The sequence below is a fragment of the Tachypleus tridentatus genome, chromosome 7 (assembly GCF_004210375.1).
Source record: "Tachypleus tridentatus isolate NWPU-2018 chromosome 7, ASM421037v1, whole genome shotgun sequence".
Lineage (NCBI taxonomy): Eukaryota > Metazoa > Arthropoda > Merostomata > Xiphosura > Limulidae > Tachypleus > Tachypleus tridentatus.
This window is the reverse complement of record NC_134831.1, coordinates 92899755-92971843: the sequence shown is the minus strand read 5'-3', so window position 1 is coordinate 92971843 and position 72089 is coordinate 92899755. Positions and strand designations below refer to the sequence as shown.

The window sequence follows — 72089 nt, the reverse complement described above, 5'->3', positions numbered from 1 at the left end:
ATGTTCTGTATTAATAATTAAACTTTATATCCTTTACTGTCTGATTCACCATAATCTGAACATGTTCTGTAATAATAATTAAACTGTATATCGTTTACTGTCTGATTCACCATAATCTGAGCATGTTCTGTATTAATAATTAAACTTTATATCCTTTACTGTCTGATTCACCATAATCTGAACATGTTCTGTATTAATAATTAAACTTTATATCCTTTACTGTCTGATTCACCATCATCTGAACATGTTCTGTAATAATAATTAAACTGTATATCGTTTACTGTCTGATTCACCATCATCTGAACATGTTCTGTATTAATAATTAAACTGCATATCCTTTACTGTCTGATTCACCATAATCTGAACATGTTCTGTATTAATAATTAAACTTTATATCCTTCACTGTCTGATTCACCATAATCTGAACATGTTCTGTATTAATAATTAAACTTTATATCCTTTACTGTCTGATTCACCATAATCTGAACATGTTCTGTATTAATAATTAAACTGTATATCCTTTACTGTCTGATTCACCATAATCTGAACATGTTCTGTATTAATAATTAAAATTTATATCCTTTACTGTCTGATTCACCATAATCTGAACATGTTCTGTATTAATAATTAAACTTTATATCCTTCATTGTCTGATTCACCATAATCTGAACATGTTCTGTATTAATAATTAAACTTTATATCCTTTACTGTCTGATTCACCATAATCTGAACATGTTCTGTATTAATAATTAAACTGTATATCCTTTACTGTCTGATTCACCATAATCTGAACATGTTCTGTATTAATAATTAAAATTTATATCCTTTACTGTCTGATTCACCATAATCTGAACATGTTCTGTATTAATAATTAAACTTTATATCCTTCATTGTCTGATTCACCATCATCTGAACATGTTCTGTAATAATAATTAAACTGTATATCGTTTACTGTCTGATTCACCATAATCTGAGCGTGTTCTGTATTAATAATTAAACTTTATATCCTTTACTGTCTGATTCACCATAATCTGAACATGTTCAGTATTAATAATTAAACTGCATATCCTTTACTGTCTGATTCACCATAATCTGAACATGTTCTGTATTAATAATTAAACTTTATATCCTTTACTGTCTGATTCACCATCATCTGAACATGTTCTGTATTAATAATTAAACTTTATATCCTTTACTGTCTGATTCACCATAATCTGAACATGTTCTGTATTAATAATTAAACTTTATATCCTTTACTGTCTGATTCACTATCATCTGAACATGTTCTGTATTAATAATTAAACTGCATATCCTTTACTGTCTGATTCACCATAATCTTAATATGTTCTGTATTAATAATTAAACTTTATATCCTTTACTGTCGAATTCACCATAACCTGAACATGTTCTGTATTAATAATTAAATTGTATATCCTTTCCTGTCTGATTCACCATAACCTGAACATGTTCAGTATTAATAATTAAACTTTATATCCTTTACTGTGTGATTCACCATAATCTGAACATGTTCTGTATTAATAATTAAACTGTATATTCTTTACTGTCGGATTCACCATAATCTGAACATGGTCTGTATTAATAATTAAACTTTATATCCTTTACTGTCTGATTCACCATAATCTGAACATGTTCTGTATTAATAATTAAACTTTATATCCTTTACTGTCTGATTCACCATCATCTGAACATGTTCTGCAATAATAATTAAACTGTATATCGTTTACTGTCTGATTCACCATAATCTGAGCATGTTCTGTATTAATAATTAAACTTTATATCCTTTACTGTCTGATTCACCATAATCTGAACATGTTCTGTATTAATAATTAAACTTTATATCCTTTACTGTTTGATTCACCATCATCTGAACATGTTCTGTATTAATAATTAAACTGCATATCCTTTACTGTTTGATTCACCATAACCTGAACATGTTCAGTATTAATAAATAAACTGTATATCCTTTACTGTCTGATTCACCATAACTTGAACATGTTATGTATTAATAATTTTAATTATTAACATCACAATAAAAACAAAATATGAAATGTTCAAAAACTACACACATTTATTCATAAGCGAACTGGGGAAACAATGTGTAATCAAGATTGTACATTCTTCATGAGTGAACTGGGGAAACAATGTGTAATCAAGATTGTACATTCTTCATGAGTGAACTGGTGTAACAATGTATCATCAAGATTGTACATTCTTCATGAGTGAACTGGTGTAACAATGTATCATCAAGATTGTACATTCTTCATGAGTGAACTGGTGTAACAATGTATCATCAAGATTGTACATTCTTCATGAGTGAACTGGTGTAACAATGTATCATCAAGATTGTACATTCTTCATGAGTGAACTGGTGTAACAATGTATCATCAAGATCGTACATTCTTCAGGAGTGAACTGGTGAAACAATGTATCATCAAGATTGTACATTCTTCATGAGTGAACTGGTGTAACAATGTATCATCAAGATCGTATATTCTTCATGAGTGAACTGGTGTAACAATGTATCATCAAGATCGTACATTCTTCAGGAGTGAACTGTTGTAATAATGTATCATCAAGATCGTACATTTTTCAGGAGTGAACTGGTGTAATAATGTATCATGAAGATCGTACATTATACAGACATCAAAACAATAGAACGTAATATATTCTAGTCTCTTTCTTCAGAGATTAACCTTTAAAAACGTTAGTCGTGTAGAAATCAAATCTTTTTATTTCACAGATATCGTTTATTTCTTGTTTTTAGTGGAAAGCTTCATTATGGTTTATCTTTGCCATGTTTACCACAGTGGATCGAATTCCTAACTTTAGAAATATAAGTCCGTATTTTTATTTTTTACCTGCTAGAGAACTCTTCACATGCGGATAGCTTGTGAAAACTGAAAGATTGTGTTGCTCATTTATCTAATTTCAAGCTATCAATGTTTTCATTCTACAACACATCAAAACTTTTCGGATTCGCTTCTGCTTGAAAGCTAGATTTTTTTCGAACAACAAATAATTCTAAGTAAAGTTGCGGTTAGCATAATAAGAAATGTTTATCCTAGATGGAACTCTAAACAGTACAGATATCACGTTAACAATGGGTCTGGCAATAAGGTATTTTGTTTGTGTTCGTGTGTGTGTGACTCGTACTTCGTTCTTGATAAGAAATAGGTTTCAAGTTTGGTTGTGATAAGTCCAAACGAGAAAACAAATAAACATAAAGCACAAAATAAAAACAACACAAGAGAAATTAACATTTTTTTTTCAAATTGTTCCATTAGATAACTATTGTTTATTAAATGTTTCACACCTGTAGAAGGCCTTAGTAATTTAACCGGCCTGGCATGGCCGAGCGCGTAAGGCGTGCGACTCGTAATCCGAGGGTCGCGGGTTCGGGCCCGCGTCGCGCTAAACATGCTCGCCCTCCCAGCCGTGGGGGTGTATAATGTAACGGTCAATCCCACTATTCGTTGGTAAAAGAGTAGCCCAAGAGTTGGCGGTGGGTGGTGGTGACTAGCTGCCTTCCCTCTAGTATTACACTGCTAAATTAGGGACGGCTAGCACAGATAGCCCTCGAGTAGCTTTGTGCGAAATTCCAAAACAAACAAACAAACAAAGTAATTTAACCGAAAGTTTGTGTATCAATTTTTTAAAAAGCTTTACAAAACGTGGTGAAATTTCAAATAAATTATTTAGTATGGAAAGTAACTCATCTTTGTCTAAACTAAAGTGAATATCAGCTCGAGTTAGTCAATGTAGTATGTCCAAGCTAATTTTCACCTAGGTAAACATCGACAAGCCACTTGTCATACAACTGTTTCTGATTCAACTGATCATGGTTGAGAAATTCATCTGCATATTTTCTAAGTTGCCGCACGTGAATATTCACAGAAAATATTTCAGGTAGTGCAAAGTGAGAGTCAAGAGACGATGGACCCAACTTTTAATGTTGTACCACTACAGTCAAGGGACGATGGACCCAGTCTTTAATATTGTACCACTACAGTCAAGAGACGATGGAAGTAGCTTTTAATGTTGTGCCAGTACAGTCATGGGACGATGGACCCAACCTTTAATGTTGCCCCACTACAGTCAAGGGACAATGGACCCAGTCTTTAATGTTGTGCCGCTACAGTCAAGGGACGATGGGCCCAGTCTTTAATGTTTTACCACTACAGTCAAGGGGCGATGGACCTAGCTTTTAATGTTGTACCACTACAGTCAAAGGATGATAGACCTCGTCTTTAATGTTGTGCCACTACAGTCAAAGGACGATGGACCCAACCTTTAATGTTGTATTAATAATTAAACTGCATATCCTTTACTGTCTGATTCACCATAATCTTAATATGTTCTGTATTAATAATTAAACTTTATATCCTTTACTGTCGAATTCACCATAACCTGAACACGTTCTGTGTTAATAATTAAATTGTATATCCTTTCCTGTCTGATTCACCATAACCTGAACATGTTCAGTATTTATAATTAAACTTTATATCCTTTACTGTGTGATTCACCATAATCTGAACATGTTCTGTATTAATAATTAAACTGTATATTCTTTACTGTCGGATTCACCATAATCTGAACATAGTCTGTATTAATAATTAAACTTTATATCCTTTACTGTCTGATTCACCATAATTTGAACATGTTCAGTATTAATAATTAAATTGTATATCCTTTCCTGTCTGATTCACCATAACCTGAACATGTTCAGTATTAATAATTAAACTTTATATCCTTTACTGTGTGATTCACCATAATCTGAACATGTTCTGTATTAATAATTAAACTGTATATTCTTTACTGTCGGATTCACCATAATCTGAACATGGTCTGTATTAATAATTAAACTTTATATCCTTTACTGTCTGATTCACCATAATTTGAACATGTTCAGTATTAATAATTAAACTGTATATTCTTTACTGTCTGATTCACCATAACCTGAACATGTTATGTATTAATAATTAAACTGTATATCCTTTACTGTCGGATTCACCATAACTTGAACATATTCTGTATTAATAATTTTAATTATTAACATCACAATAAAAACAAAATATGAAATGTTCAAAAACTACACACATTTATTCATAAGCGAACTGGGGAAACAATGTGTAATCAAGATTGTACATTCTTCATGAGTGAACTGGTGTAACAATGTATCATCAAGATTGTACATTCTTCATGAGTGAACTGGTGTAACAATGTATCATCAAAATTGTAGATTCTTCAGGAGTGAACTGGTGTAACAATGTATCATCAAGATCGTACATTCTTCAGGAGTGAACTGGTGTAACAATGTATCATCAAGATCGTACATTCTTCATGAGTGAACTGGTGTAACAATGTATCATCAAGATCGTACATTCTTCATGAGTGAACTGGTGTAACAATGTATCATCAAGATCGTACATTCTTCATGAGTGAACTGGTGTAACAATGTATCATCAAGATCGTACATTCTTCATGAGTGAACTGGTGTAACAATGTATCATCAAGATTGTACATTCTTCAGGAGTGAACTGGTGTAACAATGTATCATCAAGATTGTACATTTTTCATGAGTGAATTGGTGTAACAATGTATCATCAAGATCGTACATTCTTCATGAGTGAACTGGTGTAACAATGTATCATCAAGATCGTACATTCTTCATGAGTGAACTGGTGTAACAATGTATTATCAAGATCGTACATTCTTCAGGATTGAATTGGTGTAACAATGTATCATCAAGATTGTACATTCTTCATGAGAGAACTGGTGTAACAATGTATCATCAAGATTGTACCTTCTTCAGGAGTGAACTGGTGTAATAATGTATCATCAAGTTCGTACATTCTTCAGGAGTGAACTGGGGAAACAATGTATAATCAAGATTGTACATTCTTCAGCAGTGAACTGGTGTAACAATGTATCATCAAGATTGTACATTCTTCATGAGTGAACTGGTGTAACAATGTATCATCAAGATTGTACATTCTTCATGAGTGAACTGGTGTAACAATGTATCATCAAGATCGTATATTCTTCAAGATTGAATTGATGTAACAATGTATCATCAAGATCGTACATTCTTCAGGAGTGAACTGGTGTAACAATGTATCATCAAGATTGTACATTTTTCATGAGTGAACTGGTGTAACAATGTATCATCAAGATCGTACATTCTTCAGGAGTGAACTGGTGTAATAATGTATCATCAAGTTCGTACATTCTTCAGGAGTGAACTGGGGAAACAATGTATAATCAAGATTGTACTTTCTTCAGCAGTGAACTGGTGTAACAATGTATCATCAAGATTGTACATTCTTCATGAGTGAACTGGTGTAACAATGTATCATCAAGATTGTACATTCTTCATGAGTGAACTGGTGTGGCAACAATGTATCATCAAGATCGTATATTCTTCAAGATTGAATTGATGTAACAATGTATCATCAAGATCGTACATTCTTCAGGAGTGAACTGGTGTAACAATGTATCATCAAGATTGTACATTTTTCATGAGTGAACTGGTGTAACAATGTATCATCAAGATCGTACATTCTTCATGAGTGAACTGGTGTAACAATGTATCATCAAGATCGTACATTCTTCAGGAGTGAACTGGTGTAACAATGTATCATCAAGATCGTACATTCTTCATGAGTGAACTGGTGTAACAATGTATCATCAAGATTGTACCTTCTTCAGGAGTGAACTGGTAAAATAATGTATCATCAAGTTCGTACATTCTTCAGGAGTGAACTGGGGAAACAATGTATAATCAAAATTGTACATTCTTCAGCAGTGAACTGGTGTAACAATGTATCATCAAGATTGTACATTTTTCATGAGTGAACTGGTGTAACAATGTATCATCAAGATTGTACATTCTTCATGAGTGAACTGGTGTAACAATGTATCATCAAGATCGTATATTCTTCAAGATTGAATTGATGTAACAATGTATCATCAAGATCGTACATTCTTCAGGAGTGAACTGGTGTAACAATGTATCATCAAGATTGTACATTTTTCATGAGTGAACTGGTGTAACAATGTATCATCAAGATCGTACATTCTTCATGAGTGAACTGGTGTAACAATGTATCATCAAGATCGTACATTCTTCAGGAGTGAACTGGTGTAACAATGTATCATCAAGATCGTACATTCTTCAGGAGTGAACTGTTGTAATAATGTATCATCAAGATCGTACATTTTTCAGGAGTGAACTGGTGTAATAATGTATCATGAAGATCGTACATTATACAGACATCAAAACAATAGAACGTAATATATTCTAGTCTCTTTCTTCAGAGATTAACCTTTAAAAACGTTAGTCGTGTAGAAATCAATTTTTTTTATTTCACAGATATCGTTTATTTCTTGTTTTTAGTGGAAAGCTTCATTATGGTTTATCTTTGCCATGTTTACCACAGTGGATTGAATTCCTAACTTTAGAAATAGAAGTACGTATTTTTATTTTTTTACCTGCTAGAGAACTCTTCACATGCGGATAGCTTGTGAAAACTGAAAGATTGTGTTGCTCATTTATCTAATTTCAAGCTATCAATGTTTTCATTCTACAACACATCAAAACTTTACGGATTCGCTTCTGCTTGAAAACTAGATTTTTTTCGAACAACAAATAATTCTAAGTAAAGTTGCGGTTAGCATAATAAGAAATGTTTATCCTAGATGGAACTCTAAACAGTACAGATATCACGTTAACAATGGGTCTGGCTATAAGGTATTTTGTTTGTGTTCGTGTGTGTGTGACTCGTACTTCGTTCTTGATAAGAAATAGGTTTCAAGTTTGGTCGTGATAAGTCCAAACGAGAAAACAAATAAACAAAAAGCACAAAATAAAAACAACACAAGAGAAATTAACATTTTTTTTTCAAATTGTTCCATTAGATAACTATTGTTTATTAAATGTTTCACACCTGTAGAAGGCCTTAGTAATTTAACCGGCCTGGCATGGCCGAGCGCGTAAGGCGTGCGACTCGTAATCCGAGGGTCGCGGGTTCGCGCCCGCGTCGCGCTAAACATGCTCGCCCTCCCAGCCGTGGGGGTGTATAATGTAACGGTCAATCCCACTATTCGTTGGTAAAAGAGTAGCCCAAGAGTTGGCGGTGGGTGGTGATGACTAGCTGCCTTCCCTCTAGTCTTACACTGCTAAATTAGGGACGGCTAGCACAGATAGCCCTCGAGTAGCTTTGTGCGAAATTCCAAAACAAACAAACAAACAAAGTAATTTAACCGAAAGTTTGTGTATCAATTTTTAAAAAAGCTTTACAAAACGTGGTGAAATTTCAAATAAATTATTTAGTATGGAAAGTAACTCATCTTTGTCTATACTAAAGTGAATATCAGCTCGAGTTAGTCAATGTAGTATGTCCAAGCTAATTAAAAAGTAACTCATCTTTGTCTAAACTAAAGTGAATATCAGCTCGAGTTAGTCAATGTAGTATGTCCAAGCTAATTTTCACCAAGGTAAACATCGACAAGCCACTTGTCATACAACTGTTTCTGATTCAACTGATCATGGTTGAGAAATTCATCTGCATATTTTCTAAGTTGCCGCACGTGAATATTCACAGAAAATATTTCAGGTAGTGCAAAGTGAGAGTCAAGAGACGATGGACCCAACTTTTAATGTTGTACCACTACAGTCAAGGGACGATGGACCCAGTCTTTAATATTGTACCACTACAGTCAAGAGACGATGGACCTAGCTTTTAATGTTTTACCACTACAGTCAAAGGACGATGGACCCAACCTTTAATGTTGTGCCACTACAGTCAAGGGACGATGGGCCCAGTCTTTAATGTTTTACCACTACAGTCAAGGGGCGATGGACCTAGCTTTTAATGTTGTACCACTACAGTCAAAGGATGATAGACCTAGCCTTTAATGTTGTACCACTACAGTCAAAGAATGATAGAACTAACCTTTAATGTTGTGCCACTACAGTCAAGGGACGATGGACCTAGCTTTTAATGTTTTACCACTACAGTCAAAGGACGATAGACCTAGATTTTAATGTTTTATCACTACAGTCAAAAGACGATGTTTTCTCATTTTCCAGGGAGTGTCAAGTGACCTCTCACGACCCCCAGCGGACACCCATGTCTTCGCATCCTCAGTTTATCTCCAAGAACTAACACGTTCAATTGCAATCGAAAGACAGGCCAATCAACATTTCTCACGAAGATCTTCGGTCACGTGATCAGTATTTCAAGAGTACCTAATGTAATTTTATCTTGAAGGTTAGAACTACAGGGTAGACACCAACATTTTACTTTACTTGAAGATCAGAACCACATGGTAGACACCAAAATTTTACTTTACTTGAAGATCAGAACCACATGGTAGACACCAACATTCTACCTTTCTTGAAGATGAGAACCACAGGGTACACACTAACATTTCACTTTACTTGAAGATGAGAACCACAGGGTAGACACCAAGATTCTACTTTACTTGAATATCACAACCACAGGGTAGACACCAAGATTCTACTTTACTTGAATATCAGAACCACAGGGAAGACACCAAGATTCTACTTTACTTGAAGATCAGAACCACAGGGTAGATACCAACATTTTATTTTACTTGAAGATCAGAACCACAGGGTAGACATCAAAATTTTACTTTACTTGAAGATCAGAACCACAGGGTAGACACCAACATTCTACCTTTCTTAAAGATGAGAACCACAGGGTAGACACTAACATTTCACTTTACTTGAAGATCAGAACCACAGGGTAGACACCAAGATTCTACTTTACTTGAATATCACAACCACAGGGTAGACACCAAGATTCTACTTTACTTGAAGATCAGAACCACAGGGTAGACACCAAGATTCTACTTTACTTGAAGATCAGAACCACAGGGTAGATACCAACATTCTACTTTACTTCAAAGATTTCTGATTGCAGATCATACATTTTCAGCGAATTTTCTTTGGAAACAATCGGACTTAAATTCGAAAATAAAACAAAGTTAACGTATGTGAATATACTATTGAAATGGTAGGAAAAAAAGACAGTGAAAGATAAATACATAATACAATCAGCTGAAGCTGGATTCTATAGGAACCGAAAGGTGTAAAATAACCTATATATAATGGTAAAACCCGAGATTCGATAGATATAGAAAGGAAAGATAATTGTGCAACATTCTGCAGAGCAACAAAGCAGACAAGACATTATATTTTCTCTCTCGTCGTATGTTTGTCCGTTTTGCAATACCTTTACCTAAAACGTCTAACAGTTATGAAACAACAACATGAAGCGTCCTACTGTCCGTTACAATTTCATATCGTATCAGAACGTCCATCATTAAAAATAAAGGTTATTTTATTTTTACAGCTCTAGCTTAGGAGAGTTTACCTTTGTCTCTCACCAGGTGTCTAAATAAAATCACTTCTTTCTTTATACTGTTTCTTTTTATAGTACTCTAAATATGGATTTCAGTGTTGAAGTTATACAGAAGACTGAAATTGGTAAGCTAGTAAGCTTATAACAGTAAAAAGAGGGGGTTCGATACCCTCGCTGGGCTATCTATGTTAGCCCATTGTTTAACTTTGGCTTAAGATTAAACAACCTAAGCATGGCAAAAGTGTTATATTCTTTTGCGGTTTATTTCGGATAGTCGCACTAAGCAACACAACCGCTAGCCATTCCTAATTATCAACTTAGAAACTTGAGGGATGTCAGGTACACAAGAGCATCCACCTCCAGCTATTTGATTATTCTGATCCAATAATGGGATTTAATAATCGCTCTTACAACGTTTTTATAGCCACAAATATCAAAACATGATTTTGAGTAATGAAATGGGAACCATGGATCCTCAATCTCACACGCTGTATCCTAGACCATACCCGGCTCGTAAAGTTTCATGTGATACATCCTTATTGGTTTTGTAATACCTGGCATGTTATTACTGGATTCTCAAACAATATTTTGTATACCTGAATTCATACCCGTATTTTACACCTTGAAAGACGCACTTTTTTCCTCTAAAAATACGTTGAAACATTCCCATACATCTTCCAAGACAAAGTGATGGATGAAGACAAGATGTTGGGTTAGGGTCTTTTCAAAACGGCCTCTCATACAGATCGTAATCTGATTACTTACGAATTGGCCTGGCATGGTCAGGTGGGTTAAGGCATTCGACTCGTAATCCGAGGGTCGCGGGTTCAAATCCCGATCACACCAAATCATGCTCGCCCTTTCAGCCGTGGGGGCGTGATAATGTGACGACCAATCCCACTATTTGTTGGTAAAAGAGTAGCCCAAGAGTTGGCTGTGGGTGGTGATGACAAGCTGCCTTCTCTCTAGTCTTACACTACTAAATTAGGGATGGCTAGCGCAGATAACCCTCGAGTAGCTTCGCGCGAAATTCAAAACAAACAAACTTCCCAATTACAAGTATTTTTAATAGTATAAAACATTTAAACTTACTGTGAATGATATAATTTATTTGACTATATTTACTCAGCAGGTTGAAAAAAGCCAACGATTCATCCATCAATGTGTTGGTTGTTGAGTCAAAATATATTTTTCTTAGAATTGTCTTTCCAAAATTAGGGTGTCTTCCATGATGTAACATTTTACATGGCGTAAAATACTGTAAGCGTTTTACGACTAAATTTATGGAAAGAAGTTCACACAGTAAAACATTCATGGTTACTTTCTTGTTGGAAGTAAAAAAGTGTTAAATGTTTATTTCAGCTGTCAGATACAAACAAAAACATAGAACACACTGTTTATTTCAGCTGTCAGATACAAACAAAAACATAGAACACACTGTTTATTTCAGCTGTCAGATACAAACAAAAACATAGAACACACAGTTTATTTTAGCTGTCAGATACAAACAACAACATAGGACACACAGTTTATTTCAGCTGTCAGATACAAACAACAACATAGAACACACAGTTTATTTCAGCTGTCAGATACAAACAACAACATAGAACACATAGTTTATTTCAGCTGTCAGATACAAACAACAACATAGAACACACTGTTTATTTCAGCTGTAAGATACAAACAACAACATAGAACACACTGTTTATTTCAGCTGTCAGATACAAACAACAACATAGAACACACATAATATCTACAGATGATCGTTCAAGAAACTTCCGCTATTCTTCACGATTCTAAAGACACTTTGAATGACCTTAGAGTAAATATATCGGTTGACGCAATCTTGACTGGGTTCCTCTTACGTAAAACGAAATTACACAAAACATATCAAACCTTGCATAGAAACAGCAATTCAAACACTAAGACCTCACACGTTCTTATGTTTTCTGGTTCTTACGTTAACCCGATTCTAATCACCACCACCCCCTGAGAAGGAGAAGGTATTTTAATCCGAGTTTTTGTGTATGCGTGTGTGTCTATCTATATATCCGCGCGCATATCTCGAAAACTGGAAGATAGGAACATCCGAGTAAATGTTACGAGCACCTACTCCGAGAGGTGCACTCCGAAGGTGGATATCCCCAAGGAGTGGTACTTAATCCTACACAACGGAATGTACAGTGGTAGTAACACAAAACACAACAGAATGTACAGTGGTAATAACACAAAACACAACGTAATGTACAGTGGTAGTAACAAAACACAACAGAATGTACAGTGGTAGAAACCCAAACACAACGTAATGTACAGTGGTAGTAACACAAAGCACAACAGAATGTACAGTGGTAGTAACACAAAACACATCAGAATGTACAGTGGTAGTAACACAAAACACAACATAACGTACGGTGGTGGTAACACAAAACACAACATAACGTACGGTGGTGGTAACACAAAACACAACATAATGTACGGTGGTGGTAACACAAAACACAACAGAATGTACAGTGGTAATAACACAAAACACAACGTAATGTACAATGGTAGTAACAAAACACAACAGAATGTACAGTGGTAGTAACACAAAACACAACGTAATGTACAGTGGTAGTAACACAAAGCACAACAGAATGTACAGTGGTAGTAACACAAAACACAAGAGAATGTACAGTGGTAGTAACACAAAACACAACAGAATGTACAGTGGTAGTAACACAAAACACAACATAACGTACGGTGGTGGTAACACAAAACACAACATAATGTACGGTGGTGGTAACACAAAACAACATAACGTACGGTGGTGGTAACACAAAACACAACATAATATACGGTGGTGGTAACACAAAACACAACATAACGTACGGTGGTGGTAACACAAAACACAACATAATGGTTAGTGGTTGACGTTTATGAATCACCTAAGCTTTGTAAACAGCTAACTGGAATCGTAACACCAAACATCACATTTGGTTTTTTATGAATTTCGCGCAAAACTACACGAGGGGTATCTGTGTTAAACATCTCTAATTTAGCAGTGTAAGACTAGAAGGAAGGTAACTTATCATTACAACCCACCGCCAACTCTTTTATCAATGAATAGCGGGATTGACCGTCGCATTATAATGCCCCCACGGCTGAAAGAAAGAGCAATCATGTTTTGTGGGACATGAATGTCGAACCCGTCAGAAACGGTCCCTCAGTTAACAGTGTTTAGAAGTTGACAGTTTAGGGGACCAAAAGATACTGCGTGGTTTGGATGTTTTAACTATTAAACATGTCGGTGAATCATACCGTAGCAGTTTATCTGTTCTGAATTTAAAACGATTTTTTGTTTAAATTCTGTGTTCCAGTTCGTTTTCTACATTACGATTTTTGTTTAAATTCTGTGTTCCAGTTCGTTTTCTACATCACGATTTTTGTTTAAATCCTGTGTACCAGTTCGTTTTGTACATTACGATTTTTTTGTTTAAATACTGTGTACCAGTTCGTTTTGTACATTACGTATTTCTTGTTTAAATTCTGTGTTCCAGTTCGTTTTCTACATTACGATTTTTTGTTTAAATCCTGTGTACCAGTTCGTTTTGTACATTACGATTTTTTGTTCAAATTCTGTGTACCAGTTCGTTTTGTATATTACGATTTTTTTGTTTAAATTCTGTGTACCAGTTCGTTTTGTACATTACGTATTTCTTCTTTAAATCCTGTGTACCAGTTCGTTTTGTACATTACAATTTTTTGTTTAAATTCTGTGTACCAGTTCGTTTTGTACATTACGATTTTTTGTTTAAATTCTGTGTACCAGTTCGTTTTGTATATTACGATTTTTTTGTTTAAATTCTGTGTACCAGTTCGTTTTGTACATTACGTATTTCTTGTTTAAATCCTGTGTACCAGTTCGTTTTGTACATTACGATTTTTTGTTTAAATTCTGTGTACCAGTTCGTTTTGTACATTACGTATTTCTTGTTTAAATCCTGTGTACCAGTTCGTTTTGTACATTACGATTTTTTTTGTTTAAATTCTGTGTACCTGTTCGTTTTGTACATTACGTATTTCTTGTTTAAATCCTGTGTACCAGTTCGTTTTGTACATTACGATTTTTTGTTTAAATTCTGTGTACCAGTTCGTTTTGTACATTACGTATTTCTTGTTTAAATCCTGTGTACCAGTTCGTTTTGTACATTACGATTTTTTGTTTAAATTCTGTGTACCAGTTCGTTTTGTACATTACGATTTTTTGTTTAAATTCTGTGTACCAGTTCGTTTTGTATATTACGATTTTTTTGTTTAAATCCTGTGTACCAGTTCGTTTTGTACATTACGATTTTTTTTAAATCCTGTGTACCAGTTCGTTTTGTACATTACGATTTTTTTTTTGTTTAAATCCTGTGTACCAGTTCGTTTTGTACATTACGATTTTTTGTTTAAATTCTGTGTACCAGTTCGTTTTGTACATTACGGTGTTTTCTTTAAATCCTGTGTACCAGTTCGTTTTGTACATTACGATTTTTTGTTTAAATCCTGTGTACCAGTTCGTTTTGTACATTACGATTTTTTGTTTAAATTCTGTGTACCAGTTCGTTTTGTATATTACGATTTTTTTTTGTTTAATTTCTGTGTACCAGTTCGTTTTGTACATTACGTATTTCTTATTTAAATCCTGTGTACCAGTTCGTTTTGTACATTACGATTTTTTTGTTTAAATTCTGTGTACCAGTTCGTTTTGTACATTACGTATTTCTTGTTTAAATCCTGTGTACCAGTTCGTTTTGTACATTACGATTTTTTGTTTAAATTCTGTGTACCAGTTCGTTTTGTATATTACGATTTTTTTGTTTAAATTCTGTGTACCAGTTCGTTTTGTACATTACGTATTTCTTGTTTAAATCCTGTGTACCAGTTCGTTTTGTACATTACGATTTTTTGTTTAAATTCTGTGTACCAGTTCGTTTTGTACATTACGTATTTCTTGTTTAAATCCTGTGTACCAGTTCGTTTTGTACATTACGATTTTTTGTTTAAATTCTGTGTACCAGTTCGTTTTGTATATTACGATTTTTTTGTTTAAATCCTGTGTACCAGTTCGTTTTGTACATTACGATTTTTTGTTTAAATCCTGTGTACCAGTTCGTTTTGTACATTACGTATTTTTTGTTTAAATTCTGTGTTCCAGTTCGTTTTCTACATTACGATTTTTTGTTTAAATCCTGTGTACCAGTTCGTTTTGTACATTACGATTTTTTGTTTAAATTCTGTGTACCAGTTCGTTTTGTATATTACGATTTTTTTGTTTAAATTCTGTGTACCAGTTCGTTTTGTACATTACGTATTTCTTCTTTAAATCCTGTGTACCAGTTCGTTTTGTACATTACGATTTTTTGTTTAAATTCTGTGTACCAGTTCGTTTTGTATATTACGTATTTCTTGTTTAAATCCTGTGTACCAGTTCGTTTTGTACATTACGATTTTTTGTTTAAATTCTGTGTACCAGTTCGTTTTGTACATTACGTATTTCTTGTTTAAATCCTGTGTACCAGTTCGTTTTGTACATTACGATTTTTTGTTTAAATTCTGTGTACCTGTTCGTTTTGTACATTACGTATTTCTTGTTTAAATCCTGTGTACCAGTTCGTTTTGTACATTACGATTTTTTGTTTAAATCCTGTGTACCAGTTCGTTTTGTACATTACGATTTTTTGTTTAAATTCTGTGTACCAGTTCGTTTTGTACATTACGTATTTCTTGTTTAAATCCTGTGTACCAGTTCGTTTTGTACATTACGATTTTTTGTTTAAATTCTGTGTACCAGTTCGTTTTGTACATTACGATTTTTTGTTTAAATTCTGTGTACCAGTTCGTTTTGTATATTACGATTTTTTTTAAATCCTGTGTACCAGTTCGTTTTGTACATTACGATTTTTTTGTTTAAATCCTGTGTACCAGTTCGTTTTGTACATTACGATTTTTTGTTTAAATTCTGTGTACCAGTTCGTTTTGTACATTACGGTGTTTTTCTTTAAATCCTGTGTACCAGTTCGTTTTGTACATTACGATTTTTTGTTTAAATCCTGTGTACCAGTTCGTTTTGTACATTACGATTTTTTTGTTTAAATTCTGTGTACCAGTTCGTTTTGTATATTACGATTTTTTGTTTAATTTCTGTGTACCAGTTCGTTTTGTACATTACGTATTTCTTATTTAAATCCTGTGTACCAGTTCGTTTTGTACATTACGATTTTTTGTTTAAATTCTGTGTACCAGTTCGTTTTGTATATTACGATTTTTTTGTTTAAATCCTGTGTACCAGTTCGTTTTGTACATTACGTATTTCTTGTTTAAATCCTGTGTACCAGTTCGTTTTGTACATTACGATTTTTTGTTTAAATCCTGTGTACCAGTTCGTTTTGTACATTACGATTTTTTGTTTAAATTCTGTGTACCAGTTCGTTTTGTACATTACGTATTTCTTGTTTAAATTCTGTGTACCAGTTCGTTTTGTATATTACGATTTTTTTGTTTAAATTCTGTGTACCAGTTCGTTTTGTACATTACGATTTTTTGTTTAAATCCTGTGTACCAGTTCGTTTTGTACATTATTTTTTTGTTTAAATTCTGTGTACCAGTTCGTTTTGTATATTACGATTTTTTTGTTTAAATCCTGTGTACCAGTTCGTTTTGTACATTACGATTTTTTTTAAATCCTGTGTACCAGTTCGTTTTGTACATTACGATTTTTTTGTTTAAATCCTGTGTACCAGTTCGTTTTGTACATTACGATTTTTTGTTTAAATTCTGTGTACCAGTTCGTTTTGTACATTACGGTGTTTTTCTTTAAATCCTGTGTACCAGTTCGTTTTGTACATTACGATTTTTTGTTTAAATCCTGTGTACCAGTTCGTTTTGTACATTACGATTTTTTGTTTAAATTCTGTGTACCAGTTCGTTTTGTATATTACGATTTTTTGTTTAATTTCTGTGTACCAGTTCGTTTTGTACATTACGTATATCTTATTTAAATCCTGTGTACCAGTTCGTTTTGTACATTACGATTTTTTGTTTAAATTCTGTGTACCAGTTCGTTTTGTATATTACGATTTTTTTGTTTAAATCCTGTGTACCAGTTCGTTTTGTACATTACGTATTTCTTGTTTAAATCCTGTGTACCAGTTCGTTTTGTACATTACGATTTTTTGTTTAAATCCTGTGTACCAGTTCGTTTTGTACATTACGATTTTTTGTTTAAATTCTGTGTACCAGTTCGTTTTGTACATTACGTATTTCTTGTTTAAATCCTGTGTACCAGTTCGTTTTGTACATTACGATTTTTTGTTTAAATTCTGTGTACCAGTTCGTTTTGTATATTACGATTTTTTTGTTTAAATTCTGTGTACCAGTTCGTTTTGTACATTACGATTTTTTGTTTAAATCCTGTGTACCAGTTCGTTTTGTACATTACGATTTTTTTGTTTAAATTCTGTGTACCAGTTCGTTTTGTACATTACGATTTTTTGTTTAAATCCTGTGTACCAGTTCGTTTTGTACATTACGATTTTTTTCTTAATTAAAACCATCGCTTTACTTCCATGCTGTGTTTCTACACATTAAATTATTTTCACAACGTTACAATAAATTAACTTGAAGTGCTCAGTATTCCTAACCCCTCTTAGATTCTCCTCGAAGGACTCGGAAGATAGCCCAATGGGACTTAGCTATAAGAAAACAAACACACATACCTGATAAAGCAACACCTAGTTTCTTGTGAACTAGAGATGAACTTGGGATGAATATTCTCTGTGGGTGTTGTACCACGGGTTGAATTACTCCAAGCTAGGCCTAACCACTTTATTGGAACAAAGCCAGAACTTGGGTGTTGATGGAAACATAATTTGTTACTCCATTGTTTAAAATCAACCTCAACAACAATATCGTAAACTTTGCAACAATGGTATGGTACTGAGCTTACATTTCTGTAGATCCAACATGGTGACAGCTTTAAACCATTCCAAAGATTAACAGTTCTATCTCGTGATATGTTTATTATTTATAAAGATATATAAATATGGCCATGCAACGTTTCATTGGGTCATTGTCAGGTATAAAAATAAAATAATAACTAAGTACAACAACTGATAATTGTTTATTATTGATTCAAGTTTTTACAGTAAAGAAAGTACGACGTTTCGGTCATTTTGTACTTTAGAATGATCGACCCAGTGATCGAAACGTCCAAAAAGCTAAAACTTGTAATAAAATAATACTTATAAACATTGATTTAAGTAAAAACGAAACTATTGAGAAACGTAATTTAATCGTGTGACAGATAAACTTAACCAACAGTATTATTGTATAACTAAAAGTAACTATGCAGAAACAAAAATACAATAAAAAACACTTAATATTTTACATAAAATTATGTTTTTACACTTGGGTATCAAAAGCTGTTTTAAAACATATAATCTATTTTAAACAGCGATAATATAGTAGATGGTAGAATCAATCAATGATGGCCGCCGTTTAAGGATATACATTCTTTGATTAACATATCAAATACGAAATTGCCGTTATACGTAATGTTGAACTTTGGAGAAACAGTTTTATGACTGTAATTGTGGCTCAACCGAAGTGTATGGACTTCGAAGTTAATGGCCTAGCCTCGCTGTTGCTCTCAACGGGTATCATGGAATCGACGACAAAAATCACAAAAGCTTACGAATAGTTAAACACAATATCAGTAGAATTTTACATTGTTTTGTTAAACACCTTCCGTAACAAATATCTCGCAGTTTGGATTTCGTTTGTAATGACTACACAGTCATCTGGTGTTGTGCTATGTGTGTTATAAAGGTCAAACTGTAAAACGAAATGTTTGGGAACACGAGCAAACATTTTCTGTAGTTATAAGGTCTGTTTTAATATCATTAATTAACAAACATTTCCTGTAGTTATAAGGTCTGTTTTAATATCATTAATTAACAAACATTTCCTATAGTTATAAGGTCTTTATTTTAATATCATTAATTAACAAACATTTCCTGTAGTTATAAGGTCTTTGTTTTAATATCATTAATTAACAAACATTTCCTGTAGTTATAAGGTCTGTTTCAATATCATTAATTAACAAACATTTCCTGTAGTTATAAGGTCTTTGTTTTAATATCATTAGTTAACAAACATTTCCTGTAGTTATGAGGTCTTTGTTTTAATATCATTAATTAACAAACATTTCCTGTATTTATAAGTTCTTTGTTTTAATATCATTAATTAACAAACATTTCCTGTAGTTATAATGTCTTTGTTTTAATATCATTAATTAACAAACATTTCCTGTAGTTATCAGGTCTTTGTTTTAATATCGTTAATTAACAAACATTTCCTGTAGTTATAAGGTCTTTGTTTTAATATCGTTAATTAACAAACATTTCCTGTAGTTATAAGGTCTTTGTTTTAATATCATTAATTAACAAACATTTCATGTAGTTATAAGATCTTTATTTTAACATCATTAACAAACATTTCCTGTAGTTATAAGGTCTTTGTTTTAATATCATTAATTAACAAACATTTCCTGTAGTTATAAGGTCTGTTTTAATATCATTAATTAACAAACATTTCCTGTAGCTATAAGGTCTTTGTTTTAATATCATTAATTAACAAACATTTCCTGTAGTTATAAGGTCTTTATTTTAATATCATTAATTAACAAACATTTCCTGTAGTTATAAGGTCTTTGTTTTAATATCATTAATTAACAAACATTTCCTGTAGTTATAAGGTCTGTTTCAATATCATTAATTAACAAACATTTCCTGTAGTTATAAGGTCTTTGTTTTAATATCATTAGTTAACAAACATTTCCTGTAGTTATGAGGTCTTTGTTTTAATATCATTAATTAACAAACATTTCCTGTATTTATAAGTTCTTTGTTTTAATATCATTAATTAACAAACATTTCCTGTAGTTATAATGTCTTTGTTTTAATATCATTAATTAACAAACATTTCCTGTAGTTATCAGGTCTTTGTTTTAATATCGTTAATTAACAAACATTTCCTGTAGTTATAAGGTCTTTGTTTTAATATCGTTAATTAACAAACATTTCCTGTAGTTATAAGGTCTTTGTTTTAATATCATTAATTAACAAACATTTCATGTAGTTATAAGATCTTTATTTTAACATCATTAACAAACATTTCCTGTAGTTATAAGGTCTTTGTTTTAATATCATTAATTAACAAACATTTCCTGTAGTTATAAGGTCTGTTTTAATATCATTAATTAACAAACATTTCCTGTAGCTATAAGGTCTTTGTTTTAATATCATTAATTAACAAACATTTCCTGTAGTTATAAGGTCTTTATTTTAATATCATTAATTAACAAACATTTCCTGTAGCTATAAGGTCTTTATTTTAATATCATTAATTAACAAATATTTCCTGTAGTTATAAGGTCTTTCTTTTAATATCATTAATTAACAAACATTTCCTGTAGTTATAAGATCTGTTTTATTATCATGAATTAACAAACATTTCCTGTAGTTATGAAGTCTTTGTTTTAATATCATTAACTAATTCAATTACTTACAAAATTACTATAAAATGTTTGCTTTAGCGAAAAGCTACACAATAGGCTAACTGTACTTTGTGAACTACTTGGATCAAACGTCGGATTTTGTCATTATAGCTCCTAAACTTATAGCTTACTCGATGGGGGGGCTAAAATAATCGAAAATAAAATATAATTCTCATGAAAATTTTGATGTCATCAGCAAATATTTTCAAAGTTTAAATACCATTTCATACAAATATCAAAAGTTTAAATCATAGAAATCGATTATTAATAATAAATGTCTCGTCACGTCAACAGTATCCTAAGCTGTGTAATCCGCTTCATTAGAGTCAACACGGTTTTGTAGATATATCCCAAGATTTATTGTATTATTTATGAACACGGGCACACATCTTCAAGTGAAAAAACTCAGAAGTTCAAGCCCAGTATAGTGGTGAGTCTAAAGGTTTATAACGCTAATATTCCAGTTTCAATATTCAGTGTTTAGAGGCCCGGCATAACCAGGTGGTTAAGGCACTCCACTCATAAACTGAGGGTCGCTGGTTCGAATTCCCGTCTCACGAAAGATTTTTCGCTTTTTCAGCCGTGGGTGCGTTATAAGTTACGGTCAATTCCACTATTCGTTGGTAAAAGAGTAGCCCAAGAATTGGCAGTGGATGGTGATGACTAGCTGCCTTCCCTGTGGTCTTACACTGCTAAATTAGGGACGGCTAGCGCAGATAGCCCTCGTGTAGCTATGCGCGAAGTTAAAAAAAACCTAGTTTTTAATTTTAACTAAAAAGAAACTAAATCAGTAAGTGTGTTGTCTTTGACTGAGTCAAATATATTATTTGAACAACTATTGACGTGTTTGTTTCTATGTTTTGTTGTTAGGCTCAAACTTCATGGGTGGCTATTTATACTCTAACCACCATGTTTGTTTTATTTTGAATATCGCTCACAGCTACACGAGGGGTACTCGTTTCTAACTTAACAGTGTGAGACTAGAGGGAAAGTAACTAATCATCACCATGTAACAGATTTAATGTTATGTATTTATTTTAATACTGATGTTAGTTTTAGTTAAATATATATTTAGAAATGCATGTAACCTGTACTGTTAAGTGTGTATTGCGAAATTTCCGCCTGTTCACTAATTTATAGAAAATACTCTCGAGTATAAGACTCAATAACGTACTATGTGTGTAAGTAAAATACTAGTTACTGCCAGTATTGTTGTTAATTGAACTTTCTAGAACCTTGTTTTAGCGTTTATAAACCGAGGCCCCAAGAGACAGAGTATCATAGTTAGTTTTGCTATAGTTAATACACTATAAACCTCGGAGGCTATAACTGTGATAAACGCTTACTAATCAGGAAACTACAGATACTTGATCTGGAACGTTTATAGATTTCAAACATTACAAACTGTTTAACTTCAGTGGATTAACATCAGATGTTAGTGTTTCAGCGAAGACATTAAACAGCTTCGTCGAAGAAAAGTCAGCTTGTAAACGGCATGAGACCAGCCAAGATGAGAGAGCTACCTAGTTTTCCCGTCAAGAGAAGTGTACCTGTGTACCAACATAGAATTAATTCGCTCTCTGTGAAGTGTCGATAAAATATTCACTTTCAAAACGGAGAGAAGACTTGATATTGTTTGTAAAACTTTTATATACAAGTCTTTATTTGAAATAACAATTATTATAAATTGTATTGTTGTTTGCATATTAAAATATATTTATGTTAAGAAAGAAAAGTGTGTACCTCATTCTTGTTGGCAGATATTATAAATTTAACTCATATCGACATTCAATTAGCTTCTAAATTAAAATTAAAGTTTCAAACTATTTCAAATTGTAATATGTAACATAATAAATCATAGACTCGTCCGAGATAAATTATAATACGTAACAATTCTCACTGCCAACTCTTGATCTACTCTTTGACCAACGAATATTAGGATTGATATCCCATTATAACACCTCCACGGCTGAAGGAGCTAACACGTTTGGCTGAACGAAGGTTCGAACCCGCGACCCTCAGATTGCGAGAGAAACGCCCCTAGTGAAATCGGATGATTTGAGTATAATGTCCAGAGCTGGAAAAACTAACAACAAACGAGTTTTTCACACCAACAGTTTTTATTAGGTTTTGAAATAATGAACATAGACTTGTACGATTCAAGTCATCAAAAATATCCTAGAATATATAAAGAAATTTGAACTTAAATCACTTCTTGGCACTGTTTGAAAGCAGGGCTCCGATACGCGATACAGCGCCATCTGTGTCTAACGTGGAGTTACTATTTGGGAAGAACTTTGGAGCAAATTCTACCGGTAGATTATAGTATCTAGCAGTTCGTTTCAACACACTGACTGATATAAAGCACAGACAGCAGTGGGTGGGGATAAAAACAACCAGATAGAAACACTACTAATTTTAATGTCGGTGATTTCCTCACAGTTCTGATCAGATCTTACGGTACATGAGGTCATTCTCTACCAACATGATGGTCCAAAATAGGCATGGCACCTCTCTAAAGTGTCTTGTTTTTAGTTCTTAAACTAGCCACTATAAAAACCGCTAAATATTTTTAAGTCGGTAATCACGTATCTTTTAACAGTACTAGATGGTCACCTGTTGTTTTTTAACTAGACACAGCTCAATTAACGTGACTGTGTTGTTTTACTACAGAGGCGGGGACGTTGGTAGAACTGGACATGTTGTGAGAAATCGAATTAGACATTGGTATAATACCAGTTTGATTAGAGTACTATATAGAGTACTCTATATTAGAGTACTAAACCTAAAGACAACAGAATGGGCGATTAGAGGAACATGACATGGCCGAACTCTGACCGTAAGGGGACATCATTACCATTCATAAAGTAAAATATTAAACAACCTGAGCTTGGACTTGATATTGTACAGATATTGCAAATTCCAGATGCAGGATCTCAAAACTTTTGTCGGACTTAAAATCGAATTATAAATCAAATATGGGTATTTTTTTTCATCAGAACTGTGGGAAGTCACGACCGCATCTAGTAACTGCTTTGGCCAGTAAGTAGTTTGGTCGTCAATGTGTTGAAACTGCCTGATTGGTTGATCTTATCTTTGGGCATGCCAAACGCATTAATGTCATGACTCTTAGAATCAGGAATTGTGTACAGCTGGTGATGAATCGGCTTATGCTCTTTTGGTTGTTTGTTTTTTTCTTCTTGCTGTAACATCTGGTACGTAGGAGACAGGGTGATGTCAGAAGCTTTCTGTATCTTGGTGCCAGCCTTGGTACCTGTTTGACCACTAGCAGAAGTAAAGCAGAGTTACACAGACAACAAATACAGTCACGGTCATAAACCAAACAACACTTTTCACTTGCAACTGCCTAGAAATAGTTTCTTTACTTACTGTTGTATAGGTTTATCTACGTCTTCAAACCTGCATTTTATGGGGAAAATACCCGTATTGACGAAGAGATATAACTAAGTTTTAGGTAGCACAGAACTTGTGAGACTTAGGTGAGATGACGAAACAAACAATTTTAAATAAAAATACTTGTATTTCTATCAAGTGTTTATAGAGTGTATCAGACTAAAGTTCTTTGTCAAGTGAACAACTTGTGATGGCGTTTCGGTCTTCAGAATTACAAGCATCATCAAACCTGATTAAGTGAGGAACTGGTTATAAACTCACAGTATCCACCGATACACTGACTTACTTGTCAGACTTTGTAACGTTAGGAATGTTGTTAAAACACATGGAGAATTGTCTCTCGCAATAAACATACAGTTAGTCGACTTACTTATGATAGTTTTCATAAGACTTGAAGGTGTAACCAACATTACGGGGCATGTGTGAACGTTCGTGTATCATATCCAAACCTTACTAGAAACTATAAATAATTTAAATAATTCAAAATACTTTGATATTAATGTATGTAACAACTGAACTAGAGATATAGAACAAATGTATGTAACAACTGAACTACAGATATAGAACTGATGTAACAACTGAACTACAGATATAGAACTAATGTAACAACTGAAGTAGAGATATAGAACTACTGTATGTAACATTTGAAGTACAGAACAAATGTATTTAACAACTGAACTACAGATATAGAACTAATGTAACAACTGAACTACAGATATAGAACTAATGTATGTAACAACTGAACTAGAGATGTAAAACAAATGTTTGTAACAACTGAACTAGACATATAAAGCTAATGTATGTAGTAAAACAACACGAAATAAATGACTTTCTTGCACAAGTATTTGATCAAAATGTTTTACTTACAAAAGAATTCCTGTCTGGCCTTGTAGAGTATCGGCTAAAGATTGTTTAGAGTACATGTTGATTGGTGTATTATACTGACGATGTAAGACTTTAGAACCCGAGTTTGAACCAGAAATTCCCGAATCAGGAGTTGGTGTTCGACCAGGGCTTAAAGAAGCGGGTGAAAATCCAGCCCCTTTCACAGTTTCCTGCACCTTGATTGGATCATTAACTGCTAATATATTAACTATAAAATTAAATTGAAAATGATATATGCATACTTAGAAGCTTGGAATTTTGAAAGAAGATGTAATGATTTATCTGTTTGATAAAAATTGTTCTAGAAACACACGAAATGTACAAAATATTATTTAAAAAAACTTTGAGTAGCATATAAACGGAAGACTAAATCATACTGATATAGAAATAGCTGTGATTGTTTTTTGGACATTTTAGTAAAGAAGACATCAGCATGGAGACTAAAGCAAAATAATTACTAAAAACACATCTGTAAATTGTAATTATGTCTCTCCACAAAAACCACACTTGAAGAAAATATTTACACTAACTAAATAAATGTTTATCATAAAATACCATAAACGTAGTGATTACTATTTGATATCCAGATCCAGGTGTTTAATATAATGTGATATGTTAAATATACTTATCAGTGTAACATATCTAGCTCCAAATGTCTAATATCATATAACTTGTTAAAAATACTAAACGAGTGTCACAAACCTAGCTTCAGTTGTTTAATATCATGTGACATGTTAAATATACTTATCACTGTGACACATCTAGTTCCTAATGTCTAATATCATGTAACGTGTTAAATATACTTATCAGCATTACATATTTAGCTCCAAGTGTCTAATATCATGTAACATGTTAAATATACTTATCAGTGCCACATGTCTAGTTCCAAGTGTCTAATATCATGTGATATGTTAAACATATTTATAAGTGTCACATATCTAGCTCCTAATGTCTAATATCATGTAACATGTTAAATATACTTATCAGTGCCACATGTCTAGTTCCAAGTGTCTAATATCATGTGATATGTTAAACATATTTATAAGTGTCACATATCTAGCTCCAAATGTCTAATATCATATATGTTAAATATACTTATTAGTGTCGCATATCTAGTTCCAAGTGTCTAATATCATGTAATATGTTAAACATATTTATAAGTGTCACATATCTAGCTCCAAATGTCTAATATCATGTATGTTAAATATACTTATTAGTGTCGCATATCTAGTTCCAAGTGTCTAATATCATGTAATATGTTAAACATATTTATAAGTGTCACATATCTAGCTCCAAATATCTAATATCATATATGTTAAATATACTTATCAGTGCCACATGTCTAGTTCCAAATGTCTAATATCGTGTAATATATTAAACATATTTATAAGTGTCACATATCTAGCTCCAAATATCTAATATCATATATGTTAAATATACTTATCAGTGCCACATGTCTAGTTCCAAGTGTCTAATATCATGTAATATATTAAACATATTTATAAGTGTCACATATCTAACTCCAAATGTCTAATATCATATATGTTAAATATACTTATAAGTGTCACATATCTAGTTCCAAGTGTCTAACATAATGTAATATGTTAAACATAGTTATCAGTAACACATATCTTGCTCCAAGTGTTTAATATTACCATTTCACTACTAAGAATTCTAAAACCCTTATGTTCTTCATTCATTACCTTAGCCAACATCATGGCATCGTATATACGATTGGGAGATGGAGTGGGTTTCTTCCAATTTGGGTCGTGGACATGTCGAAGGTATGAGCCAATGGGGATATCGTGTCTCGGTTTGGCTTTAGGGAAGACCAACTGGACTGTTCGGTAGGCCTGACATGAAATTAGAATTGCCTTAATCTGATATCTTACTATTCATGAGAAGTAAAAGGTTTGAAGGCCATGCCTTTTAAGTTAGGCAGTAAAATTGACTTTCTGTGTGTGTTTACTTAAAGAAGGGTTTATTAAAAAAACAACAGTTTTGTGACTAAACATTATAGAATATATAAAATAATTATAAAACTAGCAAACAAAAGGAACACTATAGCCATATTCTATGTCACTGGTATTTTCTCTAATATATCTTATATTAATAATTTCTACATCATATTACCAGTACTTCTGTATTTTCATCTACAATAACTTAGTGAACACGGGCAATAAAATCACCTTCATTAAAGCTATTTTGTTTCATGTCTTAAACAAAAAAAATATAACTTTAAGTCACTAATTCTCAAGTTAAATGTGAGTGAATCTTATTATTCTGTGTTTTTAAATCAGGTATCTTACAGATTTTGCCATCAAAATTAACAAATTATTTTGTGATAACTAACATTTCTCCCTGAATACCCATGATATAAACAGCTGTAAAGAATGTACAAACCTGATGTGTTATATCTATAATAAGGATATAAACATCTGTATGATATATACAAACCTGGTTCTGTATTATATCTATAATAAGGATATAAACATCTGTATGATATATACAAACCTGGTTCTGTATTATATCTATAATAAGGATATAAACATTTGTATGATATATACAAACCTGGTTCTGTATTATATCTATAATAAGGATATAAACATTTGTATGATATATACAAACCTGGTTCTGTATTATATCTATAATAAGGATATAAACATCTGTATGATATATACAAACCTGGTTCTGTATTATATCTATAATAAGGATATAAACATTTGTATGATATATACAAACCTGGTTCTGTATTATATCTATAATAAGGATATAAACATTTGTATGATATATACAAACCTGGTTCTGTATTATATCTATAATAAGGATATAAACATTTGTATGATATATACAAACCTGGTTCTGTATTATATCATGCTCCTTTTGTTGTTCGTTCATATATTCTTGTCGTTCGTAATCAGCAAAGGTTTGTGGTTCAGGATGTTGTGTTTGATATTCTGAAATTATTTTGGTCGTGGGTAAACCGATAGGGGTCGTTGGAGTGGAAGAAACGAAGAATCCTGCAGGTTTGGGCTGAAAAGCAGGGGAAACAGCATTGGCCAAAGGATGACCAGTGTCCATAGGATTAGGTGTGCCGGGGGTTGTGACAGAGGAACAAGCTCCCCCTGCCAACCTAAAGAAAAAAATATATAACAACATTTAAGTTACAGGCCTATTGTATACAATGATGTAAGTACGTAATCAAAGCATAGACGGTTGTGTGGGTAGCTGGTGAACAGGTTGACAGACAGAGATATATTGACAAATCAAATCTCATGAAACTCTAATGTAACATACATAATTAAATAATAAATACATAATTGTTGTAACTGACAAAGTGAACGTTTGGTATATTTTTTTTATACAAATACAACCTCTTACTCTACAAAATCAAGATACTTTTGGTAATAGTTCTTAACAGTCTGGGAGAATATCACTACAGAGCAGATGTGAGTCCTGAACAATTTGGAAATTGTTACACATCACAAGCTGTAGTGAATATTCTGATATGGTACTTATTACACACCACAAGATGTATTACATGTCCTGGTATGGTACTTGTTACACACTACTAGCTCTACTGAATATTCCAGCATGGTGGTTATTACACACCTCAAGATGTATTGAATGTCTTGATGTGGTACTTATTACACACCATAAACTGTATTGAATATTCCAGTGTGGTACTTGTTACACTCCACAAGATGTATTAAATGTCTTAGTGTGGTAGTTGTTACACTCCACAAGATGTATTAAATGTCTTAGTGTGGTACTTGTTACACTACACAAGATGTATTAAATGTCTTAGTGTGGTACTTGTTACACTCCACAAGATGTATTAAATGTCTTAGTGTGGTACTTGTTACACTCCACAAGATGTATTAAATGTCTTAGTGTGGTACTTGTTACACTACACAAGATGTATTAAATGTCTTAGTGTGGTACTTGTTACACTACAGAAGATGTATTAAATGTTTTAATGTGGTACTTGTTACACTCCACAAGATGTATTAAATGTCTTAGTGTTGTACTTGTTACACTCCACAAGATGTAATAAATGTCTTAGTGTGGTACTTGTTACACTACACAAGATGTATTAAATGTCTTAGTGTGGTAGTTGTTACACTACACAAGATGTATTAAATGTCTTAGTGTGGTACTTGTTACACTCCACAAGATGTATTAAATGTCTTAATGTGGTACTTGTTACACTACACAAGATGTGTTAAATGTCCTAGTGTGGTACTTGTTTCACATTACATGATATATTAGATGTCCGAGTGTAGTACTTGATACATACCACGTGACGTATTAAATACCTAGTGAGGTACTTATTACACATTACAAGTCGGATTTGCTCAAGGCTTTACCCAATACTTAAAAGAGTTTCAGGTCATATCTAAATTAAGTAATATACTAATACTAAATATTTGGTCAGATAAAATTAACATAAAAATTACAATTCATGTTGTATATTTATTATAGTAACAGTTTACGTTACATGTATATGTACTCACCGTCACAACTACAACAGTTCACGGACTGCTATACACTCACTATCGCAACGGTACACTGTTACACTTCGCGAGGTAGCAAGTAGATATTGTGAACAACCCGTCGCTGTCTACGTGTAACGTTAAAACTATCCACTTGTGAGAATAACAACACCATTCACAGTATAATAAACTGCAGGCACTTGTACGAGTGCTTATGAAATGTGCAACACAGAAAGCGTCTTCTAACGACACTATAAACAAAAGTATCTTCAATTAAGTCGATTAGGACACTCCAAACACTTTTGAAATATTAAGTGTTCTATACCAATGTTTACCCAGCACGATTAAGTCGACTGTTTACGGTCCCAAACAATGTCAAAACAAGGGTAAAATGTAAGCAGACAGGAGTAGACATTCGAACATATACTAATATATATCCAAAAACGGTTGTTTGGGTTGAGAAAATATTTTACATTGAAGAGCGAACAACGTTTCGACCTTCTTCGGTCATCGTCAGGTTACTTCAATATTTTAAATTACTTTATGTTTAAAGTATCTTTCTGTGGTACTTTAATATTTTAATTTCTTCACGTTTAAACTATCTTTCTGTGGTACTTCAATATTCTTAATTTTATGTTTAAAGTATCGTTCTGTGGTACTTTAATATTTTTATTTTTAAAGTACCCATCTGTGGTACTTTAACATTTTTAATTTTATTCTAATATAATATGACACGTCGCTCATCATTAATATTCAGTTTTGTGGAGGAGGTAGATATTGTTACGGGAATATTGCCAGTTTACGAAAGTGACATTTTTTTACATGTGTTTAACGTTTAAATATGTAAAAAGACTGACTGAATATATTGGCTCACATAAATCTTCAAGTCTGGATATTAATTTTCTGTAACCCTAGCAAACACTCAAATACTGGTGTTAATAGCAAACACTCTAATACTTGTGTTAATAGTAGACATTCAAATACTGGTGTTAATAGATATTGTTTTATTTGGATGTTATTTTTCTTTAACTAATTATTCTTAAATCAAGTACTAGTGTTAACAGATATTTTTTTAATTCTGGTTAACATTCAGCTACTGGTGTTAATAAATATTATTTGTGTTTAACTCTGGTAGACATTCAAGTACTGGTGTTAACAGTTATTCTTTTATTTGGCTATTCTTTGTGTTTGGGTCTTGCAGACTTTAAGGTACTGGTGTTAATTATTGAGTTTATCTCTGGTAGGCATCCATTTACTGGTGTTAATAAATAGTTTCAACCAAAAAGTTCTGTCTTTACCTCTGAACAACCAGCTTCAGTGTATTACCAGATTTGACAATGATGTCATGAGCCTCTTGGTGAGTAAGTCGATTAGCATCTCGACCCCCTATCCTCATGATAACATCTCCCCTGTGAAGTTCCCCTTCTGATGGGCTTCCAAGAAAGACCTGCAAATAGGAACAAAGTCTTCCAATCCAAAAAACAATACAATTGCCAATCAAAACAAGAATATCACTAGTCACAAACCACCATAATGTAGTTTTATTGTCCATTAAACCGAAATGTTATGTTTACAACAGTGGTTACAAAACCTGGTGGGAGACTCTTTGTTTCATAGTTTTTCCATGTAAAGGTGAAATATTCACATACACTGTAGAATATCTGGCTGTGAGCGGTACTTTGCTTTACCAGTGTTTTAATGTGATTCGTTGGTTAAAACTGAAAATCAAAGAACATTCGGTAATAGATAATTGGTTTTATTCAATTAAACCAATACAGTCTTAAAGCCTCAGCAATATAAGTAACGATTTTAATATGTTAGGCCTAATGAATATTAAATTGGAAGCAATACTCACCGAAACAGCTATAGAACATTACCACCTAACACTTTTAGAACTGAACACCCAACTGTTATTTGTTCTTACATGAGGACTTTTGGCAATAGATTCTTTAATTATAAGAAAATAACATGAAACTTAACAAATCAAGAGTCATAATATTGTGTCGTCTAAATAAGTATGTAACTAATATCGTAACTGACGAAGATTTACGAGAAGAGGTCCTAAGTTTCTGTAATCCTCTAAAATGAATTTAAAATTGTGAAAATAAATAATTATTGCATCACCTGGTCATATTTTGCATAAATGAAGTAAGAAAGAAAACTTAAGACTAATAGTACTTACTAAATGGCTGAATAACGGTAAATAAGTAATTAGTAAAGCCTAATATACATACTTCAAAAATTCATCATTAAGAAGTTATCGCTCAATTTCATTTTCAAATATTAACTATATCATTACTACTGCAGGTAAATCAGGTAACAAGTTTGTTTTTATATGTAAACGTTTCATATTTTTATGTTAAGAACTAGATATTAATTTCACATATTACAACTTTCCAGTAAAATATTTTATAAATACGTTAAAATCGATATAGAAAGTACGACAGATAAAAAACACTACAATTTTATAAACAAACCCTTAGTGTACATTTGGTTAAATTTTCATGCTACATAAAACAGGTAAGGTTAGTAACAACATTAAAAGATGAAACTTTGTATCTATCAAAGAGCATTAGAAGATGAAACTTTGTATCTATCAAAGAGCATTAGAAGATGAAACTTTGTATCTATCAAAGAACATTAGAAGATGAAACTTTGTATCTATCAAAGAACATTAGAAGATGAAACTTTGTACTTTGTATCTATCAAAGAACATTAGAAGATGAAACTTTGTATCTATCAAAGAACATTAGAAGATGAAACTTTGTATCTATCAAAGAACATTAGAAGATGAAACTTTGTATCTATCAAAGAACATTAGAAGACGAAACTCTGTATCTATCAAAGAACATTAGAAGAAATGAATTACTTTGTTTTTTATGAAGATAATGGTCTGAAATACGTTAAAAAAGAAGTTAATGAAATACCGTAGTGTTATCAAACTGAAAACAGGTGTTAATCACTTTATTTTGTTTGTGTTAGAGCTAAACCTCTTTGGGCTATCTGCTATGTCTACCCTGGGGAATTGAACTCCGATGTTAACGTTGTTCCACCGGGGAGGCAGTAATTCGTTTGTTGTAATCGGTAATTAAATTAAATGTAAAGAGGAAATTACAAACTTTAAAACATCCGATAGATTGATAGAAACATCCGATGTGATTAATAATTTTGCTTTACAATTTCACAAACACGATTTGTTAATGATACATATTTTGTGTTATGTTGTATACATTTGTTGTTAACAATAAATTTTTTTTTCTTCTTGTAGTTGAAATAAAATATTTGATGGGGTTAAGTTTTAAATTTCCACCAAGTCGAGCAATAAGTGTTTTATTTTAGTTTTACCTCGAATTTAAAGTGAATGTTTCATCATAAATTAGGCTAAAAACCATCCATAGCCTCCTGTGATTCTTTATAAGATATTCGGAGTCCAGGAAGACATGTAGTACTGATTCTTGCTGCGTGTGTTGTATTTTTATAGACAGAAATGATTGAGGCAAGTACTAAAACAACTTAACGTAGCCTTAACGGTGTAGAGTACACCAGTGGAGAAAACACAAAACATGATTTCCCTCGCATGAGTAGCACTTTGAAAGTTTCTATTTATTCCTTTTGTCGACAATTCTTATGTTTGTCAGGTTTTCCGACAGAAAACTATTGTTAAATCCTAGAAGCTTGTGTTACATAGACTACAGAAGGATATTGTTAAATTTTAGAAGCTTGTGTTACATACACCACAGAAGGCTATTGTCCAAGCTAAGAATATTGTACCACAGAAACAACAGAAGGCTATTGTCATAGCTTAGAAGCTTGTGTTACATAGACTACAGAAGGCTTTTGTTAAATTTTAGAAGCTTGTGTTACATAAACAATAGAAGGCTATTGTCAAAGCTTAGAAGCTTGTGTTACGGAAACTACATAGAACTATTAGTAAATAATGGAAGTTTTTAATTAAGTTATTGTAACATATATTGATTTACATCAGAGAAAACTGTGTTTATTTATATATATATATATGTAATAATGGCTGCTATGACTAAAGAAAGCTGTATGTTGAGGAGCGAACAGTGTTTCGACGTTTTTTGATCATCGAAGAAGGTCGAAACGCTGTTCGCTCCTCTACATAGTGCTTTCTCTATCCATACCAGCTGTTTTTAGATATATAATCTTCTCTACAAGTGGGTTTTCTCGTCATTACGGATTGTTTTATTTTGGAATAATTAAGACTGTTTTCTTCAAAAGTGGTTGTTTTCGTTAGGATAATGGAAATTATGTTTCAATTAAAGACGGTAATCTTTAGATTACATTTGCACAAAATAATCTTTATTTACAGACATGCTTTATGAAGAACTGATTAGTTCTGGAAGATGAAGGATAAAAAATATTCCACAGTTGAATATAAAAAATAAACATATTTTAGTCTCAGAGTTTATAATTATACGAACGTGAAACAACACAACAATGATATGTTTCATACAAAATATTACTTTTAATATGAATTTTAATTATAAAGCATTTTAATCTTATATCAGTTGGATTAAAATGTCGTGAAATATAATTCATATAACATAACCAATCAAACCATAAGAGGACAGTTCCTTGCTTAAGAACAGGTAATATATGTGTAACAACATTCGAAAGAGTTACAAAATGGAACTTAAAACTAAGGAAGTTCGAGTCATCTTGAAACGTAGAACTGAGGAAAGTTCGAGACACCTTGAAATATAGAAGTGAGGAAAGTTTGAGTCTTCTTGAAACATAAAACTAAGGAAAGTTCGAGTCGCCTTGAAATATAGAACTGAGGAAAGTTCGAGACACCTTGAAATATAGAAGTGAGGAAAGTTCGAGTCTTCTTGAAACATAAAACTAAGGAAAGTTCGAGTCGCCTTGAAATATAGAACTGAGGAAAGTTCGAGTCATCTTGAAATATACAGTCATGTGAAAAAGTTAGGACACCCTATGAAAGTCTGTGTATTTTTGTAACATTTTTGGATATATAGATATTTAATCTCAATTTTAATAATACTGAGAGATTATAGGAATATAACTAAACTATTAAAACTGAAGAAAAGACTTTTCAAGATCTTCTGTAAATGTAATTCTACAAAAATGCATACTCTAACTGAGGAAAAGCTGAGGCACCCTATCCCCTAATAGCTAGTATTACCCCCTTTGGCTGAAATAACTGCAGTGAGACGCTTCTTGTAGCCATCTACCAATCTCTAACATCGGTCTGAAGAAAGTTTCTCCTCAATGCAGAATTATTTCAGCTGTGAGATGTTTGAGGGCGTTTTTGCATGTACAGCCCGTTTCAACTCACTCCACAGCATCTCAATGGGATTAAGATCTGGGCTTTGACTCGGCCATTCCAGGACTCTCCATTTCTTAGTTTTCTGCCAGTCCTTGGTGGATTTACTGGTATATTTTGGGTCATTGTCGTGTTGCAGGGTCCAGTTCCGCTTCAGCTTTAATTTTCGTACAGATGGTCTCACATGATCCTCAAGCACTCTCTGATACATAGAAGAATTCATGGTGGATTCTGTGATTGTGAGCTGTCCAGGTCCTGCTGCTGCAAAGCAGGCCCAAACCATGACACTTCCACCTCCATGCTTCACAGTCGGTATGAGGTTCTTTTCCTGTAATGCTGTATTTGGTTTACGCCAAACATGTCCTCTGTTCTGGTGTCCAAATAATTAAATTTTGGACTCATCTGTCCAAAGAACATTATTCCAGACGTCCTTGTCTTTGTCTACATTCTCTCTGGCAAACTTCAGTTTAGCCTTGATGTTTCTCTTAGAGAGCAAAGGTTTCCTCCTTGCACACCTCCCATGCAAGTTAAACTTGTGCAGTCTCTTTCTGATTGTAGAGGCATGCACTTTCACATCAACAGCTGCCAGAGGCTGCTGTAGGTCCCGTGATGATATGTTTGGGTGTTTGGAGACCTCTTTTAGCATCTTGCGGTCTGCTGTCGGGGTGAACTTGCTTGGATGACCAGACCTGGGGATGTTGGCAGTTGTTTTGAAAGCCTTCCACTTGTTGACTATTTTCCGGACAGTGGAATGGCTGATTTCAAAATCTTTTGGGATCTTTTTAAATCCCTTACCAGACTCATAAGCTGCTACAATTTTCTTTCTGATGGCTCACTCTCACTTCAACAGTCAGGAACACACCAAACTAAATGTCTGAGGTATAAGTAGGGAAAACCTCATTCAAAATGCTGAGTAACGATCCTCTAATCATGTGCACCTGGTGTGATAAACCTATGTGTGAGTTGAACCATTTTAAGTGGGAATAAATGTGGGGGTGTCCTAACTTTTTCCTCAATTAGAATATGCATTTTGGTTGAATTATATTTACAGAAGATCTTGAAAAGTCTTTTCTTCAGTTTTAATTGTTTAGCTATATTCCTATAATATTTCAGTATTGTTAAAATTGAGATTAAATATCTATATATCAAAAAATGTTACAAAATACACAGACTTTCATTGGGTGTCCTAACTCTTTCACATGACTGTAGAGTGAAGAAAATTAGAGTCTTCTTAAAACATAAAACTGAGGAAAGTTCGAGTCATCTCACTTTATCAACATCATGACACTGTTCTTTCTCTTAAAAAATATTTTCAACAACGTGTAGTTGTGCTATCTCTTCTACAAAGAAATATCCTCAGCAATATGTCGTTGCGCTTTCTCTCCCTTAAAAAAATATCCTCGCTAATATATTATTGTGCCATCTCTCCCTTAAAGAAATATCCTTACCAATATGTCATTGCTTACCGAAATCCACTTAATAATTACATTCTGCTTGACCAATTCTATTATTAATAGTTATAGTTTTATATATTCTCTTCATAGTTTACATACAGCTCCTAATAAACGTTTAAAATTCTCTCAATATGTTTATTTCTTCATATTTATTGTGTAGCCTTTCGGCTACAAGTGAATTACCAGACTACTTCTGGGATCAGTATGAATGATGAGGTACTGCCAGTTCGGTTGGATGGCTGCCTGTCGTAATATAAATTATAAACAGGTGAGTGTATTACGTTGCTCTTTGTTTTCATTCAATGATGGGGTAACAATCTCCTTAATTATAATTTCCTTGATTATATTCTCTGTTTTCATAACTATTTCCAAATATATTGTGACTGAACGAGCAGCTGTTATTTCCAACATGGCGATATTACGTCGTTAAAATATGTTTATTTAAATACACTAGTTATTGGTGACCAATAAGTCAAAACCATGTGGAATTTAACAGTCAGAGAGATACAAACTTAGCAGACGTTAAGTAAAGATTCCTTGTGGTCAAACAGTCACATGCGTAGCAGCCAATGGTCAGTAAAGTCGAAAGAGCCAAAAGGTATAATTATGAGTGGAACGTAAGGACTAGTAAAATGTTATCAAAGAGTTGGCTATTTGTAAGTCAGAACATCTGTGTTCGCTATTCCTTAGGTCATAACCTGTAGGCACAAAGAGAATATGGTCAGCATCAGACGAAAATGGTCAAGAAGTCAAAATTATAACTAGTTCACGTCATAGAGAAATTACGTTATGTAACACAAATTTTGTTCTTGGATAGTATGTGTTATTTCTTAAATTCTTATGCTATAAAAGTACAGAAAATTACCATTATTCCCTTAACTTTGCTTTTGTGACATGGATAATGAAATTTAGAAATTAACCTATTTTCTGTGTAAAAACAGGCAAATTTGCACATTTTCATTTACATAAGTCTGAATAAAACAACTTATGAATCAAGATTTACATGTATTTATACTGAAATTATACAAAAATGAACAAAAACGTTTAGAAGTGAGAAGTTTTTCGAGATTTGTGACTGTAATGTAAATCACTTTCACGTATTAGCCTCCAAATATAGTCTCCCATCATGTTTTCGTCATATGCTCCCAGATCACAAAAGCAAAGTGTGAAGAGACAAATAGGTCTTTTCCATTTACTTTAAGCATAAGCAATTGGGAAATAACACTTTATGTCCAGGAGCAAGAAAAAGTAAACATTTTGTTACACAGTGTTAGTCGTTGAAGAAATACAAGTACGTGGTTGAGTGAAAGGATACAAGTCGTTCAGCGAGTTGAAATCAGTATAAAATAGCATACCGTTGCAAATGTAACTGAGTACTGAAAAATATTGTAGTCTATTACAGGAGGCACTGTGATGTCATTGCTAAACCGTAATGGCAATTCCTATATAAAGTTACAAATCAATAAATATATTCAAAATGTGTTCACTGCTCATGCGTAAACTGTTAGTTCTGTAAACTAGGTGAATATGGGTGTGTATGTGTGTTTTTTAAAACAAAGTCACATTGGGCTATCTGCTGTGTTCAACGAAGAGAACCGTTGTAAATCCGGAGATTTACCTCTGGCCCGGGCCCGGCATGGCCAAGTGCGTTAAGGCGTGCGACTCGTAATCCGAGGGTCGCGGGTTCGCATCCCCGTCGCGCCAAACATGCTCGCCCTTTCAGCAGTGGGCCGTTATAATGTTACGGTCAATCCTACTATTCGGTGGTAAAAGAGTAGCCCAAGAGTTGGCGGTGGGTGGTGATGACTAGCTGCCTTACCTCTAGTCTTACACTGCAAAAGTAGGGACGGCTAGCTCAGATAGCCCTCGAGTAGCTTTGTGCGAAATTAAAAATCAAACAAACAAAACCTCTGGCCCAGCGGGTAATGGTTGGATATGGAGGGTTAAGAGAAGGTTTACTCACCCCGTAAGAACCTAGGAAACACTTGAAATTATTCTACGGATAAACCTTTATTTAAACTGTGTGACTTTACATCAATGACTGATAGAAAACGGTACATACAGAATGATATTGTAGCTTGTCTGCAATTTAAGTTCTGATTGACTTGTGAACTTATTTCTTTATATGTTTATTAAACTCATGTATAACGTGGGAAGTTTCAGCTAAGTATATAGTTTCTACTAACTATAACTCTCAATGCTTGTGTTTTGACATAAACTATTCCGATGACAGATTAATCTATATCTGGGTCAGTGACCTCCAGGTTATGAGAAGAACGACTAGTATTTTGGAGTTTGGAGAGGTACCAAGCTGCGACGGTAAGCACGCTAGAATCGTATTATGTTCATGAAATTCGAGATGCAAAACATTCGTGACGTTTATTCGATTTAAATTAGTAAAGTGACTCTTGTCTCGATAGTGTTTATAACATAATGTTCCTTTTAAACTCGCTGCTAAGAGATTTTTTTGTTATGCTCAAACCTAAAAGGAAGAAGGGGTTTTTAAAATTAGCTTACACAGCGCGTGATCCTTTTTAGGTAAAAACAAACTTTTTACGTTTAAATTTCCGTATTTCCTTTCACAAACACCGTTCTCTTTAGTGGCCACTCCATATTTTGCCAGTTTCCAGTTCTTGTCTATAAACTGATCTCTTCAGTAACCTCTCTTCTTCAGACTCATATTCAGAACCGCTAGAGAGCGCTATTCATACAGCATTGCTATCAGTTAGTCATCTGTAAGCTTGAGATAATATAACGCTCGAATAAGGGGTTTTATCAAATAACCGTTTCAGATTTGAGTTTAGGACAAATAAACGTATTACTTTAATGACTACCTGGTAAATAAACATTTTTTCCAATGCACGGAAAACAGTTACAACTATTTGATTAAAACAGAAGAGAAACTTTCCGTGAGAATTCTGCTGCCATGGTTAAAATAAAACTGGAAAGATAACATAAGTGTTGCTAGTATTCACAAATATTAAATACTCTCTCTCTCTAATTTAGGAGAAAAAAATAAGAGAGAAGGCAGCTAGTCATAATCACCCACCACCAACTCTGGATTGCTCTTTTACAAACGAACAGTGAGATTGAACGTCATATTTTTACGCCTCGACGACTGAAAGGGCGTTCATGTTTGGTAAGGCGGGGTTCCAACATGTGACCCTCAGATTTCGAGTCAAGGGCCCTAATTACCTAGCCCAATAAACTCGACTAGCTACATCAAACAATAAATCGATAAAATGTTTGTTTTTACCTAAACAACAATAACAAAAATGCAGTTTATCTTTTAAAATATTAAGATGTTATTTTATTCAAACTCTCCGGAAGTGTCACACTAGGGGTTGGAGGATGGAACGAGCATGGCCAAGCGCGTAAGGCGTGCGACTCGTAATCCGAGGGTCGCGGTTTCGCGCCCGCGTCGCGCTAAACACGCTCGCCCTCCCAGCCGTGGGGGCGTATAATGTGACGGTCAATCCCACTATTCGTTGGTAAAAGAGTAGCCCAAGAGTTGGCGGTGGATGGCGATGACTAGCTGCCTTCTCTCTAGTCTTACACTGCTAAATTAGGGACGGCTAGCACAGATAGCCCTCAAGTAGCTTTGTGCAAAATTCCAAAAAACAAAAAAACAAACAAAACAGGATGGAACGGGAAGCCTACCCCTTCAGCACGGAAGTTTCTAGTCAAGTTGTATTAGCACAAAAAACACAAGTTACTTCATAACCTAAATACACCAACTGAAATGTCTCCTCCCACACACACACCCTAAAAAAGTGAAATTACGCCCCTAAACAAACTTAAACATTTTGATCAACTGGGTTTCGAAACGGGTTTTGCATGTCAAGTTGCTACTTCAAATAGCCGATTTAAATATTTTCACTTTTTATTTTTCGAAGACGTTTTTATATGTTTAAAAATCGATTCGGGCAAAATTAAGTTTGGTCGTTAGTTTATAAAGCGATACCAAACCTTTATGAAATAATATATATATATGTTACGAGCGTTGTTGTTGTTTTGAATTTCGCACAAAGCTACTCGAGGGCTATCTGTGCTAGCCGTCCCTAATTTAGCAGTGTAAGACTAGAGAGAAGGCAGCTAGTCATCGCCATCCACCGCCAACTCTTGGGCTACTCTTTTACCAACGAATAGTGGGATTGACCGTAACATTATAACGCCCCCACGGCTGGGAGAGCGAGCATGTTTGGCGCGACTCGGGCGCGAACCCGTGACCCTCAGATTACGAAGCGCACGCCTTAACGCGCTTGGCCATGCCAGGCCCTAATTGGTTCAGAACAGCTGATACAAATAACTTCTCAGAACTTTAATTATGAAAGCAAATAAACACAGAACTGAGTGTGGTGAAAGAGTTTGAGTTTCGTCAGCCTGAAAAGCCTTTTAAGTTTAACATGTTTATTTTAACTGCAAAGTTTCGCCACGTTTACCTCGCATCTTCAGGTGGGAAACAAGAACTGAGGATAAGTCTGGCGAAACGTTGTGAATGAAATAAAACTTTTAAAAACACAGTTTATTAATTTGTTTTAGAACGCTTATTAAATGTATAGCCTTTTGTAACCAGGTAAAAAAATATTTACTTTCACATATGGCTAAAATATATTGTACAATGTACAATTTTGCGGCACAACTTTTGTTTAAAAACTGGGGAACATGTCCCCCGTAAAATCACGCCTATCAATATGCATATTAAGGAATATAAACAATCACATGTTCGTAATCTCTCTATGTGAGACAAGTAAAGTACACGTTTGTTCTGTAAAATATTTCGAACAATCAAATATAACACAAGTAATTGACTCTGGTTTTGCAAACCGTAAGCAACAAATTTTAACTGATATTGGCGAAGCCACATCTTACTCTAGTAGAATCTAATTTTACTAATAAACTTAGTACCAAAACTGTTAACTTTATTAAGATATGCATATACGTATATCAGAGTAATTTTATTTGGAATTACCCTCGGTATGGACTTCCAGATCTCTCAAAGAATCTCGCGCATGCGCAAGGAAGGAAATCATGAACGGTTCAAGTTACTATTAACGTTATTTGGCCATGGCATCGTCGAGAGCATGCGCACTGCTGAACTAGAGATCGAATACATCCAAAAATAGGTTACTGTACTTTGTAGCTGTAGAAGATATTGTCGCCGTTTCCTGTTAGTAAATAAGTTTTAATGGAGAAGTGATTTAACTTATTTGACATATACTTATGGAAATGTTTTGACTAAACCGAACATAAACGAAACATTTGGTCAGAAAAAGGTTGTTTTTGAGCGTAGTAACATAATAATCATTAAGCCTTATCTCGTTGTTGTACAAAAACAAAAAATGAATGATTAATCAAACTAAAACGTGAACAAAATTAAAAGAGCATTCAAATTCCCAAATTACGTGTAATTAGGTTGTTGAACCCTAAAAATACGGTTAAACCGCAATGAATCCGTATCAAGCTGCAGTTCGTATAATTAAAACTGACAATTTATACCAAATAAAGTTAATTTGTAATCCTTAAAAATCAGTTTTTGAAGTTTTCTAATGTGTAAATTAGCTAAAGTCATTTTTTGTCTAATAAATAGAAATACAAAACCAGTTTTAGCCTGATAAATATGAAAAAACAAAAATAACCAAAATTTATTAAGATGAAATACCTAGTTTTCTTTTGAAAATTTTCTGCGGTGAATTGAATCTTGGTTGTCTGTTTGTTTGTTGTTGTTTTTTAATTTCGCGCAAATCTGCTCGAGGGCTGTCTGTGATAGCCGTCCATAGTTTAGCAGTGTAAGATTAGAGGGAAGGCAGCTAGCTATCAGCACCCACCGCCATTTCTTGGGCTACTCTTTTACCAACGAATAATGGAATTGACCGTCACATTATAACGTCTCTACGGCTGAAAGGGCGAGCATGTTTGGTGCGACGGGGATTCGAACCCGTAACCTTCAGATTACGAGTCGAACGCCTTTACTTACCTGGCCACGGTGGGCTGAATATTAGTTGAAATACCTCCTAAGTTGGCTTGCCTTGGTCACTTTCCGGGCGTTTTAAGCTCATTGTTTGGTCGCTTGAGAGACCCCACTTTCTGCAATGTCTCAGCGGCACGTCTGAAGTTTTATAAGACTAAATACAGGCATTAAATATAAACAGTTGACTGGATTGACTTTGAAAATGTTCCTAAATTTGTGGATGCATTTTTCTTTGAGTAGCAGAGAGACAAACGTTCTCGATTCGTTAGAGACATAACCAAAATATATTGGTCGTTATGAACCAAATTATTGAGACTAGACAACAAAAACAGGTTTAAAATTTCGAAAGTTTTCTTTTAAAGGCTTCAATTTCAATAACGATAGAAAATTAACTTCTATACTAGCGACTTGTTTTCAGAAACCTGATACGTCTGCATGTTATTTAACCCTAAATGAAAGGTTTGAGATTCAAGGTACAACTGCCACAGCCTTTTACACTGTGCCATTATACATGTAATCGATGTATCAACTATTTACTTTGTCCGATATTGTTGATTTATCGACTGTTACTTATGGAGAGAAATTAATCAGATCCAGTAATGTCCAGAAACAATATTCAGAACATAACTGTGGATATTCTGTGTTCTATGACATCTAAATATAACACTTCAACAACCGTTCTTATCTTCTATAACATCCAGATATAACACTTCAACAACAATTCTTATGTTCTATAACACCAGATATAACGCTTCAACAATCCTTTTTATGTTCTATAACATCCAAATATAACACTTCAACAACAGATATTATGTTCCATAACATTCCCGTACAACACTTCAACAACCATTCTTATGTATTTTAACACTCAAATATAACATTCTTATGTCCTATACCATCCAGATATAACACTTCAACAACTGTCCTTACGTTCTGTGACATCCCTTCATAACACTTAAGTAATTCTTTTTATATTCTATAACATCCAGTTACAATACTTCAACAACCGTTCTAATGTTTATATCATCCGAATATAACACATTACCAAACGTTTTTATGTATTATAACACCAGTTATAACACTTTAACGCCCCTTATTATGTTCCATAACATCAAGTATGACAAGTGAACAACAGCTTTTACGTTGTTTAACATCCAAATATAGCACTTCAACAACCGATCTTACATAGTATAACATCCAGATATAACACCTCAACAACAGTTTTAATGTACATTAACATCCATATATAACACTTCAACAAGCGTTCTTATGTTCTATTAAATTTCTTCAACGAGTTTTTATCTTCCATAACATCCGAATACAACATTACAACAAAAGTTATGTTCTATAACATACAGATGTAACACTTTAACAACCGTTCTTATGTTTTATAATATGTAGTATAACACTTCAACAATAGTTTTGATATGCTATAACATACAAGTATGAAACTTCTACAATCTTTCTTACGTACTATAACATCGACATATAACAGTTTAACAACAATTCTTATGTAATACAACATTCAGATATAACACTCGAACAACAAATTTTATGTCTTATAACATCAAGTATAACACTTCAACAACAATCATATGTAATACAACACCCAGATATAACACCTTAATAACAGTTCTTATATTCTATAACATCAAGTATAACACTTCTACAAGAGTTCTTATGTACTATAACATCCAGTGTAACACTTCAACAACAGTTCATATGTCTATAACATCCCTATATAACACTTCAACATCCGTTTCATGTGCTATACCATCCAGATATAATGCTTAACTACCGTTCTAATGTATCATAGCATCTGGATATAATGCTTCAACAACCGTTCTTATATTTTATAAAATTCAGATATAACGCCTCAACAATAGTTATTATCTGCTACAACATCCAGATACAACACTTCAATAACATTTCTTATGTTCTACAACATCCCTCTATAACACTTCAACAATTGTTCTTACGTATTATAACATCCAAGTATAACACTTCAACAATCGTTCTTATGTTCTAGAACATCCAGGTATAACACTTCAAGAACTATACTTATGTTCTGTAACATCAATCTTTTACACTTCAAAAGCCATTCTTATGTATTATTACATCCAAATATAACACTTCAACAACAGTTTTATGCACTATAACATCCAGATATCACACTACAACAACAGTTGTTAAGTATAATAATAACCACATATAGGGCTTAACAACCGTTCTTAGGTACTAAAACATGTAGATATAACTCTCGAACTACAGTTTTTTGTGTTACAACAGCAAGCTACATTGCTTGAAGAACCGTTCTTACATTCAATAACGTCCAGATACAGAATTTCAACAATAGTTAGGTGTTCTATAACATCCAAATATAAGTCCAAATATAACTGTCTTCAACGAGAGTTCTTATGTAATATCACATATAGATATAACACTTAGCAAATTTCTTACGTACTATACCACCAAGATATAACGCTTCAACATAGGTTGTATGTAATATAACATCCCACTATAACTCTTCAGCAACAGTTCTTATGTTCTACAACATACAAATATAACACCTCAACAACATTTCTTAAATTCTATAACGCTCTTCTATATATAAAGATAAAGAATTTCAACAACAGTTGTCATGTATTATAACACCCAAATATAACATTCGTATAATCTATAACATCCAGGTATAACACTTTAACGATATAATACTCAAACACTGTTTTTATGTTCTGTAAAATTTCTCAATAACACTTCAACAAACGTTCTTATACATTATAGCATCCAAATATCACACTTCAAAAGAGTTCTTATATTTTATAACATAAAATGTAACAATTCAACAACTGTTCTATGTTCTATAACTTCCAGATATAACACTTCAACAACCGTTCTTATGTTCTACAACACTTCAGCAAGAGGATTTATGTACTATTTATCTAGACATAACACTTCAACAACAGTTTTTACGTACTATAACATCCAAATACAATGCTTAACAACCGTTTTAAAGCACCGTAACACCCAGATATAACTTTTCAACTACAGTTCTTGTGTTCTATAATATCACTCTATAACACTTCAACAACCGTTTCATATGCTATAGTGTATGTAATGATATACAGTGATATAATGCTTAACACTCCTTCTTAAGTATCATAACATCTAGATATAACTCTTCAAATACAATTTCTATGTTTTACAAAAGCTAGCTATATTTCTTGAAGTACCGTTCTTATGTTCTATGACATCCAGATATAACACTTCAACAATCGTTACATGTTCTATAACATCCAAATATAACAGTTCAACCACAGTTTTATACGCTGCAACATGCAGATATAATACTTTAAAACCGTTTTTATGTTCTATAACATTCCTCTATAACACTTGAACAACCGTTCTTATATATTATAAAATCCAGATATAACACATCAATATCTGTCCTAATGTATTATAACATCCAGATATAACACTTCTACAACTGTTAAATGTCCTATAAGATCCAAATATAATACCTCAACAACAGTTCTTATCTTCTATAAAATCACTCATAAACACTTCAATAACCGTTTCATGTACTACAACATCCGGATACACTGCTGACCAAAATCTTAAGGCCAATGAACATAAAGAAAAAATATGCATTTTTGTTGTTAAACTCAACCACTTATTTGAGTAGAGCTTCGAAAGATGAAAAGGAAAAATAAAAATAAAAAAAGTTTTTAGCATTTAATAGGAAAAATGTGGACACTATAAAATTAGGCTAAATACTAGCTGTTCAAAAGTTTAAGACCATACCAAAAAGAAGTTCTAAACAGGGTAGGAAATGCCCAACAAGAGTTCTCAGTAGTGAGTTGCACGGCCGTCATTGCGAATAACTGCAAACACTCGCTTTGGCATGGTCGATAATAGCGTTTGCAGAAGGCTGGCTGGAATGTTATTCGAAGTAGTGAAGATGGCTTCACAAAGATCAAGCACTGTTTGGAATTGACGTCCATTTCTATAGACTTCCCTTTTGCCATCCATCTCCAAACATTTTCAACGGGGTTTAGTTCTGGCGAACACGCTGGATGGTCCAAAAGAATCACGTTTTTCGCCATGAAAAAGTCCTTTGTCCTGCGGGCACTGGATTGCAGCATTGTCCTGTTGAAAGATCCAGTCATTTCCACACAAGCAAGGGCCTTCAGTCAATAAGGATACTCTCTCCAACATGCTAATGTAGCCAGCTGCTGTTTGACGCCCCTGTATAATCTGAAGTTGTATTGTTCCATGGAAGGAGAAAGCACCCCATATCATGATGGAACTTCCTCTACTGTGTCGTGTAGAAAATGTCTCCGGTGGGATATCCTTATCGTGCCAGTAACGTTGGAAGCCATATGGACCATCCAGCTTAACTTTTTTCTCATCAGAGAACAAAACCTTCTTCCACTTTTCTACATCCCATGTTTGGTGCTTCTCAGCAAAGTTTAACCGAGCTCTTTCGTGGTGTGGTAGGAGGCGTGGCCTTTGAAGACGTTTACGGTTTTTAAAGCCTTTCTCTCGTAGAAGCCGTCTTATTGTTTTTGAAATGCATTCTGTGTCCGTAAGAGCCTTAATCTGGTTCGACGATCAGCTGATGTCTTGTCGGACAAACCATCAAATCCTCCTGATCAACGCCTGCGAACTTTTCTTGGGCGACCACTTGAAATTCTCTTTTCCGTATCCCTCAGGGCCTTTTAAGAAATTTTCAACAGCAGTATTACTACGCTGGATATCACCAACGGTGGCACGTTGAGAGAGACCTTGCATTTGCAGCTCGACAATTCTGCCACGTTCAAACTCCATCAACTTTTTTGTCTTTGCCATGTTTTTATCCTATTTTAAACATGAGATGTCAGTGGGACGTGTTGAAAACGCTAATGCATGAACACAAATGACTAACTTTCGTTACGTGTTTACCGATTAACGCTTCGTTTCTGTATGGTTATACACTTTTGACCAGCTAGTGTTTAGGCTAATTTCATAGTGTTCACATTTTCCCTATTAAATGCTAAAAAAGTTTTTTTATTTTTCCTTTTCTTATTGTCATCTTTCGAAGTTCTACTCAAATAAGTGGTTGAGTCTAACAACGCAAAATGCACATTTATTTCTTTATGTTCATTGGCCTTAAGATTTTGGCCAGCAGTGTATAATGCTAAACAACCGTTCTTTGGTATCATAACTAGATATTATGCTTAAACAGCAATTCTTATGCGCCATAACATCCAGGTATCACACTTCAACAACCGATACGTTTTCTATAAGATTTAAATATAACACATCAACAACAGTTCTTATGCTTTATAACACCCCTCTATAACACTTTAAAAATTGCTCTTATGTATTATAACTTCCAGATATAAGACGTCAACAACCGTTTCATATTCTATATCATCCACATATAACACTTCAACAACTGTTCTCATGTTCTATAACATCCATCTTTTACACTTCAACAAATGTTTCATGTACTATAACATCCAGATATAAATCTTCAATGACAGCTCTTACGTACTATAATATCGAGATATAGCGCTTTAACAACTGTTTTTATGTACTACAACATCCATTAATAACTATTCAATAACCATTCTTGTGTTCTATAACACGAAGTTTAAGAGTTTTAAAGTTCAATAATATCTAATTAGAACACTTAAACGACAGTTCTTATGTTCTGTAATATACAAATTTGATACTTCAACAACCGTACTTATGTTCTATAACATCCATCTTTTACACTACGAAAGTCATTCTTAAGTATTATACCATCCAAATATAACACTTCAACAACAGTAATTTATATGCAAAAACGGCTCGTTTGGGTTGAGAAAATATTTTACATAGAAGGTCGAAACGTTGTTCGCTCTTCTATGTAAAATATTTTCTCAACCCAAACGAGCCGTTTTTGCATATAAATTTCTCTACAAGTGGGTTTCTCGACATCACTTCAACAACAGTTCTTACGTATTATAGCATCCAGATATAGTGCTTTTTATGTGATATAATACCCAGATATAACGCTTTAACAACATATCTTATGTACTACAGCATCCAGATACAACACTTCAACAACAGTCCTTATGTACTATAACATTAAAATATAACACTTCAACGATGGTTGTTATCCTCTCTGACAACAAAATATACCTCTTGAAGAACCGTTCTTTTGTGAAATAATCTTTTATAACCTTTTAAATAATGTTTTATAACATCCAAGTATAACACTTCAATAACCATTCTTATGTTCTGTTACATCCCTCTACAGTACCCAACACCCATTCTTATGTACTATAACATCTAGATATAACATTCCAACAATTGTACTTATGTGCAACAACATCCAAGTATAACGATTCAATAACAGTTCATATGTTCTCTAAGATACAAATCTAACATTGCAATATCAGTTCTTATGTTTTATAAAATCACTCTATCACATTTCAACAACCGTTCTTATACATTATAGCCTCCAAATATCACACTTCAAGGACAGTTCTCATATTCTATAATATCAAATATAACACTTCAACAACAGTTCTTATGTACTATAAGATCTAAGTATAAGAATTCAATAACCGTTATTATATTCTATAACATCCGTTTATAAAACTTTAAAAAACATTCTTATGTTCTATAACATCAAGATATAACACTTGAACAAGAGTTGTATAACTTCCAGATATGACGCTTCAACAATCGTTTTATTTTCTATAATATCCTTCTGTAACACTTCAGCAAAAGGTGATGTACTATAACATTCGGACATAACACTTTAACAACAATTCTTATGTTCTATATGCTTCAAATATAACACTTTAACAACAGTTGATACACACTGTTACATCCCTCTAAAACACTTCAACAACAGTTTTATGTACAATAGCGTCCAGATAGAGTGCTTAATAACCGTTCTTAGGAACCTATTATCCATATACAACTCTTCAATACAGTTGTTTTGTGTTACAATAGACAGCAATATTACTTGAAGAACCGTTCTTATTTTTTATTTAACTTCAACAACCGTTACATGTTCTATAACATCTATATATAACAGTTCAAAAACAGTTTCATGCATTACAAAAAATCCAAACATAATAACTGAAAAAACGTTTTTATATTCTATAACATTCCTATATAACACTTCAATAACCGTTCTTATGTATTAAACATCCAGATATAACACTTTAAAAAAAATTTATGTTTTCTAACATCCAGATATAACTCTTCAACACTTCTTATGTACTACAACATCAAGTGTAACACTTCAATAACAGTTTATAATACAATGATATCCAGATATAAAACTTCAACAACCGTTTTTATCTTCTATAATATCTCTCTATAACACTTCAACAACCATTTTATCTTTTGCAACATCCCTATATAACACTTTCAGCAACTGTACTTATGTATTATAACATCAAAAATAACACTTTAAGAACTCTTCTTATGTTCTATAACATCCTGATATAACACTTCAACAACTGTGCTTATGCACTATGATATCCAAGTATGACAATCAACAACAGTTCATATGTTTTTATCACATCAGACTATCACACTTCGACAACCGTTCTTATACATATATAGCATCCAAATATCCCGCTTCAAGAACAGACCTTATCTTCTATAACATTAAATATAACACTTCAACAACCATTCTTATGTTACATAATATCCAGATATAACTCTTCAACAACCGTTCTTATGTTCTATGATATCCATCTCTAACATTTCAGCAAGAGTTTTTATGTACTATATTATCCAGACATAACAACTTTAACAACAATTCTAATTTTCTGTATTCTCCAAATATAACATTTCAACAACAGTTCATACATACCATAACATTCCTTTAGAACACTTTAACAATTGTTTAATGTACTATAACATCAGATATCCCACTTCAACAATAGTTGTTACGTACCATAACATCCAGATATAACTCTTCAGCTACAGTTTTTATGTGCGACAACAGCCAGCAATATTACTTGAACAACAGTTCTTAAGTTCAATAACATTCAGATATAACACTTCAAGACTTCAAGACCCGTTACATGTTCTATAACATCAAAATATAACAGTTCAAGAACAGTTTTATGTACTACAACATATAGATATAACACTTCAATAATTGTTCTTATATATTGTAACATCTAGATATAACACTTGAACAACCGCTTCATGATTTGTAGCATCCAAATATAACATCTCAATAATAATTCTTACGCTCTTTAACATTCCTCTATAGCACTACAAGAATTGTTCTTATGAATTATAACATACAAATATAACACCTTAACAACAATTTTTATGTTTTGTTACATCCATCTATAGCATGTAAAAAACAGTTTCATGTATCATAACTTCCAGATATCACATATTAGCAAGAGTTCTTAAGTTCTGTAACATCCAGATATAATGCTTAACAACCGTTCTCGTGTTATATAACATACACACATATGCTTGGACAAGAGTTCTTATGTGCTATATCATTCACATATAATGCTTAACAACCGTTCTTTTCTTCTATATAATTCAAATATAATACTTTAAAAACATTTCTGATGTACAATAACATCCCCATATATGCTTCAACAATAGTTATTGTGCTCTATAACATTCAGATATAACGATTTAACAATAGTTCAGGAAGAGGTTTTATGTACTATTTATACGGACATAACACTTCAACAACAGTTCTTACGTACTATAGCATCCAGATATAGTGCTTAACAACCGTTCTAAGGCACTATAACACCCAGATATAACTTTTTAACTACAGCCATTATGTTCTATAATATCCCTTTATAACACTTCAACAACCGTTTCATGTACTATAGCATCCAGATATCACACATCATCAAGAGTTCTTAAGTTCTGTAACATCCACATACAATGCTTCAACAACTGTTCTCATTTCTGTAACATCCACAACAGTTCTTGTGTAATAAAACACTTCAGCAACATATATTCTATAACATCCAAATATAACATTTCAACGAAATTGTTGTGCAACATAAGACCCATATATAATGCTTCAAACACCATTCTTATGTTTTATAACATCATTCTATAACAATACAGTAAGAGTTCTTATTTACTATAACATCCAGATATTATGCTTCAACAAACGTTGTTGCGTACTATAATATCTAGACATACCACTTGAACAACAATTCTTATGTTCTATAACATCCAAATATAACACTTTATCAACATTTCATACATACTATAACATCCAGATATAATATATAAAACACAGTTTTATGTACTATAACATCCAGATATAATCCTTACCAACCGTTCCTAGGTACCATAACATATTCAACAACAGTACTTATGTCCTATAACATCCAGATATAACGCTTCCACAACAGTTCTTATGTACTACAACATTCAGATATAATGTTTCAACAACTGCACTTATGATCTATAGCATCTCTCTATAACACTTCAAGAACAGTTCTATGTACTATAACATTCAAGTATAACACTTGAAGAACTGTTTTTATTTAGTACAACTGCCAAGTATAAATTTTCAAAATCAATTCTTATGTTCTTCACTTTATCAACGGTTCTTATACTCTATAATATCCAGATATATCTGATCAAGGACACTTTTTATGTATTGTAACACCCAAAAATATAATACATCAATAACAGTTGTACATATCATAACATCTAGACATAACACTTCAACAACAGTTCTTCTGTATTATAACATCCAGATATAACGCTTTAAGAACAATTAAGATATATATGATTTCAACAACAGTTCTTATGTATTATAACATTCAGACATAATAATTCAACAACCATTGTTATTTGCTATAACATCCCTATATGATATTTCAACAACCGTCATAAGAACTGTTTGAAGTATTACACTTCAACATCTACAACATCCAAGAATACCACTTCGAAAACCGTTCTTACATACTATAATATCCTGATATAACACATTAACAACAGTTCTTATGTTACATGATATCCAGATATTACTAACAAATAACAGCACATAAATACTGTTATATTACATAAATGTAATATCCAGATACAACACTTCAAGTCGTTCTTACATACTATAACCGCCAAGAATAACACTTCAACAACAGTTTTTATGTTCTACAACGTCCAAAAATAACACTTCAAAAACAGTTCTTATGTTCTGTAACATTCTTCTATTAAACTTTAGCACCGTTGTTAGGTATTATAACATTCAAATATAACACTTGAACAACAGTTCCTGTGTTCTATAATATCCAAATATAACACTAAAATAAGCGATCTTATGTTCTATAACATTAAAATACAGCCCTTCAACAACAGTTTTATGTAACATAACATCCAGAAATGATCCTTAACACCCGTTCTAATAATCTTTAATATCGAGATATAATGCTTTAACTACCGCTCATATGTTCTACACAATCCAGATATAAATCTTCAAGAACAATTCTTATGTTCTCTGACATACCTCTCTTACACCTTAACAACAGTTCTTATGTTCTATAACATACCTCTCTTACACCTTAACAACAGTTATTATGTTCTCTGACATACCTCTCTTACACCTTAACAACAGTTCTTATGTTCTATAACATACCTCTCTTACACCTTAACAACAGTTATTATGTTCTCTGACATACCTCTCTTACACCTTAACAACAGTTCATATGTTCTCTAACATACCTCTCTTACACCTTAACAACAGTTCTTATGTTCTCTGACATACCTCTCTTACACCTTAACAACAGTTTTTATGTTGTATAACATACCTCTCTTACACCTTAACAACAGTTCTTATGTTGTATAACATTCCATTGTAAGAGTTAAACAAAGGTTCGTATGTTCTATAACATTCAGATATACCACTTTAACAAGAGATTTTATGTACTACAAAATCCAAACATAACACTTCATAGACAGTTATTATGTACTACAACATCCATATATAATGCTTCGAGAACCGTTCGTATGAATACAACATTCATATACGAAGCTGGAACAACAGTTTTTATGTACTATAACATCCAGATATAACACTTCAAACCGTTCTTATGTACTATAACCGCAAGAATAATACTCAACAACAATTCTTATGTTATACAACATTCAAAAATAACACTTCAACAACAGTTCTTATGTACCATTAAAACAGTTCTTACATACTACTTATACTTAAAATATTGCTTAACAACCGTTATCATGTTCTATAACATCAAAATATAACGTTTCAACAACAGTTGTTATATACTACAACATCAATATTTAACGATTAGGCAACAGTTTTATGTAACATATGATCCAAATACAATGCTTCAACAAAAGTTCTTTTGTTCTATAACATACAGATATAACACTTCAACTAGAATTCTTATGTTCTATAATATCCAGATATAACACATCAACAACAGTTCTTACATACTATAACATCCAGACATATCACTTCAACACCATTTCTTATGTACAATAAGATGCAGACATAACACTTCAACAACAGTTCTCACATACTATAACATCCAGATATAGCCCATCAAAAAGATTTCTTATGTACTATAACATCCATGTGTGACAATTCAAGAACCGTTCTTATGTACTATAACATCCAACAATAACATTTCAACAACAGATATAATGCAACATCCAGGTATAATGCCTCAATATCGCTCTTATGGACTACAACATCCAGGTATAATGCCTCAATACCGCTCTTATGGACTACAACATCCACATATAACACTATAACAACAGTTTTTATGTACTTTAACATCCATGTATAACACTTCAAGAACCGTTGTTACGTACCGCAACTGCCATGTATAAAATTCAAGAACAGATTTTATATTCTACAATATCGAAGAATAATATTTCAATAACAGTTATTGCATACTATAACATTCAAATATAACACATCAACAACCATTCTCATATTTAATAATATATAGATAGAGCGCTTAAACATCAGTTCTTATGTACATCAACATCCATATATAACGCTTCAACTGAAGGTTTTATTTAAAATAACATCAAGATATAAATCTTCAACAATTTTTCTTACATTCTACAACATCCATATATAAGTCTTCAACAACAGTCTAATGTAAAAGAACATCCAGATATAACTATTCAATAACCATTCGTATGTTCTGTAACATCCCTCTATAATACTTCAACAACAGTTCTGATGTTTTATAACGTCCAGATACAGCATTGCAGAGACAGTTGATACATGCTATAACATCCAGATATAACCCATCAACATCAGTTCCTGAGTACTGAAACATCCCAATATAAAATTTCAAAAAACAGTTGTTACGTACTATAGCGTCAAGATATGCCTTTTCAAACACAGTTCTTATGTTTTATGATATAAAATTATAATACTTTAAGAATAGTATTTATGTTTTGTAACATCTTTCTATAACACTTCAACAACCACTCTTATGCATTATAACATCCAAATATAACACTCAACCATAGTACTTATGTACTTATAACACCCATATATAACGCTTCTACAACAGTTCGTATGTACCATAACATCGATATATAACATTTCAACAACAGTTGTCATATACTACAACATCCATATATAACGATTAAGCAACAGTTTTATGTAACATAACATCCAGATATAACACTTCAACTAGAAATCTTATGTGCTATAACTTCCAAATATAACACATCAACAACAATTCTTATGTTCTATAACATCCAAATATAATACTTCTACAACAGTTCTTCCATACTATAACATTCAGATATATCACTTCAACAACTTTTCTTATCCACTATAACATCCAAATATAACGTTTGAAAAACAATTCTTATACACTGTAACATCAAGATATAACGCTTCAACAACAATTCTCATGTTCTATAACATCTCTCTGTAACACTTTAACAACCATTCTTATGTATTATAAAATCCATATATAGCACTTCAATGATAGTTATTACATACTATAACATCCAGATATAATACTTGAAAAAGTTTTATGTACTATAATGTCAAGATATAACACTTCAAAAACAATTCTTATGTTCTAGAAAAACCAAGAATAACACTTCAACAACCGAATTATATCCTATAAAATCACTCTATAATACTTTAAAAGTTATTCTTACGTATTATAACATACAAATGTAACGCTTCAGCAACAGTTCCTATGTACCATAGCATCCAGATATAACATTTCAACAACAGTTCTTATGTTCTGTAGCATCCCTGTATTACACTTTAACAACCGTCCTTGTGTATTATAACATTCAAATATAACACTTCAACAACATTTCATATGTACCTTAACATCCAGATATAACGCTTCAACAACAGTTCTTACTACTGTAACATCCAAATAGAAGACTTCAACAACATTTCTTATGTACTATAAAATCTATGTATAAAACTTCAAGAACCGTTTTTATGCACTATAACTGCCCAGAATAACCCATCAACAACATTTCTTATGTGCTATAACAAACAAATATAACAATTCAACCACAGTTCTTATGTCCCATAACATCCAGATATAACACTTTAACAACTGTTCTTATGTTCTACAATAAATAGATGTAACGCTTCAACAACTATTCTTATGTACAACAACATCCATATATAACTCTTCAACAACAATTCTAATCTTATATTTACATCCAGATATAACTATTCAACAACCGTTCTTATGTTCTTTAACATCCCTCTATAATACTTCAACAACAGTTTTGATGTTCTATAACGTCCAGCTATAGCATTGCAGAAACAGTTGATACACACTATAACATCCAGATATAACCCATCAACATCGGTTCCATGAAAACTTTTGTATCTATATGACCGTCTGACTAACATGAATTGTTTGAATTCATGTATATTTCTGACTGACATGAATTGTTTGTATCTATACAATCGTCTAGTTGACTTGAATTGTTTGTATCTATATAACCGTCTGATTGGCATGAAGTTTCTGTATCTATATAACCGTCTGATTGGCATGAAGTTTCTGTATCTATATAACCATCTGATGGATTTCAATTATTTGTATCTATACAACAATCTACCTGACTTCAATTGTTTTTATTTTTGTAACAGTCTGATTGGCATGAATTGTTTGTATCTATACAACTGTCTAGTTGACTTGAATTATTTGTATCTATCCGTGATGGCGATAAAATCCACTTGTAGAGAAAAATTTATATGTAAAAACGGATAATTATTTCATCACGGCGATTGTACGAGAAGTGTAAGTCCTTGTGTTTTCTTAGTGTATTTGTACTTACCTGTTACCATTATGTCTGAACTAGCATATCTTACACCACTATTAACAGTACACGCTCATACGATCGTAAAGAAACTAAGAAACTTAAACCAAAGAATTATCAATAGAAGAAATGGCATCTATTTCATTCAACAATGTAGAAAGGAACAGCTAACCCCTAATTTTGTAAAGGTAAATTTATCAAAAAATTAATACATACACAAACATTATCCAAAATTTACAGTAAAAACTACTTAAAGCCGTGTTGAACACGAAATACAAAGAATTGCATGACTTACAAAAACAAAACATGAACCTAGACCATCAACTGGCATGCTGCATTAAACCAGAGATTTACGGACTTATACAACGAAACATAAACCAAATCAACACTAGGAATGACAGAGACAAAAAGATCTGCCACAACAATAATTTGAAAAAACTGAGATGCAAACAACAGAAAAGACATCACGACAAACTGTTGACTAACCTCATAATTAACAGATCCGACCGACAATTAAACACAGACGAGATACATCTACTTAACAAAGGACTCAACTTTGCAATAGCACCTTGGTACATTCCAACCTTAGAAATCAAAACATGTTTGGAAGATCTAGCCAGGAGACTTGTGATACTTTCTACAAAAAGAAGACAACTTAGACAATTTTATTGACATCCGACAGCCAAACTTCCCAGAACAAAATTAAAATTTGTATTTTCTAGAAACACCTAAAAACAACATCTTAAACGATTTTTTCAAAGAATTTTCTCACAAAACCATTAACATAATTTCACAAAACAGAAAGCTAAAAAATAATCTTACAAAAAGAGACATTAATTCCGTTAAAAACCTAAAACAAGACAAAAACATAAAAATTCTAAAAGCAGATAAAGGTAACGCTATAGTCATAATGAACACGAATGAATACATCCAAAAATGAAGAACATCCTATCAGACACGAACAAATTTAAACCAATACGCACAAATCTAACAAAGACACACGAAATTCAACTAAACAAACTACTACTACAAATGAAAAAATGCAACACAATTTCACAAACACTTTATTACAACCTACGCAAGACCGACTCACGCACACCACAAATATACGGCATCCCCAAACCTCATAAACCAGATTGTCCATTACGACCAATTATGTTCACGTATGAATCGTTTAATTACAATCTGATAAATTCATAGCATGAGCATTCTACAAATATCAGCCAGCTAATTCATCAAAGACTCTTATAATTTCAAATCTAACCTTAATCAACTTAATCATAAAGACTTAATGGCCAGTTTCGATGTTATATCCCTCTTTACAGAAGTTCCAGCCGCTGAAGCCTGCAAGATAGCCTTAGAACTCTATATCCGAGACCCTAACCCAACTACAGAAATTTCCAGTAACCAATTAGCAACCCTCATATAATTCACCACGATGAAGACAAACATCATGTTCAACAACCACAACTATATACAAACAAATGGCCTAAGCATGGGCAACCCAGTATCACCCAAATACTAAATAAAGAAACAAATATAAACAAACGCAAAATTAAAGAAGCCTCACTTGTACAACAACTCAAGCCCAAAATAAACCAATACAAAGGAACACCTTTATACCTATATCAAAAAATATAATCAAACATCTATGCACGCCCTCTACATTCCTACACTCAGTTACACAACTGCCTTCAAACATGTTGTCAGCTTCCGGTCAGTTACCTCTTTCTTTCTTTGTGAACCTGACGATGACCGAAGAAGGTCGAAACGTTGTTTGCCCCTCTACATAGTGCTTTCTCTATCCATACCAGTTGTTTTTACATATATATATATTTGTATCTATATGATCGTCTGATTGACTTAATTATTTGTATCTATACATCTATCTGATTCACTTGAATTGTTTGTGTATATATGACCGTCTGATTGACTTGAATTGTTTGTATCTATACAACCATCTTTTTAATTGTTTATCTTCATGCACCCATGTGACTTACATTGTTTCTCAACTGTTTGTAACTAGTAAATAAAGTGTTTTGGTTACGTTTTTATCTCCAGTAAATTCAAACACGTCAAAGTACGGATTAATTCTGTGATACATTTGTTGCTGAATCTGATGTGCTCTGGGTTGGGCGAAACGCGTCGTAAAGAATGAAGTAACTTGTTATTTTGTTTGATAGCTCAAACGTCTCATTTATTCTTTGACTCATTATTTTGTCTGCAACAGACTATTTTCGCTGGATTCACAAGGATTTGTTATCAAAGCAAACAAACTATTACATTCCATCTTTATGCAAGACCTTTTATACTTATTTGTTTCGATCTTTCAGGCAGCACTGAGATGCTGGGAATTCGGTGAAATTAGTCTATTTCAATAGAAGTATTGAATCAATAATTTGTTCGAATTTCGCGCAAAGTGTAAGACTAGAGAGAAGACGTCTAGTCATCATTACCCATCGCCAACTCTTGGGCTACTATTTTACCAACGAATAGTGGGATTGACCTTCACAATATAACACCCCATGGCTGAGAGGGCGAGCATGTTTGGTGAAACGGGGATTCGAACCCGCAAGTTTTAGATTACTAGTCGAGCGCCTTAACCATCTAGCCATGCCAAACCGTATCGAATTAAATAATAGATTAGGCATTCACGCCATATTTTATAAAGTCCATGATCTGGACTACTTTACGTCTTCTTAAGACGCGTATTGGTGCTGATGCAACAGCCTAATTCTCTAAGAACAAAGCAGTGTCTGTGTTCTTCCTTCTGCCAAACGTGAGCCGCTAAGTCACCTATTTTCCACCTTTTCGGCAAAGCGGAGTTTTCACTTTCATTAAACACTTTATAAAGTTTGTTTAGTTTCTAACCTTACTGCGTAGCCATCCTTTCCGAAGATTCTTTGGAGTATTTATCCTGTTCTTCTGAACATTAGAATGTCCAAGAAGTTTAGAAAGACTTTTGAAAAATCCTATTGGAAAAACCTCTTAACACAGACACACATTTGTTGAACGTCCAGTAATAATAACATTTAAAGTTTTTACAACACTTGAGAGTCAGTTTAAAAGTGACCATCTGGAACACAATAATCCAAAACATTGTCTGCTCTTGGTCCGTCATTCTTTGCAGAGGTAGCTCATGCTTCGAGATACTTCAGAACTTTACCTAGCCACAACTGGAAAGTTTACAGTGTAATGTGTTTTTCCAGCAAGACAGCAGCGCCCTCATTGTTACAATTGAGAATGAAATTGTATCAACGTAACATCACACAGGTTACTCCTACAATGTTGCAAGACCATTGGTAGTAGAGTGGATTGACCCTAAACATTTGAAAAGCACGTCGCGGTGCACTTGTTGACCGATTGGTCACTGCATGCTGTTAAAAACTGTTAGACATCATACTTGCACGTGCACAAACAGCGTGTCACTATTTTAAACGGTTCTCCTGGTAAGGTTTTTAAAATGTTTCCAAAGCTGTTGAACACCATGTATGTTAGAGGTGTGTGTTTTGTGGTCATAACTTATGATGATTTGACCTGTTTCACTTCTGATAATGCTATTGTTATGTTATGTTAAAGTAACCGGTTCTCCGTTTATGAAATTCCTATTTCAGTTCGAAAACGTCACATATTTTGTCCTGTTTGCCAAACGTTTAAATTTTTGTAACCGTGTTGCCACTTATGTTTGTTTATATTTTCACAAGCCCAGAAATGGATGATGTTATTCGACTTCTTACTCTAGTCTAAACTGGTTAAACTGTCGGACAACTTTTATGTGCCCGTGAAATTAACCTAGTTCTATTTTTCTATACAGCCAAATCACAAACACATATCTGTTTCTACTCTCGCAGACGGCCAAACTACAAATAAACTTCGGGTTCATTTTGTTCTCCAGAGTGATCTATTACAGAACAAGGCTGTATGCCAGCAAAGTATAATCTATTACAGAATCAGGCTGTATGCCAGGAAGGCGTGATCTAATATAGAATAACGTTCTGTATGGCATTACATAAGGATAATATTGATAACACTTGTTATATAATTTAACGTATTGTTTAATTAAGTATTGTACTCGGAGACGCCTAAGCCCTAAAACCAATAATTCAAATGTAGTCGAACACTATGATTGAATAAATACAATATATTTTAAACTTAGATAATTTTTGTCACCTTTTAATTAACATAGATTACACGCTTTAAACAACTTAATTATTTTTCATTGTTTTGTTATGTAGTGCGTTGAACAATAACTTGAGTATTCTGTAGTTTCACAAACGTTTGCTCTTCAATGGCTTGTCTGGAACAGAATCTTTGCAATAGTAAATTGGTTTGCTTTGAATTTCGCACAAAGCTACACGAGGGCTATCTGCACTAGCCGTCCTTAATTTAGCAGTGTAAGACTAGAGGGAAGGCAGCTAGTCATCACCACCCACCGCCAACTCTTGGACTACTCGTTTACCAAAGAATAATGGAATTGACCGCCACATTATAACATATATCTAAAAACGGCTGGTTTGGGTTGAAAATTTTTTTATGTGAAGGAGCGAACAACGTTTCGACCTTCGGTCATCGTCAGGTTCACAAAGAAAGAAAGAGGTAACTGACCGATAGCTGACCACATGTTGAAGAGGGTTATGTAACTGAGTATAGGAAAGTAGAGGGCGTGCTTAAATGTTGGATATATTATATTATTAATATAGGTATAAACGTATTTCTTTGTATTGGTTTATTTTGGGCTTGAGTTGTTGTATAAGTAAGGCTTCTTTAATTTTGCGTTTGTTTATGTTTATTTCTTTATTTAGTTCTTGGGTGTTGTCTATGGTTATGTTGTGGGTATTTGATTTGCAGTGTTCGAAAATGTGCGAAGGTTACTTTTTGTGTTCTTTGAATCTGGTTTCCCTTTTTCTACCTGTTTCTCCAATATAGAAGTCGTGACAGTTATCACATTCTATTTTATAAATAATGTTGGTGTGGTGTTTGTCAGTGTAGTTTTTACATAGTATATTAATATAATCAAACATTTAAGCACGCCCTCTACATTCCTATACTCTGTTACACAACCACCTTCAAACATGTGGTCAGCTATCGGTCAGTTAATTCTTTCTTTGTGAACCTGACGATGACCAAAGGTCAAAACGTTGTTCGCTCCTCCACATTAAAAAATTTCTCAATTTCTCAAACCAAACCAACTGTTTTTAAATATATATTTCTCTACAAGTGGGTTTTTTTCGTTATCACTGATTATTATTTGGTACTTTATAACGCCCCAACGGCTGAAAGGCGAGCATATTTGGTGAGACGGGGAGTCGAGCACCATAATTACCTGGCCAGTGAATTATTTGGTTATTATTTTGTTCTTTGACAACTCTTTTTATAATTACATTCTTCTATATTAATGTACTTTTAGTATTTTCTTTTTTCGAAAAGAAACGTTACTTTGTGTAACGGTAAATTGTTAAGATATATTTATCATCGTTTCGTTTTGTAGCAAAATAACACATCGTTAATTTGTTTTGTAATCAATTATTTTCTTTCTGACTAAGACGTTACACACAGAATCAGACACAAAAGTTGTAACGGTTTTCAAACGAGACTCGAAACTCGAGTGTTCACTGTTCTTCTTCAAAACGATTAGAAGTATTTTCATTGTTATTTTGTTCTACAATAACCTGGTTCTGTCCTGTGATGAATAGTTTTCATTGTTATTTTGTTCTACAGTAATCTGGTTCTGTCCTGTGATGAATAGTTTTCATTGTTATTGTGTCCTATAGTAATCTGGTTCTGTCCTGCAATGATTAGCTCTCGTTGTTATTTTGTTCTACAATAATCTGGTTCTGTCCTGCAATGATTAGCTCTCGTTGTTATTCTGTTCTACAATAATCTGGTTCTGTCCTGTGATGAATAGTTTTCATTGTTATTTTGTTCTATAATAGTCTGGTTCTGTCTTTTGATCTACAGTAACCTGGTTCTATCCTGTGATGAATAGTTTTCATTGTTATTTTTCCTACAGTAATCTGGTTCTGTCCTGCAATGATTAGCTTTCGTTATTATAATGTTATACAATAATCTGGTTCTGTCCTGTCATGAATAGTTTTCATTGTTATTTTGTTCTACAATAATCTGGTTCTGTCCTGCAATGATTAGCTTTCGTTATTATTCTGTTATACAATAATCTGGTTCTGTCCTGTGATGAATAGTTTTCATTGTTATTTCGTTCTACAATAATCTGGTTCTGTTCTGCAATGATTAGCTTTCGTTATTATTTTGTTCTACAATAATCTGGTTCTGTCCTGTGATGAATAGTTTTCATTGTTATTTCGTCCTACAGTAATCTGGTTCTGTCCTGCAATGATTAGCTTTCGTTATTATTCTGTTATACAATAATCTGGTTCTGTCCTGTGATGAATAGTTTTCATTGTTATTTCGTTCTACAATAATCTGGTTCTGTCCTGCAATGATTAGCTTTCGTTATTATTTTGTTCTACAATAATCTGGTTCTGTCCTGTGATGAATAGTTTTCATTGTTATTTCGTCCTACAGTAATCTGGTTCTGTCCTGTGATGAACAGTTTTCGTTATTATTTTGCCCTACAGTAATCTGGTTCTGTCCTGTCATGAATAGTTTTCATTGTTATTTTGTTTTACAGTAATCTGGTACTGGCCTGTGATGAACAGTTTCATTATTATTTTGCTCTGTATATTTAAATTAATGTTTTCTCTAATTCTCTATTCTATTATGTTACTTTTTTCTTAGTAAAGTGTCTTTGTTATTCATTTTTCCACATCGAACTGTTCTAACTAGCATGTTGTTTTGCAGTTTAGGTTATTAATTATTGCTTTGTTTTTGGTGTATTTTTTAATCATTATTAAGGAATTTCTCACTTGTACTATTACTTTGTTCTGTGTGGTAAGTCGTTTTAATTATTGTATTTCTTCTTCAGGGAACTGCTCTGAATGATTTCGTGTCCCCCACCACCACCAGCGACGAGTCTGAGAACTTATAACGATACATGTTACGCGTCTCACGATAAACTGGTAACAGAGTCTAAAGAAACAGAAGGTCGGATAGTCGTGTTATAATCTAAGTAGCCTAATCCATTTACACCAGAAACGTTAGCATGTAAATAAATTTTAATCAATTTATTGTTTTGGCTTAGGTTCTAAAGACAAATCAGTCATTTTTTGGTCCATTCTTTCTTAAAACTCACAGACACTTTATGTCAGAAAAGCTTTAGGAATCTTCCTCAAGTTTGCCCCATAAAAAAAGTTCAAATAACATACACCTACTCTCAAACACCAAAACATCAAAATAATTATTACCCGCTGTATGGTCAAGGGCTGATCAAGGTCACTTCCTCCTTGGAGGCGGAAACCCCACGGTGTGTTCGGTCCATCTCGATCGAGAGTCAATGTTAATATTCCTTGGCTCATTCTGTAACCCTATACATTACACAGATATGCTCAATATCTCCTACTATCACAGACTAGTGGCAGCAATCGTTTAGAAGTACTGAGTCAGTAACAGCCACTCTCTGCTCTGCCGAACCCCGAAACCTGCCGCTTTTTTGAACGCCCTCTAAAGGGCGCAAACACTCGTAACAAATGACTCGGTACATGCATCTAGCGTTTCAAAACGTTTACTTTTGGGCCGAATATAAATAGAATCTACTGCTCAGTTGGCTCTAGCTTGGGTTATTCTGTATGTGTAAAGAACTCGAGCCATAAACACCGCGCATGGTCACTGAAGTACGTGACGTATTGATTAGGCTTAGCTTTCGCAAATCAATCTTAGCATTTGTTAACGTGAAAATCAGTCATTTGAACGTTGTTACAGCATATTCTGAGTACTCATTTATTCATTTATCTAGAAAATATACAGTAACACAGATTCGTTTATTTTTTTATTTAACACTGATTTCTTAATTTAGGAAGATTTCAGCTGCTGTCGAATTGGTTTCGGTTTCAGTTTCCTCTATCATTTCATGCTGTTCGTTATTCGAACAACACCTTACATCAAAGCTCTTTCAATCTTCTGTCTATGCGAGATCGGATACTGCCAAGGAAATCAGTAGTTAAATATCTATCCAGGAAAATTTAAACTTGATAGAACAATAGTAAATTTATTATTTAAACTAACAAGTTTACAGTTGATGAAGAGAACAACTTAAGTTTATCGTTAGTTGTACCTTTAGATTCACAACTTGTTTGTGACTTGGAAACGGTATCATAAACTAACATAAAAATATCTTGCTGAGAAATGAATTTTGTTTTTCTTCTATCATTACTCAACAACATTTTAGAATGTTTCTTAAATGGTGTAAAAACCCTCTGAAAGTGAGTTAGAATGTTCCAAAACTGACATTTGACACCAGTTTTCCATTCATTAGAAAAAGCAGTTATTTTTTCAGACATTAAATTTATAATATTCTGAAATCAAACTGTTCTCAGATTTAAATGTGTATAGCTTTGAAAACTTAGTTGGTATAGAGGTCCTTTTCAAGATAAAAGACAGAATTAATAAATAATAGCTTCTAATCACAGTTAACTAAGTACCTAGAGCGAAACTAAAAACCTGGCAATAGATATGAATAATTAAATGTACGTTCCTTACATTTCTATTTATAAAGATTAGAATGCATTGTTTTATCAGATGAGTACTTTCTCTGTTAACGATATTTTCGATCATAAACCCAATAGTATCTTCCGAGGTTCAGCCAGTTTAGATTTAGGTTAGGCCTAAATAAAAATTCTTACCTCACAATGCGTGTGAATCTTTATACTAAAAGAATAGTAATAATAAACGACTAATAAAAGTGAATATTTTTTACACAGAAACTTGTGTAACCAGTATTATTAATGAAAGAAATAATAAATAAACAATATATTATGCCTTACTTAAGGAACTCTCAAACACCAGTCATTGTCTTAAATAATGTCATTGATGTGTATTTCAATAATAGAGTTCTGCTAATGAATTAACAATAATAGAATTCTGCTAATGAACTAACAATAGTACAATTCTGCTAATGAATTAACAATAATAGAGTTCCGCTAATGAATTAACAAGAGTAGAATTCTACTAATGATTTAACAATAATAGAGTTTTGCTAATGAATTAACCATAATAGAGTTCCGCTAATGAATTAACAAGATTAGAATTCTACTAATGATTTAACAATAATAGAGTTCTGCTAATGAATTAACAATAGTAGAATTATGTCAATGAATTAACAATAACAGAGTGCAGATAATTAATTAGACTCTTCATAACTACATCAGTTGACTTCGTTTGTGATAACAAAGTTATGTAGCAAGGGCCGTAGAAAGTTCACAACCACTACAATAACATTCCTTTTGACAGGTGCGATATGACAAAAACAAAGGAAAGAAAAGCGATTTCAACCTACCGACCTACTTCTATCTTTTTCCGTCCTTAAAGATGCTTACGTCTGTAGAATGAAGAACGGTTGAAACAGAAAAAGAATCTTGTAGGGGTACGTGTAGAATTCCACAAGTTGTAATTTTGTTGTTCATAGTTACCCTTAAAATAATCTCAGCCCTAGAATGCTTCCAAAAATAAGAATAGTCATAGAAATAGTCTTCGAGCGATGCTTACCAGTTGTTACACACGCAAGATCATTGTAGTGATGTATTTAAACAAACCTGTAGCTCACTGGGCAACACAAGGTTGAAACTAATCTTTGTTAATACATGACAAACAAATGGTTGAACAAAGAATCGTACAATAACACATGAAAATATATATTGTTAAACAAATAAGCGTTACAGCAATACATTACAAACATATGGTTGTACAATTAAGTGTTACAATATTACATTACAAACAATAATAGAGTTCTGCTAATGAATTAACAATAATAGAGTTCTGCTAATGAATTAACAATAGTAGAATTCTGCTAATGATTTAACAATAATAGAGTTCTGCTAATGAATTAACAATAGTAGAATTCTGCTAATGATTTAACAATAATTGAGTTCTGCTAATGAATTAACAATAGTAGAATTCTGCTAATGAATTAACAATAATAGAGTTTTGTTAATTACAAACATGTGGTTGAATATTTTGTTACTATTCTACACCATTATTTGAGTAACTCTTTGGTAACAAAGCTTGTTCACTGCATTCAACAGCCGTAAAGAAAATACTGTTATTCGAGAAACCTGCACAACATTAGCCTAATACGAAGTACTGCACTAACCAATAGAAAGTTACCTTGCAAAGTACAAAGTAGTGTATAAAGTTTCTTTGTTCACTCATTAACATATCATAAATGTTACCTAATGTATCGAATACCTTTCAGATATTTTTACCGAATTATTAATAACACAAGTAACAATCATAGATTGTTCAACTTACAGGTATTTCCTGCAATATTACTCAGGTATAAGGAACTACCTCCTATTGAGATACCTATCCCAAGCTTGCTGCAACTGTGGTGAAGCGACACCTGTAAGGAAGACGAGACACTTGCAGTCATCAAGTGACCGACATTAACACATACTTTATTATCACTGCCGTAATGTAACGGAAACGTTAAACGTCAACCAGACAACCTGGCTGAGCTGTGAGGATAATAATAGACGGCTGCAGAAATACGCGATATTTGAGGTAATATATCACAATACAATATTAATAAACTAGTTGCGGCCTTAAAACACGTCACACTGCTCTGACTACAGTTTATTCATTTAAGTGCTACGTTGAACAATGGAGAAATTATTCAATCAGTTTTGTGGCTGAGTGTTAGAATATTTCTATTTATTGATACGAAGTTTTGTTCTTATGCTTTATTAAATTCTTAAACAAGAAGAGTTGAGGAAACTTATTTTACCAAACTTATTTTACTAAACTTATTTTACTAAACTTATTTTACCAAACTTGTTTTACTAAATTTATTTTACCAAACTTATTTTACTAAACTTATTTTACCAAACTTGTTTTACTAAATTTATTTTACCAAACTTATTTTACTAAACTTATTTTACCAAACTTATTTTACTAAACTTATTTTACTAAACTTATTTTACCAAACTTATTTTACTAAACTTATTTTACTAAACTTATTTTACCAAACTTATTTTACTAAACTTACTTTACTAAACTTATTTTACCAAACTTATTTTACTAAATTTATTTTACTAAACATCTTTTACTAAACTTATTTTACTAAACATCTTTTACTAAACTTATTTTTACTAAACTTATTTTATAAACTTATTTTACTAAACTTCTTTTACTAAACTCATTTTACTAAACTTATTTTACCGAACTTCTTTTACTAAACTTATTTTACCAAACTTCTTTTACTAAACTTATTCTACTTAATATATTTTACCAAACTTGTTTTACTAAATTTATTTTACCAAACTTATTTTACTAAACTTATTTTACCAAACTTGTTTTACTAAATTTATTTTACCAAACTTATTTTACTAAACTTATTTTACCAAACTTATTTTACTAAACTTATTTTACTAAACTTATTTTACCAAACTTATTTTACTAAACTTATTTTACTAAACTTATTTTACCAAACTTATTTTACTAAACTTATTTTACTAAACTTATTTTACCAAACTTATTTTACTAAATTTATTTTACTAAACATCTTTTACTAAACTTATTTTACTAAACATCTTTTACTAAACTTATTTTACTAAACTTATTTTACCAAACTTATTTTACTAAACTTCTTTTACTAAACTCATTTTACTAAACTTATTTTACCGAACTTCTTTTACTAAACTTATTTTACCAAACTTCTTTTACTAAACTTATTCTACTTAATATATTTTACCAAACTTATTTTACTAAACTTATTTTACCAAACTTAGTTTACCAAACTTAGTTTACTAAACTTATTTTACTAAACTTCTTTTACTAAACTTATTTTACTTAACATATTTTATAAACTTATTTTACTAAACTTGTTTTATAAACTTATTTTATCAAACATGGTTTACTAAACCTATTTTACTAAACTTATTTTACTAAACTTATTTTACTGAACTTTTACTAAATTTATTTTATAAACTTATTTTACTAAACTTATTTTACTAAACTTATTTTACTAAACTTATTTTACCAAACTTATTTTACTAAATTTATTTTACTAAACTTATTTTACTAAACTTATTTTACTAAACTTCTTTTACTAAACTTATTTTACTAAACTTATTTTACCAAACTTATTTTAATAAACTTCTTTTACAAAACTCATTTTACTAAACTTATTTTACTGAACTTATTTTACTAAACTTATTCTACTTAACATATTTTACCAAACTTATTTTACTAAACTTATTTTACCAAACTTCTTTTACTAAACTTATTCTACTTAACATATTTTACCAAACTTATTTTACTAAACTTATTTTACCAAACTTAGTTTACTAAACTTATTTCACTAAACTTATTTTACCAAACTTAGTTTACCAAACTTAGTTTACTAAACTTATTTTACTAAACTTCTTTTACTAAGCTTATTTTACTTAACATATTTTACCAAACTTATTTTACTAAACTTATTTTACTAAACTTATTTTACCAAACTTATTTTACCAAACATAGTTTACTAAACTTATTTTACTAAACTTATTTTACCAAACTTATTTTACTGAATTTCTTTTACTAAACTTATTTTACTAACCTTATTTTACCAAACGTATTTTACCAAACGTATTTTACTAAACTTATTTTACTAAACTTATTTTACCAAACTTATTTTACCAAACTTATTTTACCAAACTTATTTTACTAAACTTATTTTACCAAACTTATTTTACCAAACTTATTTTACTAAACTTATTTTACCAAACTTATTTTACCAATGAATTAACCTGCAGAAATGGAAAATAATTAAACGTTCGATAAATAACACGATGTAACAATGGTACTACATAACACTATTATTCAATGGTACTACATAACACTATGTAACAATGGTACTACATAACACTATGTAACACAATTTTTACTTTTTCTTGTTCCTGGACATAAAGAGTTATTTCCCAATTTGTTACACCTAAAGAAAGTGAAAAAAAAACAGTTTTTCTCTTCAAACTTTGCTTTTGGGACCTGGGAGCGTATAACTAAAACATGATGGGAGACTATATTTGGGGGCTGATACGCGAAAGTGATTTACATTACAGTCATAAATCTCGAAAAACTACTCGCTTCTAAACATTTTTATATAACTTTAGTATAAATACATATAAATCTTGATTCATATGTTGTTTTATTCAGACCTTATATAAATGAAAATGTACAAATTTGCCCGTTTTTACATAGAAAATATGTTAATTTCTAAATTTCATTATCCAGGTCACAAAAGCAAAGTTTGAATGGAATAATGGCCATTTTCTGTACTTGTACAACATAAGCAATTAAAAAATAACACATACTATCCAGGAACAAAATTTGTTTAACAGATTATAAGCTGTTATTCGTCAGTTAGAGCTTTTGATTCTATTTATATTATATGACTTCTTCACTCTGCAGTGCCACCTCTCTTCGAAGTGGTGAACTAAAGTATTTTGTTCTCACCTAATAAATTTATATTTTTAATTGTTAAGTCGAAGGTCAGGTTTCTGAACCATATACAAAGCAAATAGAAGTTAATAAACCATAAGCTGTTAACTGTTATATTGTTAAAGTAATGAATGAACAAGAGGATCTTGACCATTATATTTTTGAGATGATAAATAAACCAGAGGACCGTTATATTGTTGAGGTAATGAATGAACCAGAGATTGTTAACCGTTATATTTTTGAGGTAATAAATGAACCAGAGGTTGTTAACCGTTATAGTGTTGAGGTAATGACAAAACAGAGGTTGCTAACCGTTATATTGTTGAGGTAATAAATGAACCAGAGATTGCTAACAGTTATATTCTTCACGTAACGAAAAAAACAGAGGTTGTTAACCGTTATATTGTTGAAGTAATGACAAAACAGAGGTTGCTAACCGTTATATTGTTGAGGTAATAAATGAACCAGAGATTGCTAACAGTTATATTCTTCACGTAACGAAAAAAACAGAGGTTGTTAACCGTTATATTGTTGAGGTAATGAATGAAGCAGAGGCTGTTAACCATTATATTGCTAAAGTAATGAAGAAACCAGAGTTTGTTAACCACGATGATTCCAGTCTAGATGGTCAAGTTTACAGCTTACCTCTGTAAGAAAACAAGTGACAAATGAATTATTTTTTATGTATAATATTTCTGAGGTGCATAAGTATTTGTGTAACACTGATTATTATTTTCTAATATAAAACGAACACAATAATTTCATGCTGTTTTTAATATAGATTAACACAATTCACGTTGTGTTTCAGGTGAATTAACACAATTCACGTTGTGTTTCAGGTGAATTAACACATTTCACATTGCGTTTGATATAGATTAACACATTTCCCATTTTACTCATTATGGATAAGCTGTTCAAAACTCAATATACTAGTTAGGTGCAATTGAAACCATGCCCAGTATATGACAAAGTTTTTACGTTCACAAAATCGCTGGACAATGAAGCCTTTGTGGACTTAAGTTGTGTGATTAAATCACGTCTCCAGTGTATGTACCCGTAATATAAGTAAGTGGCAACGAACCATGAGGTCTTTCTTTAGACCTAAACCTGATCACTGTGATCGTACTGCTGTGTATTGTTGTTATTTCATATCTTAATTTCAACGTTCTCTTCTTTGACGAATATTTTTAATTGTTCTAAAATTTACCAAGATAAGAAAATTGTTGTTTGGTAGAGAAAATATCTAACACTTCAATAGAAACAAATAAGACAGTAATAAGGTAAAATCTCTGCACCAATACGACAATAATATAGTAAAATCTCTGCACCAATAAGACAATAATAAAGTAAAATCTCTGCACTAATAAGACAATAATGAAGTAAAATCTCTGCACCAATAAGACAATAATGAAGTAAAATCTCTGCACCAATAAGACAATAATGAAGTAAAATCTCTGCACCAATAAGACAATAATGAAGTAAAATCTCTGCACCAATAAGACAATAATGAAGTAAAATCTCTGCACCAATAAGACAATAATGAAGTAAAGTCTCTGCACCAATACGACAATAATGAAGTAAAATCTCTGCACCAATAAGACAATAATGAAGTACAATCTCTGCACCAATAAGACAGTAATAAAGTAAAATCTCTGCACTAATACGACAATAATGAAGTAAAATCTCTGCACCAATAAGACAGTAATAAAGTAAAATGTATACTATTGTTA

The 72089-nt window shown here is 32.6% G+C and overlaps 1 protein-coding gene and 1 long non-coding RNA gene across 6 annotated transcripts; both read right to left on the bottom strand.

Moving 5' to 3' along the window:
* Positions 1–23089: 23089 nt before the first annotated feature.
* LOC143256203 (PDZ and LIM domain protein 3-like) lies at positions 23090–64452 on the bottom strand. Of its 5 annotated transcripts, none has more exons than XM_076513081.1 (7): positions 64128–64421; positions 54605–54821; positions 31082–31230; positions 28144–28420; positions 26991–27140; positions 25270–25457; positions 23090–24273 (listed from the first exon to the last, which is right to left on the bottom strand). In XM_076513081.1, the coding sequence occupies exons 3-7, from the start codon at positions 31177–31179 to the stop codon at positions 24012–24014; spliced, it is 975 nt and encodes a 324-aa protein (XP_076369196.1). In that variant the 5' UTR covers positions 31180–31230; positions 54605–54821; positions 64128–64421; the 3' UTR covers positions 23090–24011. The 5 variants fall into 5 exon arrangements, with proteins under 5 accessions (XP_076369196.1, XP_076369194.1, XP_076369193.1 ...); XM_076513079.1 differs by having other exon boundaries at positions 25270–25463; positions 64128–64420; XM_076513078.1 differs by lacking the exon at positions 54605–54821 and having other exon boundaries at positions 64128–64452.
* A 195-nt stretch (positions 64453–64647) lies between these two features.
* LOC143256202 (uncharacterized) lies at positions 64648–67385 on the bottom strand. Its single transcript, XR_013031210.1, has 3 exons — positions 67186–67385; positions 66215–66374; positions 64648–64860 (listed from the first exon to the last, which is right to left on the bottom strand). It is a non-coding gene; the product is annotated as an uncharacterized LOC143256202 (long non-coding RNA).
* Between the last annotated feature and the right edge of the window lie 4704 nt (positions 67386–72089).

Excerpts from the sequence above, each read along its gene's own strand:
- LOC143256203 (XM_076513077.1), bottom strand. The coding sequence starts at position 64,238 with ATGAGCCAAGGAATATTAACATTGACTCTCGATCGAGATGGACCGAAC. Across the intron at positions 31,231-64,127 it reads AGCCCTTGACCATACAGCGG|GTCTTTCTTGGAAGCCCATC; the intron begins GTAATAATTATT and ends TCCTATTTGCAG. Across the intron at positions 27,141-28,143 it reads ATGATATAATACAGAACCAG|GCCTACCGAACAGTCCAGTT; the intron begins GTTTGTATATAT and ends ATTTCATGTCAG.